This window comes from Pinus tabuliformis, chromosome 3_2 (assembly GCF_031772625.1).
Source record: "Pinus tabuliformis cultivar Carrire ecotype Pingquan chromosome 3_2, CPIR1, whole genome shotgun sequence".
In the NCBI taxonomy this organism is placed as follows: Eukaryota; Viridiplantae; Streptophyta; class Pinopsida; order Pinales; family Pinaceae; genus Pinus; species Pinus tabuliformis.
The window spans coordinates 49,135,093-49,207,181 of record NC_142302.1 but is presented as its reverse complement, the minus strand read 5'-3'; the positions used below and the strand labels follow the sequence as shown (position 1 = coordinate 49,207,181).

General features: G+C 38.7%; 1 protein-coding gene across 1 annotated transcript; it reads left to right on the top strand.

Moving 5' to 3' along the window:
- Positions 1–11,855: 11,855 nt before the first annotated feature.
- Positions 11,856–48,358, top strand: LOC149179744 (uridine 5'-monophosphate synthase / UMP synthase (PYRE-F) (UMPS)). Its single transcript, XM_089415787.1, has 6 exons — positions 11,856–13,106; positions 14,670–14,753; positions 32,724–32,806; positions 32,959–33,046; positions 33,148–33,402; positions 47,786–48,358. Exons 1-6 carry the CDS (start codon positions 12,321–12,323, stop codon positions 47,927–47,929), a joined length of 1,440 nt encoding a protein of 479 aa, XP_089271913.1. The 5' UTR covers positions 11,856–12,320; the 3' UTR covers positions 47,930–48,358.
- The last annotated feature ends 23,731 nt before the right edge of the window (positions 48,359–72,089 follow it).

Sequence of the window (72,089 nt, the reverse complement as noted above, 5' to 3'; positions counted from 1 at the left end):
GCAATTTTAGGATGAGGAGGTCTATTGAGGTGCTCAATCTTGTGAAGAAATCCTGGCAAACATTAAAACCACACCCACTCGACAAAAAACATTGAAGAAACATGCCACTTGTGATAAATAAAGGAAGAAAGTAAAAGAAGATAGGAGGGTGGTAGGAGAGTGCAAGATATAAGAGAAAGGGTGGGTCAAAAGGGAGCAAGAAAAATAGAACATGAGAGCGAGGAACTTTGTAAAGTTCATGAGGTAGAAGCCAAAGAAAAAAACAAGAAGGAAGGAATGACTCAAGTGAAAGTGACCATGGAGGAGAAACAAAGGAAAGAGGAATACAAAAATAAATAGAATGGGCCACTAAATAGTAGAATCACATGAAGGAATAATTGAAGAAGGTGGCATAAGAGAGAATAAATAAATGAGAGTGGGAAGAAGCTCACTGCCAAGAGGAGGAGTAGATAGAATTGTAATAGGCCAAAGTAGTGAGGAAGATGAAGATTCTTGTCTGTAGGAGTGGGACCACAATAATCCAACCCCTAACACTCCTAGCACACCATTACCTACTAGCATGAGAGGACATTTCCCCATAATTATAGAGCCGGTGAGGATGAATGATATCAGGGAGGCCATGATGTCTTTGCATAAATATTGTTACAATAAGCAACAATGATACATCATATGGAGGTATAATAAAACAAAGAACATGAATGCCCCTCCTAATGTTGAATTGGGGAGTGAAGTAAAGGTGTTGGAATTTCCTAACTAAGACCGCAAGAAAAGGGTAATTTAAACTACATCGTCCTTATGTGCTTTTGTGGAGGCAAACACATCTTTGGTTGATGATCTTGTAGGAGATTTGGATCAATAGAAAACTCTAGTTTTTTCCCTATAAAATTGACTCAAAGAAGAGGGAAGGTGCATATATGGAGAAGGTCAACAAAAAATTATCCACCTTAAGGATTTAGCATGGGGCAAAAGTACAGTAGCTTCAAGACCTACACACATGGGAAGTTGACATTGTGAAGCAAGAGATTGCTCAACAAGTAAAGGCTATCAGGGAGGTGAACAAAAATAAATTATTGGATGTAATTAACCTCCATTGGTCAGAACTATTTGCGCTAAAGGAGAAATTACATCTGCAATTAGCAGAACAAGGATGCATGGAACAATTCAAATAAGCAATCTCTAAAGAAGTGGAAAACCCGAGAAGGGCTTAGAAAGCTTTTTCTGACCAAATGAAGGTCTTGCAACTCCACCATGAAGAAGTAGCATAATTGAGGTATTGGTCAGAGAGCTAGAAGTCTAGGAAAGACAATATTAGAGAGGACGTATATAAAATCAAGGAGTTTTATTCAACATTTGTAGTAACCCAACCAATATTCCTAGGATGGGATAATAGGAATTATTAAAGCATCGAGCCCTAGTTACCTCTTGTAAAGAAGCCACCCTCGGACTTGATGAAAGTTTCAACAAAGGCAGAAAGAAATGCACTAAGTTGTGGGAGTTGATAAAGAAATTATTTGTTATATCTGACATGGTCCCCACAAATGGGTTACATCAAGTACAAGTTTGGAGGCATTTGAAGAATCTGTTGAAGAATCTAGGGAAATTAAGCATAGAGTGATTCTTCGGGACTAGATAAAAAAATTGGTGAATTATTTTACAATTTGTCTTTATTAGCTTAATCTTCTTCTTCTCTTATTAATGCATGTGTGTGTGCTTCATCAAACTACTATCAAAACATAAAACAAGAACAAAAGATGTTAGCTCTCTGTTAGGGCCAAAACCTCTCTTCTCTTGAGAGGAAAACCCTTCGGTAAGTTTTCTCTTATTGAAGCTTCTTTCTTGATCAATGTCAAACCCTAGACCCTTGACTAGAAGATCCTCTGAGCACAAGTCAAGTCCTTCCTTTTCTCTGCACTATGTTTCCCCGACACTTTGTCCACCTCCTTCCGACACTTCGTCCTTCTTCCGACACTTCGTTCTTCCTTCCACTGTTAGTAGACCTTCTAGTAGAGATATTGTTTGTACTTAGTGATATCATTCACCTAAGGATACTCCTTCCTTCTCTTGATCAACCGAGTCCCTTCTTGATGTATAGTGGTAGGCTTAGTGTGATAGCACTGTAGCCCTAATTCTCGCACGTGTGAGAGGTTCCCTAGAGAATTAGGGTCCTTTTACCTTCGATAGAGAGAGAGACTTCTTCACTTGACTTGAGAGGCCTTATAGGCCTAATTTATAACCCAAACAATGATAATTCTTGGACCGTTCTCTAGTTGTTGTTGTACCTACAGATTTACCCTCTTTTTATTTGCACATATGACTATTTCTAACACTAGAAACAATCTTATGCTTTCGCTTTTCTTCCTCCTTTCTTTGTTGCACTTTGGAGACGCTTTAGACTTGTTTCCCTTCACTTCTTCTCGGCTTCTATCTTCGCTGATGCTTCATTGATGTTGAGAGGGAGTGGACAACCTCTATATATAGAGGATTGTCCCTCCTTTAGGCCGACTTGTAGACCGACTTGTTGTCTTGAGGCCAACTTGACTTCCTTTGCTTCGATGGGTGATTTTAATGGTGCCATTGCTTCTTTTGATGGTGTCTTTGCTAGGAGGAGACTTGAATTTGCTTGGAGGTGTCTTCTTTGACTCTTATACATAAATATACATAATGTAGCATACCATTAAGGTCTTCAACATAATTCTTTTGACTCTTTGACTCACCTATAACACTTTGACATGTGCTAGACCTACTTCAATGAGCAAGAAACTCATTGACATATATTATAAAAATAATATTTCTTTTCTTGAATAAATATAAATATTAAAAGTATAATTATGAAGACCGAACCTAGTTACATTTTCTTCAACACTCCCTCTTAATTAGGGAGGTATTCATACAATATTACAAGGTGTTTGCCTATTATCAATCTTGAAGAATTCACATAAGAGAAACCGGATTGGCAATCCATCTGTTATAGCATCACAGTAACCAACATTGTATCCATAGCAAGGCCATGCTGACAACTCTATCTGTTAATAGATCAGGGCACAATGTTGATGATACCAATGACATATAGATACCATAGTCATTGTCTCTCAAGGTACATACCCACCCGAGTGTTCACTGAGTATGACCTTCTAGGAATATTCTTACCTTGGGTTCCCAACCCTCAAAAAATATCGGTCCTCTTGCCTACTCTTGCCTTGGATGCCCTACACATCCTCAAAGAGTATCGGATGCCAGATGATTACCCAATCCTCCCATTCTTTCTTCCTAGGTGAATACAAGAATTTTGTGTCTATCACTTCCTCTCAATTGAGGAAGACATGCCCAATTATCCTTTGACAAGGTACTTATTCAAGTTCCCTTGTAATTGGGAACTTGTTATAACTCCCTCTTAGCTAGGGACATGTCCATTCATCAACAACTTCTTCTTTGTGGGTCCTTCAACTGCTTGATATTCTTCTTTCCTTTGATGTCATGAAATCTTTGTTCAAACTTCCTTTTTGGTAGGGCACCATCCATCGATGACTTTCCTTCTTGGTTAATCATGTCATTACTTCCTTCATGGAAAGTGGCCTTATTGTCATATATCAGGTTCTCTTGTCATTTGGCCATTCTTTGTCATCTTGTCTATGCTTCGGACTACTCTTCACATAGATGTTTCTTTGTACTTTCTTATTCCCATGCTTTGATCTAGTAGCCCTTCATGACCTCATCTTGATATTGCTTCAACATTAAATGGTGCTTTTGTTGGACATATTTTTCATCATGACATCTTCGTAGAGTAGAACCAGTTATCTGCATCTTTCATATCTCCAAGGCCTTCATACGTGTCAAGAGTCCTTTGATCTTTTTCTTCCTTTGTCAGAGTTGTCATGCCTTCTTTCGGGAGACGCCTTCAATGTATCTTTTCAGATATTCTTTGTGATCATGGTGTTCTTCACATGCTTGATCTCTTTCTTCATTTGCTTCTTCATGGAGCAATTGGTCAACCACCTTTTACTCCTTGTGGGAGCACTTCTTCATTGCTTGCTTCTCGGACTAGTCAACATTTCTTCTTCACATGCTTCTTAGTCAGCAATTTTATACTCCTTATGTGAGTATTTTCTTTTGTTGACCTTCATTGCATTGTATTACATGCCTTCGAGCATGTCATTGGTGAAAGAGATTCTTTCGTACTTGATCATGTCATAGAACTATTCCCATGACTCAATAATATACATATAATAACATGACTAAACTTTGATGCATATATACCTCATCTTGATTCTCCTTTGATAATCTTAGCTTCATTTGGTTGTCCTTGGTGTGGCCCATCTTGCTTCATCTTAGCTTGCTTTCACATCACCCTTTTCTTGAATCCCATGAATGGGACTTCACAATGAGACATCTGCTTCTTATTTATGAATCTTCTTTTGAAGATCCCATCATAGGATCTTGAAGATCCTTACCCTGCAATTGTTTCTTTCCTTTTGATGATGGAGGTCTTCTAAGATTCTTAATCATGATAAATTTTCTTTCATCGTGGATGAGGTCCTATGCTAGGTATGCTCCTTCTACATGAATATCTTAAGCTATATCTAACATGCTCCTATATTCTAGAAGATATTTTTAACCATGCATTTTGTTCTCATTATAAATGCTACTTCTCCATGAGTATCTAGAATTCTATGTACTTCATGCTTCTAGATTCTAGAAGATGTTTCTAGCCATGTAATTTTATTTTTATTCCTACATGCTCCTATCCTACTCAAAACTTTGAAATAAGATTTGAAGTAAAGAGTTTGACTTAGTCATAGTAGACATCTAGAGGATCTTCCTCATGTTGCTTCTTTTCTTCTTGTTTCACCTCTTGAGTCATGTGAGCTTATTCCCTCTTCTTTTGTTATTGTTGTCCTTCTTAAGCTTAGGACGATTCCCTTTTTAGTGTCCATATTCTTGGCATCCATAGCATTGGATTTTGGACATATCTTTGTTGTTTGTTCTTTGTGGACCAAATTTTCCAAATTTACCCTTTCTCTTGGCCATGGTAGAAAATTCTTGTTCCTTTGATCCCACATCTTCCTTTGCTTTAAATCTAGTTTCCTCTGTCTTGCAGAGAGACCACATTTCATTGAGTGTGTTCGCTTCCTTCTTAGCATATATGCTTGATGTGAAGTTGCCCCAATCCTCAGGTGGAGCATTGAGTACTACAGTTGTCATTTCTCTGTCAGACATGACTTCCCCAAGCTCTTGAATTTGATCCCTCATCTCAGAGATCTTCATGAAGTAGGGATATATTCCTTCCTTTGATATCTTCATCTTGTACAATTCATTTCTTAGAGATATCACTTCTCCAACTGTGGATATCGAGAATAGCTCTGCTAGCTTATCATAAATTTCTTTTGATGTTTCAAATTTGGAGAAGTCTTTGATTGATTCTATTAGAATCCTTTGAGCTCCTGTCTAATACTTATTGTACTTGGCTAAGGCTTGGGCTTGTTCCTTAGCAAGGACAAGGATATTCCCTTTGACATGTTCTAGGAGTTCATTCTCCTTGAGAAATAAATTTGTCCTCTTCTTCCATGCAAGAAAGTTATTGGTACCTACCAATTTGTTGCATTCCTTGCAAGATGTATATTAAGAAGGGGGCATATACTTGATATATTTTGAGATGTAGTGGATTTGCTTTCTCCTTTAAGACTTGATGGCTTGCCTTCCTATGATATTGATGTTCTTCAAGTTGCCTTCTCCAAGTGGATTTGCTTGATGATGAGGTTTGCTTAGTAACTTGTAGATGATGTAGGTCCCTATTTGATCTACTCTTCTTTGTAGGTGCCTTTGTGTAAGGCTCTTCTTCTTGCTATGGTAGGCCTTATTTTCCTTGAGTAGATTTGGCTTGATGCTTCAACCTTGTAGATGCCTTTCCTTGATGAGTGTTCTTGAATTGCCTTTTCCTTGATGTGTCACCTTAGCTCTGATACCATGTTGAAGAATCTAGGGCAATTACGTGTAGAGTGATTCTTCGGGACTAGATAACAATTTGAGAAGTATTTTTATAATTTTTATTTATTAGCTTAATCTTCTTCTTCTCTTATTAATGATTGTGTGTGTGCTTCATCAAATTGCTATTAAAACATAAAACAAGAACACAATATGTTGGCTCTTTGCCAAGGCCAAAACCTCTCTTCTCTTGAGAGGAAAACCCTTCGGTAAGTTTTCTCGTATTGAAGCTTCTTTCTTGATCAATGCCAACCCTAGACACTTGATAGAAGATCTTCCAGGCACAAGTCAAGTCCTTCCTTTTCTCTGCACTATGTTTCCCCGACACTTTGTCCACCTCCTTCTGACACTTCATTCTTGAGCACTTCATCCTTCTTCCGGCACTTCGTTCTTCCTTCCACTGTTAGTAGACCTTCTAGAAGAGATATATTTTGTACTTAGTGATATCCTTCACCTAAGAATACTTCTTCCTTGTCTCGATCAACCGTGTCCCTTCTTGATGTATAGTGGTAGGCTTAGTGTGACAACACTGCAACCCTAATTCTCACATGTGTGAGAGGTACCCTAGAGAATTAGGGTCCTTTTACCTTCGATAGAGAGAGAGACTTCTTCGCTTGACTTGAGAGGCCTTGTAGGCCTAATTTCTAACCCAAAAAATGATGATTCTTGGATTGTTCTCTAGCTGTTGTTGTACCCACAGATTTACCCTCTTTTTCTTCGCACGTGTGACTATTTCTAGCCCTAGAAACAATCCTATACCTTTGATTTTCTTCCTCCTTTCTTCATTGCACTTTGGAGACCCTTTAGACTTGTTTCCCTTCACTTCTTCTCGGCTTCTATCTTCGTTGATTTTAGAGATGCTTCATTGACTTTGAGAGGGAGTGGACAACCTCTATGTATAGAGGATTGTCCCTCCTTTAGGTCGACTTGCTATCTTGAGGCTGAATTGACTTCTTTTGCTTCGATGGGTGCTTTTAATGGTGCCATTGCTTCTTTTGATGGTATCTTTGCTAGGAGGAGACTTGACTTTGCTTGGAGGTGTTTTCTTTGACTCTTATACATAAATATACATAATGTAACATACCCTTAAGATATTCAACATAATTCTTTTGATTCTTTGACTCACCTATAGCACTTAACATGTGCTAGACCTACTTCAATGAGCAAGAAACTCATTGACATATATTATAAAAATAATATTTCTTTTCTTGAATAAATATAAATATCAAAATTACATTTATGAAGATTGAACCTAGTTACATTTTCTTCAACAAAATCTAGCCAAAGGCTAAGGGAGAAAACATACGCAATACGACAGTTGAAGTGTATGGAATAAATGTCCCTTTAGAATCTCCTCATTTTGCCTTTAGAAGAAGTCATTCAACTAATATTTTTTGATAAGGCCATTAAACGTGAGCTAGAGTTGATTTCTTGGGATGTGGCAAAGTGTGAATTAACATTTGAAATGATGCTCTCACTCTAAGCTTAACAAATTGAGTAGATCCACGGCTAATGGGAAGCCCATGTAGTCTATGAAGAAGGCACACATTCTTCTCCACCTCTAGCTACTTAAACTGCTAGTCAATTACTTGTTACAATAAAAATCCAACTCAGTTTCATGAGTGGAATTCTCTACCACCTCATGGAATCAATTTTATGTATAATCATATAAGAAGGGGCAACACTCTGAGGAAAGGGGGTTAGAAATTTTGTACTTGGGAGGCTAGTGCTAGGAGATTATAGATGAACTATTTCTAAAAGATCCCTAATGATAAGAAGCCATTCCTGGCTAGAATTTTGTAGAACCAATACCCATGTTCTTAGATTATTTTTTGTATACATCATTGCCTTTTTTGTAGTTTTTGAATGAATTAGTTTTACTCTTAATTGTTTAAATTGGGCATAGTAATTCAAAAGATAAACACACTCCATGCATTGCATAAGGACTATTCTAAATTTCAATCCTATGGATGTTCGTAGAGGCGACTTGCATGCTCTCGAAATATTTTGTACATGTTTATGTCCCTTTGCATAACATAATAATGCAAGTCTCTTTTAGTTAGATTATAACATATCAATCAACTATGTTTAATCATTTCAATCAAATATTTATTGTTTAGCATCTAGAATAATATGTGATAGCATGGTGTGCTAAATTTGGATTGATCTTTGTTTCCCAGGCCATAATCAATTTTAATTCTTGTTTTGATGGGTTATTTAACTATTTTAGGATTTATTTCAACTATTAAAGGCACTCGAAATCGATTTTTGAACCATCAATTTAAAAGATTCAACTATACCAAACAAGCGAGAGTCTAATTGGGCCTCTATCTTGGGTTGTATCGTGTTACTGTTTGGTGGGACACTTTTCCCCTTCAACATAATTGTAGCTTCCTTGACTCTCTTGTTACTCCAAGTGGGATATAGTTTAGAAGGTTCAATATTCAAAAGACTAGTTTCTTCCAACTTTCTAATGAAATAACTAGAGAGAGGATCTAGTTTAGTAGCTAGGACCTAAACTTTTGATGCTCCTAAGGTGAAATCCAAATCTCCCTTTATAGCAACTAACCCATTTTTCATATTGTCCATGTAAGGGCCATAAATATACAACGCTATGATATATTTCCTTAGATCCAAAGTGAAAAGGAGGTCCTTATTCCTGTTGGGAAGGCCTTGTAATTAATGAGGGCGAAGGAGCATTTATTCCATCTGGTCACATTCCCACTCAACCTCCTAATAGCATCTATAAAATAGAAGTCCCAATTACTTAATAATTTCGAGGGTTACTCAATGATTATTTCTTCTAATGACATTATCTCTTGCAATAGAGTACTAGAAAGTTTAATAATATCTATTATTCTCTTTACAACCAACTTCTTTGAGGATTTAGCCATCCCTTCGTAATTGAGTGATAGAAAACTCACTTAGAACCCTCAACTAGGGAATTTTCTCTACACTGCCCAATTAAGGATAGTTGTTTCCCACACCTAACTTTTAAGAATGGTTGTTTTTAGACCATAGACATTAAATATACCACGCCCCCCCCCCCCCCCCCCCCCCCCCACACCCTTTGATTGGATGTTGAAACTTTTTCTTCAACAAACTTATCCCACCCCCACCTTTCTTAGAAAATTAAGGGTACCTTAGCTTCAAGATCTTAAATTGTATTTGACCAATTATAGGGGATTTGAGTCTTGGCTACCTTTTCCATCTATATTACGATATGTAATAGGGTTTATAGGATGACCTTCTAAATTGTATTTGACCAATTATAGGGGATTTGAGTCTTGGCTACCTTTTCCATCTATATTACGATATGTAATAGGGTTCATAGGGTGACCTTTTAGTGTTTGCCTAACACCCAAAACCTCTACAATTCTATATATAGGTACAAGGCCGGTGCATTGTGATTTTTTATAATAGATGGGTAGGAAGTCACTTAGAGAGTCTAGTTCTTTGGACCCAACCTCATCTCCCCATGCCCCTAAAACAAAAAATTCCAAAGAAAAACCTATATTCATAGAGTGAGAATGTACAAGGATTGAGATCCCCACTTCTACTACTAGTGGAAGATAGTTTTTTCTTCTTTAGTTATCCTAAACACCCAAACCGACCATCCTTTTACTAAAATCACAATACACGGAGAGGCCCCAACCATTGGTTTGAAATTTTGCTTGGTAAAATTCTTCAATTCCTCCAAACTCATTCTCTTCCCTATAAAATGTCTTACTAACACGGTCTCACGCCTCCATAACGTTATTAAGTTTTGTTTTGTCACTTAGGTTAAGGCTCATAACCTCTTGTGTCTTCTTGGTGCATTTAAGTCTATTTTGTTTTATAGGGCCCTCTTGAGACCAATGCCCCATGACCTATAAATACTAGGATGGGCCACTGCTCAAAAGCTTCAAATCCAACATATTGTCAACAAAACTAGAACTTGAAAAAACTATCCCACCGACCAATGTTATAGTTTCAAAGGAAATCAAACTCATTACATACCTCATTTAACATGGTTTCCAATTCATATATTGAGAGTGATAAACCACCATCCTTGTTTGACTAAGCATTTGGGGCTGATACATTTAAATGATTGAGATCATTACTCCTTGCATGGGATGAATGACATTTGTATTTATGGTCCTTGGTTTGATCCCTAACATGACTCACCACACCCTCCTACAACTATCCTGAGATCCTAGCACCCTATACACCTAGCTCATGTACAAGCTCACTCAAAATGTCCAAGGTGGCATCCTCCAATGTTTTAGAACTGGGATGACAAAGCTTGTCAATATCCCATGCAACGTCCCATCAACCTAATCCAAGGATGGAATAGATCCTTTGACCCTTGACGGGATCATTAGATAATTGTATAATTTCCTCGTCATATACCATTATGTCTTCCGTGCAACCTTTTCCAACCACTGACTAAGAAAAGTCCACACTAACTATTTGTGTGGAACCCCCACCAACCGAAATGTAGACCTAACTCCTTACTCCACAAGTCTCATATCTTATAGACCTTACCTATAAGAAATATTGGGTTGATAACCTCAAGGTTTGAGTCGAGGCCATGAGAAATCAAAGCAAAGAGGAGAGGTCGATGTGCCAAACTCGTGCCAACAATGCCTAAATAAATCAGGATGTCATTGCCCTTGGTCAAAGAAAAAATTTGCACAAGAAAATACTATCAATAACACCGTTTAAGGCCATGAATTTGGATTACCCATCAATTCAATCTCGAGTTTTTATTGTCTATAAATGAGCATAACACCACATATTGCCTTCTCCTAAAAGTTGTCATATGAGTGGAGGTGATTGTTCTTTAAATCTAGCCTTAGCCACTAGTTTAGAATAAACCCTAATCATCGAGACTTCAAAATGACATTGTTCTTAATCATGGCGATTTGATCTTGCAATGCGATGTTCGCATTTTGAACCTTGCTCAAAGCCATGGTTGTCATTTGATTGCATTCATCCCATATACTATCTTGATAAAAATTCCTTCAATCAACCATTACTCACAAGCATAATTTGATATGATGTTATACCGAGGGTTTGACAAATTGATGTCACTTAAGGGAAGGGTGGAGATTAGCACCACTAATAGCACGATTGCTTTCCACAAGTTTTTACTTTTGCTTATTTTCTCTAGGTTCTTTAATCTGCATCACATTTTTTGCCTATCTATATCCATAATATAACATAAATATTCTCCTCCTCTACCTATATGCTTATACAAACATAGATGCCATATTCATATATTACCCTGCCTCTTAACCCCAAAACTCCAAATCCTAAAGCCTCCCCATTTTTTCTAAACATTATATATATATGTTAGATCATTGAATTTAGATGATTTATTTATTTAAAAATAAAGATAAAGTCAATCATAATTTTTTTTGGTTATATAAAGTTCTAATAAATTTTATAATATGTTTAAAACATTTGATTAAAATTTCATGAAATTAATTACAATAACACTCTTTATTGAAATTAATATTAACTTAAATAAACAATAATATTTTATTTTATTATTAAAAAATAGTTTTTAATAATGAAATTATTATAATGAATATGCTACTCCTTAAAAAATATATATATAGCTACATCAAAAAAAATGTCCTATACCAATTTTGATGTCTAATTTACTTAATTTTAAAATTAAATACTTATTATAATATTATTTTAAATTTAAACCTCACATAAATTTAATCTAAAATATTTTAAATCTATATAAAATTAACAGCAATTCAAACTCTAACTTCACCCTAATTTTAAAAGTAAATTACTATTATAATATTATTTTTTAATTTAAATAAATTAAAAATAAAGATACCACCTTTAGTTTGCAATGAGATCTTTGGTGTGTGGTCTGCAAGATACATGGGCCAGTCAGCCGTCCCCAAAGGTTGCCTTCCCGTATTAATTCATATTTAGACTATTTTATCATAAGAAACGAGTCTTGCTCGGTGGCATAAGTGGCTTTTGGGAGTTTGATCAGCAGTATCATACACGTAATGGATGGTTCTCTATCACAACTCATAAAGTTACTTTACCATGCCATACACTAAAACCCAAAACCCTTGACCAGTGATCATGCATTCCTATACTGTGTTGTTTGGGCTATAAAATGGCCTTACCGAACGATTCCGATGTACGAAGCATATCATAATACACATTAGCAACTTTTTTCTGCTAGGATAATCAATAGCCAGAGCCATCCTTGAGTTTATGATCCAAGTTATCAGGCAGTGGTAGGAAAGGAAAGCAAAAGCTTATTTGTTATTTGTAACTGTGATATTTGCTTTTGTTTGGCTTGGTTTGGAGGGTAGATTGCAATGGAAGAACTGATACTGGAGCTTCACAAGGTTGAAGCTGTGAAATTTGGGAACTTCAAGCTCAAGAGTGGGATATCGTCCCCCATATACATTGATTTGAGGCTTATAGTCTCATACCCAAATCTGCTCAAGCTTGTTTCTGAGACCATCTGGAACAAGGTCTCATCCCTCAAATTTGAGGTAATCTGTGGAGTCCCCTACACCGCTCTACCCATTGCAACATGCATCTCACTGGGCCACTCGGTTCCCATGGTCATGAGAAGAAAGGAGGTCAAGGATTATGGCACCAGAAAATCCATTGAAGGAGTCTTCAGCCCAGGGCAAACATGCCTGGTTATTGAAGATCTGGTGACAAGCGGGGCCTCTGTAATGGAGACAGTTGAGCCTCTTAAATCCGTCGGCCTCAATGTGAGTGATGCTGTTGTTCTGATTGACAGAGAGCAGGGTGGGTCAGATAACTTGGTCAGCAATGGCATTCAATTGCACTCGGCCCTTAAGCTCACACAAATGGTGGATGTGCTCGTGAGGCATGGCAAGCTATCTGGAGAGATCGCGGATTCTGTCAGGACGTTCATCGCAGAGAACCAGACGAAGGTGCCTGCCCCTTCCCCTTCTCCTGCCCCTGTTAATGGTGTTAGGAAGAGGAGCTCTTATGGTGAGAGGGCCGCTCTTGCTCAGAACCCAACAGGCAGGAAGCTGTTTGAGCTCATGGAGAGGAAGAAGACTAATCTATCTCTAGCAGCCGATGTTTCCACAGCCCAAGAGCTTCTCAGCATTGCGGATGCGGTATGTTTTTTAATTTAAAGCTTACACATTTTTGTGATTTTGTTCAGTGCGTATTGTGAATGATCCCGCACGCATAACAATTGTGAGACCTAGGTAGTTCATAATGCATCACCCCTGCTAAAAAACCTTTGCCAATCCGAAAGCTGGCTTTTGAGTTTCAGGGTGATGCCCTGTAGGTCTTCTCTGCCTTGTTCCTGGTTATCTATGTGACGTCTACAATACTATCTAATGCAGTGGCACATCATTCATATGTGGGTTGTTATCTATGCATACATCTTAATGCAGTGGCATATCCATATGTGGGTTGTTATCTATTCGTCCATTATGGATCTTAATGCAGTGGCACATCCATATTTGGGTTGGGTTGTTATCATGTGATATCTCAATTCACTGGCACATTTATATATCGAGAATTTGTTCCACATTAATACTCCCTCTTCCTAATGCAGTGACACATCTATATGTGAGTTGTTATCCATCTATACATCAGACATCTTAATGCAGTGGCACATCCATTTTTGGGTTGTTATCATGTGATATTTAGAATACCATCTCAATGCAGTAGCACAGCCATATGTTTGGGATTTTGTTGCACATTAATACCCCCTCTTCATATATTATGGCCATTTGTTGTAACATACAATAGTTAATTCCTCTTTGACTGGTGGGTTGTTATCCATGTGATGTCTACAATACTATCTTAATGCAGTGGCAGGTCCATATCGTGGGATTTAGTTCCTCATTAATACACTTCCTCCTCTTCCTTCTGTGATGAAATATATGGCTTGTGTTTTGTACTCTTATATTCTGGTAATTTGTTGTGACATTCCATTGTTAATTTTGTTGGTTCCTCTTCTGAGATAGGTGTTGCCTAATTTTTATAAGCAGGGACATTTCTCATCTCTTTCCACAATTTACATTTTCTTTTCATGTTGTTGAACATCTTAGTAGATATTTAATATTTTATTTTCATGTTGTTGAACATCGTAGTAGATATTTAATATTAGCTATTGCCGGTGATTTTGGACTGATATATCTGGTTGGCTTTTGATATCTAGGTTATCATTCAAATATCTCTGCATAAATTGGCTCATGGGTGCCTTTTAAAGATGTTTCTATTTGATTTTTGCTTGCATCATCCTTTCATTTTGTTTTTGAGTGTCGGTGTGTGGATTATATTTGATTCTATGAAAATGTTGTGGATCTTTCTTCAAATATTGTTTCATGTTCGTTGATGATTTGTTACTCGTGGGTCATGCTGATGGTAAAAACTGTTTTATTCCTTATTCTCCTCCTTTAAAGTTTGTCCCGTAGTCCTTTCCTTCTAACATGTTTGTAAGCTAACATTAATTCCTGGGACATCAAATTTTTTTCCATTGCTCAACATTCTGTCGTGGGCCATTTTTCGCTCCTTGAATTTTGCTTCTAGGATTACATTTCCTAAATTTCTTCTCCCCTTAAAGCTTGAATGTTTTTTACATGTTTTCTTTCGTATACTTATTTGCTAAATCGTGATTTGTGATTTCTTTCTTATATACCATTTGATAATATTTTATTTTGCAGGTTGGGCCTGAGATATGCCTTCTGAAAACACATGTTGACATACTACCTGACTTCACACCTGGCTTTGGTGCTCAGCTTCGTGCGGTATTTCTTACTGCCCCATTTCCTGCATAGAAGTTTGATCAGTTCATATTTAATGTTTAATTGCCTTGGAAATCACGGCCTAATTATCGTTAAAGGAATGTTTTTTTAACTCTTGTTCCATGGAATACAATGGAATTTGGTCAAAAAAGCACAAGATGTGGGGATCTAATATTTATACAAACATCTATAGAGAGTGCATATAGGCCACCGTATTGCCCCTCCGAAGGACCTCAACCATAAGATGGTTATCTATCTTGTGCACTTCATGCAGTGGAAGGATGGCCTTATTATCGGACTCGAGGATACTAGGAACTTGGAAGCATTGGTTACATAGCCTCATGATTCCTTTAGGGCATGTCAAAGTTTTTTCCGATTGGCTTTTGGTTGAGACAAACCACTACTTTATGAGCTATAAAAGGATTTATTAGGTTTGTAACCTATAGGACATGAAGACAGAGGACTGCCTTATCTTCATGTGCCTAGTACACTATGAGATGAGGGGAAGGTTCCATTGTCTGAGTCTCTATAGAGAGTCAAGAGGATCCCTTGCTACTTTTTTAGGTACCTGAACCAGAGGTGCTAAGCTCTATTTTTGAAGGAAGTACTAGATCCTAGGAGGCAAACTCCACAAGATCCACCAAGAACAAACCTTGTTAGATTACTTTCTTCTTTCTTGCTCTCATTATTGATCATTGGTGATCTTAAGTAACATGTAAAGGCCTATGTGAAATCAACCTTTAGATTGGTTTGAAACACATCTCCAATTGACCTACAACCAACATTTTGGTTCCCACTAGCACTTCATAGAGGCTTTGCTCACGGTACAATTCATGACTAAGGTCACATTGCATTGACATACATCCTATCTCTACGAGACATATGAGATGGACTCACCTCACATAGATTTTTGACCATCTACTTTCCATTACCAGATTTTGTAGATGACCTTGAGCATTAGGGGATTATCAATGGTTGGCTAGCATTCGCCCAAGATCTCAAAGCCCAACTCCCTTGTGTCCTCTTTTGAATTCTTTAGATGACATAGTTAGGTTTCATGTTGACGCCTTCTCGAAGATTGATGGAGATAAGGATGGCCCTTCACCTCCCTTTGCTTGTACTCGTATTCCCATCCATGATGTTGATATTGAACTAGAGCCTTGTTATTATATCTAGCCCCCGCTCTTCTTTATCTCTCTCTCTTTCTTTTTGACATTATATGGTCATGCTTTTTCATGCATGATCATGTATTTGTTAGCTTAGCTTTCTTTGTGCTTTTGGAGTAGCCATGCACACTCTTGCAGTTTCTTATTGGTGATTGTAATTCTTTTCTCTAGTCCCATTGATCTAGATTTTTGGTCATTCCTTGAATTTTAATATAGTTTTCTTATCTTACCTTATACCATCAATGCTTAATGCTACTCATAACATGGTTTGTTTGAAGCATTGTTCTACTTGGGTATTGCTTTACTCACCAGTGTTGCTGAGTACTATAACTGGCATTTGGCTAAATCTGCATTACTTGCCCTTGTTTGCTTTGTTGTAATAATGATAGAAATATGAGCTTTCTTGTGTTAATCTTACCCATTATTGGATATTTTGATGTTGCTATTCTCGCCCCCCTTTAATGATTTTTATCAATGAAATTCATTTTCTGGTAGCTATGCTCTTCCCTTTAACAATCATATATTAGTCAAATTCATATAGTTGTTGTATCGAAGAGTGTTCATTGGTTTGTTAGAGTTTTTTGAATTAATCTCTAGGTGTTTTACATATAAGGAAATTTGTATTTGTAGTCTTTTTGTATTAGATAGGGATAGAAGGAGACACTATTTGGTCTCAATTTTTTTCCTTACTATATGGAAGCAACAATAAAGCCCAAACATAGGAGGTTAGTAGTGGTAGGGGGTCCTTTTTCTTAAGTGTTAATGTCTTCTTGGTAGGGGTGTTGTTAATGATGATGCCATGAGACTTGGATTTGCCTTCTTTCAGAGTGCAGGCAATGACTTTCACCATTTAGATCAAATTCTCTTAATTTGCTAAGAGCGTAAAGTTTACCTACACCTTATTTGTGTTCACAATAAAGAGGAATATACACTGTGACATAGGTCGAAGCACTTTGTATCTCCTTTAAACACTTGTTTTAGGAATCATCTAGAATGGAACTAAAAGCATGTAACTGGTAAAGAATTTGGGCTAGAAAAATAGAAAGGTAAGGAATTCCATTATTGTTGGACAAGGTTCACATCCCCAACATACACCAAGTCCATTCTTTAGTCCAATTGCCGTACATTAGTGTTTTGAACCTTAACTAATGCTTCATTTTTTGTAGAGCATACAATTGCATTTATATTTTTTCTCTAGCAATTGTTCTAGGAATTCATTTTTGTAGTATATCGTTAGGGGGAAAGTTGGGAAAGTAAAACTTGAAGAAATAATATGCTTTATGATCCTCAAAAGTTGTTGCTTTCATTACCTTGTGCCAAGTTTGCAGTCGTATTTGTGAAGAAGATGACATCATTAAATTTTTTAGCAACTTAGTTAACCCCTAAAATCCATGGTTCAAAGAAGCAAGTCAAGTAATAAAGCTCAAGTAGAAACTAAGCTTAGCAATCCTCCTTAAAACCTTGCACCACCATCTCCTTATGCAACATTTGCAATTCCGTTTTTAAAGAATATCACTTCACTTGAAGTCTCTAAAAACTTTGTTTTAAATCCTCAAATTAATGGTCATAGTTTAATGCTTTTTGAAATGGCGATGGTAATGGGAGGAGAAAACTAAGAAATTATTGATGCTTAGCAATCTCAGTTATAAATATGTATGGAATCTACAACAAGTCTAGATGGAGCAAGGGAGTACTTAAAGTCATCTTTGACCTAGTCTAGACCTAAAGCTAAAATAAAAGTAGGAATCAAAAGAGTAGATAAATGAAATTAAGTAGCAAACATGATCGACGAGTTGAATGGGAAGAATTACTTGGCATGGAAGAAAAAGATGGAGCTTATTCTTTCTTATCACAGTATTTCGAAAATAGTCATTTGGGGGCAACTCCAAAACTAGATGCCATGGCTAATGACAACAACAAGAAAAATACAAATGCATTGATTCTTCTAACTTTTAACTTTTGCTCTTGAGGATGACATTCTTCTTTATATTCGAGGTCGTAGTAATGCTATTGAAGTATAGTAGAAGTTAAAATTTTGTATGAAACTCGTATGAACTTGGAGTTTTATTGCTACAAAATAAATTAACAAATTTGAAGATGGCTAATTTAGATTTTGTAATAGAACATGCTTAGAAATTGTATGAATTTGAGTTTTCATCAAGTGATATTGAAATTAAGGACCATTGTCGCAAAATTTAGCAGGTCTTGGAGAGGTGCACCCTACAAGGCTAACACTAGACCAAGTGACAACAATGGGTTGATGGCCCATTGTTACCACAGCCAAAACTTGTTGCTCTTTACGGATTTTCACCTATGGGAGGAGTCTCGGTATGTGAGAAGGTCACTAAATAAATAGTCTAGGGTTAGGGTACAAGGTGACTTAAGGAAGATTTCGTCAAAAAAGGCACAATTTAAGCTCAAGGCTTCAATAGGAGGCAATTCAGTTTCTTGATAGAGGCCCTATTAGATGAGGCAGAAAACCTACGAGCTTGATTGATATGTTGGGTATGGGGATGGCCAGAGATCAAGGCAAGGAGAAAGGGTTTCCAACAAGGTACATGAACAAGATCAAGGCACATGAAACCCTCAAACAAGGCTCTAAGTTGAAGCAAGACTAGACTAGTGTTTCTCCTAGGGCAAAGAAATTTATGGACAATATTGAAGTGGATGCCCATCAAAAAAAGAGATTTTGTGGCAAATATACACCCCTCTTGATGTTTAGGCTCTTCAATGCCAAAAATATGCCTTGCCTAGGGATTCACACCAAGCCCTAGTTAGTAAGCTTAGCCTTAAAGGGGCCGAATTAAAGAGAGAAGAATTTAGAGGTAAGAGATGTGTTTGATCATAGACAAAATGGACCAGTCCCTTTTTCCTTGGGAGTATGGAGTCAAAGATTTGATAGGAAAACCAAAAAGTTTCTAAAGAGGCTGAAATCTTGATGCCCTAGCACCAAAACTCAAGCAATTATCTATGTAATGGATAATGGAATTTTCATGGGAGAGCTAGTAAAAGATCACCACTAGGATATTTATTCACATGTTATTCATGAGTAATGCATGCAATAGTGATATCTAGATAGCATTCAATAATTTTTCAACAAGTTAGGGCACAATATCAAACCCTAGGTTCAACATATTTCATACAGTAGACATAGAAAATAGATATTCAACAATAGGTACACTTACAAGATAACATGCAAAGAGAATGCATCCATTTGATCCAAAGAGTAGCTCCAAGAAAAGCAAATCAACGTGAAATGTCAAAATGCATTCATAGATCTAAATTCTCCATAAGAAAAGAAAGGCCGAATTATCTCAAGAGGCCGAATTACATAAGTTGTGATGATGATTTGCTGCAATGAATCTCTCCTCTACTTATATGAGGAGTTTGAATGCCTAATTTAGCTTAATGCCCCTCAAAATAATAAAATAATGCTACAACCACTAGCTAGGTGACAAGCCGACCTAGTATCCAGTGATAAAAATCAACTCTTGCCCACACCTGTGAGTCGTAGGAGAGAAATTGATAACATCATCCATGCGTGAGCCCTTCTAGGCCTAACGTTGAGGCTTCTTGGTGCCAAGATGTGAGTAGAAGCCTTCTAAAATCACCTCCTATGGGTTGGCCCTTAGGTCTCTTTCAATGCTCCTATGTGTTGGAAAATGCAAAGTGGCAACTATTAATTCATATTTTCCTTATTCCTTAATACTTGCTTGTGAACTTTAATTATCTTCTTGTGTTTTGTTATTAGATCTTTTCATCAAACAAATATCAAGATCAAAACAGTAAAGACAATGGACACAAATATTAGGCTCCAAGCTAGGGAAAAACCCCTCCAAGGGGAAAACCCAGAAAATCTCTTCTCTTCTTATAGAATCTGCTTCAAATGAGACCAACAAGACCCAAAACCCTAGATCACAACCTCCTCCTAGCACCAAGTCAACCCTTCAAGATGACTTTCCAATTAGGTCAAAGTCACACCAAGTCAACCAAAGACAAACCCTTCCAGAACTGCTTCAAATTTAGAATTTTGGTCCCCATCTACAAAATTTCGAATATGTAGCTTTACTGCTTTAGAAATCTTGGCCCCTGCAACTTCGACCCTTGCAACAACTCTGCAACTTCGCACGTGTGAGAGAAAACTAGGGCAAAACTTCAATTTTCTTCTCTTCCAGTTACTGCTCTCTTCTTCCTTGCCTTTCTTGTCCTTCTTCCTCAACTTCACACTTGAGATCGAACTTCCTTGATTGCAGATCGAATTGGTGAGTGAATGAGGTTGAACTGCTTCTATTTATACCTTTATGTGTGGGTTGAATACCCCTCTTTGGGCTGACTTGTCTCTGCCAGGGCCGACTTGGACTAGGAGGCTTCTAGGGCTTTCTAGACTCAAAATAAATTCTTTTTACAAGATACATCTTGCCCGAAAGGGTCTTATAAACATGATGTTGACTCTCTTGACTCATGACAATAAATCCTATGACCTAACAAACCCTAGAAGCATGAAGAAAATGCTTTTACCTAGAAGACCATCAATAAAGAGTGTGAAACCCATGCTCTAAAATAATAACTTTTTTCTTTTCTTCTTTTGTTTGTTACATAAGATACATATTGAAATGAGTACAATAACAATTATGAAGACTGAAACTAGTTACATTTCCAACACTCCCTTTTAACTAGGGAGGTATTCATAATTGTATCACTAAGACAACATCCTTCTTAAACTGAAGAGTTCTCATAAGAAGTGTTGGATTGGTAAGCCATCTTTTAAGCATCATCATCACTTCATTTTAACCAACATTGTCAACATTATCAAGTTCTTGACTAACAAGCTCTATCTTTCCATAAGATTAGAGCACAATGCTGGGAGGCTTTACATGGATACCACACTACCTCTCAAGGCACATACCCCATCCAGATGTTCACAAGGTATGTCCTTTTAGGACTATTCTTGTCTTGGATTCCCAATCCTTAAAGAATATCGGTCCTCTTCGACCACTCTTGTCTTGGATATCCTGTCCAATCCTCAAAGAGTGTCAGTCCACGAGACCACTTCCCTATCTTGGATTCCCAATCCTCAAGGAGTACCAGTCTTAAATGCTTACCCAATCCTCCACCATCCTCTCTTCAAGGCCTTCACTTAGACTTACGACTATTAGTCCTGGTCAATTGCTTGACACATGAAGAAGAGAATGCACATGTGATGTCCAACATCACTCCCTCTCACCTAGAGAGGATATCCCTATTCCCTCTTGACCAGGGAATAGATCCTTGCTCCTATTCAAGGAGACTCCTTTACTCCCTCTCAAATCTAGAGGAGATTCTAAACTTCCTTTCTATTTGGGAAGTCAACACCACAAGCCTTATAACTTGTCTTCATAAGAGAATCAACTACATGTTCTTCATAGTTGTATGGCTCTCTCTTTCCTTCACATCTCATTATATCGAGCTTGCTTCCTTCCGAGGTATCGTGGAGCCATCTTCTTTTTTCAGTCTATGGTTCCCTCTTTCCTTCACATCTCATTATATCGAGCTTGCTTCCTTCTGAGGTATCATGGAGCCATCTTCTTTCTTCAATCTTGTGACAGGATCTAGGTCATCAATCTTGCACATCACTTTCATCTCGTCATCAACAATAAAGGCATTATATTGAGCCTTTCCAATCTTCAAGTTGATCATAGCTTCCTCATGAAAGTGATCTCCTTGTTATTGTACGAATTTGACCTTCAGGTTATCTTCTCGCACTGCTACCTTTTAATCCCAAGATGGAAACATCTTGTCTTCATAATTGCCAGGACCATATCTTCAATCCATATAGTTGAACTTGCCACAACTATCATCATGGATTTCTGCAACATCCTTCCAGGTAGGAAAAAAAACATGTTAACCGGCTAACCAATAACAAAAATATTAGACTTACCTCATCATGATGACTTTGTCATCACAACATCAACACCTTCATGGTCCATCTCCATACAAATCTTCCTTAATGCAACAAAGTGCCAAAGGATCGAACTTGATTACCAAGTTTTAGTTTTCTTCTAGAGACTATATTGTATATACATAATCTAGAGAAAGGATTAATTCTTTATATATCCTTGAGTAAGTCAAATTCTTCCTTTAGACATCACATAATCATATTAAGCATATTTCAAGATTCTATACATATGAATCTTATCCAAGAGTTACTTTCAATATGCATTCCTATGCTCTTATTCCATCATCTAGCTATATGTCCTATAATGAGCCTGCAACTTGACCAATTGCATTCCTTCATCCCTTAAGAGTATTGTTTCCATACTATATGGAATGTATACTAATCCTTGTCAAAATGCTTTTTCCAAGAACCTTCTAAAAATGATGGTTCTTCCAGGATCATAATGATCCATTTTAGCAAAATGACTACCTCTAACATTATGTTAGAATGCCTGGATGAACACTAATATGCAAAATGGTCCAACCATCTCAATCTTGAAAGACTAGATGACTCCTACAAAGCAACTCAATCAAGTAGACTCTAAATATGCTACTATCACATGCTTCTATCTATGATGCTATGTATTTACAAAACCAAGATTCTCTTAGAGCAAACAACAATGCATGCTATTCTAAAGGAAAGACCATCTTCCTAAAGAACCTAACAGGGAGGATGCCTTCTTCAATAGTAAAGATCTTTGACATCTTCTTTCTTTGGCTTCTTCTCAGGTTCTCCCATCTCCTCAGCTGTGTGAGCTTTGCTTCTTTCCTTTCTTTTGTTGTTCTACTTGTTATCCCTCTTAAAGTGTCCCAATTCATAGCATCCAAAGCATTGCACCTTGGACATGTCTTGCTTCTTCTTGGACATTTAGATTCAGACATAGAGCAACAATATGATACTTACTTGTCAATCAGGAATCTTCCCTTCTCTGATGATGTCTCCAACTATCTTGAGGCTTTCAAGATCTTCAAAGAGACTTCAATGATGTCTTAGAAAGATGCCCTTCCAAGTAGGTTAGATATCAGCTACACCTTCGATCCTTAGTTTCGACCTTGCAACTTTGATTTGCACCTTCGATCTTGTAACTGCTGCAGAAACCCTAATTTCTTAAACAAACCCTCCTTTGTGTCCACTAGATGATCTTTTCAGTTGCCTTCTCTTGTTCACCTTAGCTCTGATACCATGTTGGAAAATGCAAAGTGGCAACGATTAATTCATATTTTCCTTATTCCTTAATACTTGCCCGTGAACTTTAATTATCTTTTTGTGTGTTGTTATTACATCTTTTCATCAAACGAATATCAAGATCAAAATAGTAAAGACAATGAACACAAATATGAGGCTCCAAGCCAAGGCAAAACCCCTCCAAGGGGAAGACCCAAAAAATCTCTTCTCTTCTTATAGAATCTGCTTCAAATGAAACCAACAAGACCCAAAACCCTAGATCACAACCTCCTCCCAGCAGCGAGTCAGCCCTTCAAGATGACTTTCCAGTTAGGTCAAAGTCACACCGAGCCAACCAGGGACAAACCCTTCCAGAACTGCTTCAAATTCAAAATTTCAGACGCCAGCTACAAAATTTCGGATTTGCAGCTTCATGTTGAGAAATATAGGGTATTGATGATTAGGAGATTTCTCTTCTTGATAATTGCTTGTGATATACTTTTACTTCTTGAGTTATGATCTTCTCTTCGTTATATTATTAATGTGTTCTTTTCATCAAGACAATTACCAAATGAACAATAGAAGACAAGAGACACAGTATGTAGGCTTGTCAGCCAGGGCCAAAACCTCTCACTCTCTGAGAGGAAAACCCAATCCGAAATTCTTCTTATAGATCTTCAATTGATGAATACCAAGACCATGACAAAGACCCTTGACTTTAGTGCCCTCTCAAGACCCTTGTCACTAGCCTTCTTGATGCTTTACCTCTTCCCTTTCTCGACTCCCTTCTACTTTTCTCCCTCTAGCTCTCGGCTTCCTTGATCTTCTGGTCCTCATCTTCTTCTTCTTCCTTTTGATCTCGACTACCTTGGTCCTCAGCCTTCTCTTGTAGGCTAGTAGCACTACCACCAAAACCCTAATATATATTTTTCTTCAGCTCCTTCTAGATAGGCTTTATACCCATACAGTTACTTCGACTTCTTTTGGATACCTTCGGCTCTACTTTCTTCACACGTGGGAGGACAAACTAACTCAAAACTGAAACTGGAATATCTTTGTTCTTCTTCCTTCTTGCTTCGTTGATACGGAGACTTCATCTGGAGGTTATCTCACACTTCTTGCTCGAGCGAATTCATGCCTTTCAAATGAGGCCGAGTATGGGTATATATACAAGGTTGTTCATGATCCTTACACCGACATGATCTCCAATTTCATCTTCTAGATTCTTCATTTGTTGTAGGTCGACTTGGAGAGGGCTAGTGACAAGGTCTTAGAGGATTACTTTACATAAACAAGTGTGATTTTTTACAATGTGTAACATGACTTCATTACATGACAATGACTCTTTTATTCTAAATGACAAAATTCCTAAAGGCTCTCAATGGGAGCCTTGACTCAAAAATAAAATCTCTTGCTCATGAAACCCATGATGCAAGCATTACAATATTTTATTTTTCTTCTTTACATCTCTTTACATAAAATCGCAATTACATGTCATTATGAAGCCCGAACCTAGTTACATTTTTCAACACTCTCTCTTAACTAGGGAGGTATTCATAATGGTACTTGGTCATTCTCAATCTGAAGAATTTCTCATAAGAAGAATAAGATTGGTAACCCATTTGTTTAGCATCATATTAACCATCATTGGTACATAGCAAGGCTTTGACTAACAACTCTATCTCTCCACAAGATCTGAGCTCAATGTTGGCAAGACCAAATGATTTATAAACACTCTCATCATTGTCTCTCTCGGAACATACCCTACTCGGCTACTCAGGATATGTCCCATGAGGACTATTCTTATCTTGGACTCCCCAACCCTTAAAGAATATCGATCCTCCACGATTACTCTTCTATTGGATGTCCTATCTCATCCTCAAAGAGTATCAGATGCCACATGATTACCCAATCCTCTCATTCTGTCTTTTCAGGTGAAGACCATGTAATGATGTGTCTACCTCTCCCTCCCAATTAGGGAGGACATATCTATTCCATAAAGGACTTTACTCATCCCTACACAAGGAATGTACCTAAGCTCCCTCTTGGCTCAGGGATTTCCAAGTTTCTTCCAAGTAAGAAACTTTCCAGGCTCCCTCTCAAAATAGGGACCTTCAGCAGCTTCTCAGGTGGAGATGATGGGGCAACCAGCTGCTTGAAGAACTCCTTTCTTCAATGTCATGAATTTCTTCTTTGTTTTGGAGTCTTCATCTTCTGGGGACTTCTTCATAGGGCACAAACCATCCATCACCTTCATCCATCAGTCATGTCATCATTCATTTCATCTGAAAGTGATCCATTAGTCTTCATCTGGCATTGGCTTCATGTTCTGCTACCTTCACCAGGGTTTTTATTTGTTTGTTGTTTTTTTATTCTCTGGAAGGTTCTTGCATCCTTCTACAAGGTTCTTCATGGAAGATATTCATAGTTCTTTTTTTCGGTAGTCCTACATAAGCCGATCCAGATACTAGTTTATAAAAATGAATACTTAAATCATAATTACCTTGTTACGTTCTTTCATCATGACATCTTCTTGTAGGCATCAACATCCTTCATACATGTTGACACATCTCCTTAAAAATATGTATTGTCAAGGGTCTCCATCTTTTTCTAGACTTTCATTAGAGTCTTCATATCTTTTTGGGAGATCTCATAGTCAAATCTTCTTGGTCATTCAGATGTTGATTTCCTTTACCATAGTCGTATAACTTCATGATCTCTTCCTTCCTTTCTTTACACATTTCATTCCCAGGAGCTTCAGAGTTCCTCAATTGTAATCAGGAAACCTCATACTTCCATACGAGGACATATTATGTTGATTTCATCTAATAAATATGTGACTCTTGCATTCTAGCATCCGGTCGAGGGAGGAGATTCCTTCTTTGATCATGCCTCTTAAGAGCAATGATTCAAGTTATTTGTAACCATATGACATGACTTCCATAATATTAAGTTTGAGCATACATACCTCATCCTTGCTTTGGGCCATCCATACTTCCTACAACAACTTCCTTTGAATGAAGGAATTTGATTCCCTTGATCTGCTTCATTGTCATGTTATCATCCCATCATTCTATGAATTCCACAAGATTGGAATTCTTGAAAAGATACTTACTTTTCCTCTTGATCAGTGAATCTTACAATGAAGATTCCATAAGAGAATATTGAGGATCTTGCTTATCCTATCCTGCAGATGTTACCTTTTGACAGATGTATGATAACTCCTTTTCTCCAGATGACTTCTATAACTATCACTTGAGCTTTCAATGAGGTTTCCAAGAGCTATACCTGACATAGTTGACTTCCATAGGTTTTGTTCTAGACATCCATCTATGTCGCGAGCTCTTACTTCTAATGCTTCTACCATGATGCCATTCTCTAATATGTTGCATCCTATCTTATTTACAATGCTTCCTATCTACAACAAAAGAGTACCTTTTTAATGAAGGAGATTCTTTCAGTCATATTGGAGATTTTTCACTTCCTCCTTCTTAGGCTTCTTTGTCTCAGGCTCTTCTACTTCTTCAGTAATATGGGCTTCTTCCTTATTTCTCTTGTTATTGTTCCTTTTAGGACAATCTCTTCTATAGTGCCCATATTCTTGACATCTATAGCACTGATCCTTAGCCATGTTCTTTCTTTTCTTTTGAGGGCCAAATTTACCAAACTTCCCCTTTCTTTTCGTCACTAATTGATCCCTTTCATCTGATCTTTTGTCACTTACTTTCTTCAACCTGTCTTCCTCTGCCTTGCATAGAGACCATAATTTGATGTATGGATAGCTTCCTCTTCCTTAGTAGATATGAGGTTACCTTGTTCATTAGTCAATGCATTTAGAATAACAGAGATTATTTCTTTATTAGATACCATCTCTCCTAGATCTTGCAATTGAGTTTTTATTTGAGATGCTTTTGAAAGGCATGAAGATATCCCTTCATCCTTTGATACCTTCAATTTATATAGATCAGATCTAAGTGATATGATCTTTTATATTGTACTCTCAGAGAAAAGTTCTACCAGCTCATCATATATCTCTTTTGATGTCTCCAGCTCGGCTACATAGGGAATGAGAGGATCTTTGATAGATTCCTTAAGAATCTTTTGAGCCTTTAGATCCCTTTCCATGTATTCAAATAATGCTTGTTCTTTGGATGGCTTGGATACCTTTCCATGGACATGATCAATGACTTCATTTACTTCGAAGACTATGTCTATCCTTCTTTTCCATTCAAGGAAGTTTGATATCCCAACCAACTTATGGTTCTCCTTGAAACATGAAGTCATTTTTACTACATTAGATTATAAGAAAAAGGTACTTACTTGTGAAGATAAAATCTTCAACTTGATAATGTTGACAAACTTGATGCTTCATATGATCCTTTTAAGAAGGTTCTTATTTCGACGAAGGAAGACTGCCTTCTTTAGGATGATCTTCTTCCAAATGAGATCCTTGCTTCAATAAAGAGAAGATTGCCTTTCGATCTAGCCTTCCTGAGTTTTGAAGAGCTTCCACTTCTTTGGTTGTGTGAGTGATGATCTCAAAAGTGCTTCTAGGGTTTTGGTCTGATGAAGATCTTGATTTCTTCCTTGGTGTTCTTTGACTTGTATTGATCCTTCTTTGAAGCTTGATTCTCGTGTGTCTTCTTGCTTGAATGCCCTTTCTTGAATTCAACACCTTAGCTCTGATTTCATGTTGAGAAATCTAGGGCATTGATGATTAGGAGATTTCTCTTCTTGATAATTACTTGTGATATACTTTTACTTCTTGAGTTATGATCTTCTCTTCATTATAAACTTATATTATTAATGTGTTCTTATGATCTTCTCTTCGCTATAAACTTATATTATTAATGTGTTCTTTTCATCAAGACAATTACCAAATAAACAATAGAAGACAAGAGACACAGTATGTAGGCATGTCAACTAGGGTCAAAACCTATCACTCTTTAAGAGGAAGACCCAATCTGAAATTCTTCTTATAGATCTTCAATTGATGAATACCAAGACCATGAAAAAGACCCTTTACTTTAGTGTCCTCTCAAGACCCTTGTCACTAGCCTTCTTGATGCTTTACCTCTTACCTTTCTCGGCTTCCATATGCTTTTCTCCTTCTAGCTCTTGACTTCCTTGATCTTTTGGTCCTCGACTTCTTCTTCTTCCTTTTGATCTCGGCTACCTTGGTCCTCGGCCTTATCTTGTAGGCTAGTAGCCCTACCACCAAAACCCTAATACATATTTTTCTTCGGCTCCTAGAGAGGCTTTACCCATACAATAAACAACAATTTCTTCGACTTCTTTTGGATACCTTCGGCTCTACTTTATTAAGACTTCTGTTGGAGTAAGAAGCCTTAATCTGGGGTGGGAAGTCTACATTTGTGCATAGTGCACACATGTCTTTTGGGCATTCCTTCTGTTGAGATCCATAAGAGAGAGAAATAGTTGAATGGAACTAACTACAAAACTTAAATTCATGGAAAAAGATGATAAGTGAGTGCTAGGGCAAAAGATAAATCTGCACTAGTGCATAGTAGAAGAAACCAATGATTGTGCCTTTAGAGAGAAATCACCCAACAACACTAGAGCAGAACACTTGAGAGAAAACCCTTGAACATTAGATTACACCATGAAAGAGAGTGCACACTGCAATGCTAGATATGATGCCCATAGGCTAAAAGAATGAGTTGCTTGTATAAGAGAGCAATAAATCAAGATGATGTTACAAATGAGTCTTGAGTATGTATTCTATATACAACTCAAGAGATAGGGTGTCCACCCCGTGAGGGATTATGGACCCAAATAACGACTAGGTCAGTCTTAGCCACTTAGGAATATAATAATTGAGTGTTGACTAGGTCGGAGCTGAGCCAAAGACTAGGTTGGCTCTAAGCCAAACCCTAGAGAGTAGGGACACACTAATACACAACAATAATGATTACAAAGTGGGGCTAGCCATGGCCGTATGTGAATATTAGATGATCATTTCAACATTCCCTTTTGTGTTGACTTGGAGGCCTTGGAGAATGATGAAATACAGATGGGGGAGTGGGTATATAGAGACCCAACTCAATATTGGGTCAGCCTTGGGAGAAATACAAAAGAGAGTGGGTTTATATATGCCCTACTTAAATACATCTAAGAGAGCTTGAATATAGCTGACAAAGCTTGAATACAGTCAAGAGTGGGTTTTTGGATGCCCAACTCTATTACACTTAAGAGAGCTTGAATACCACTTAAAGAGTTCAAATATAATTTGATAGTGGGTTTGTGGATACCCAATTCAAATACAGTTTGAGAGTGGGTTTATGTATACACAACTTGAATATACATGACAGAGCTTGAATAGAATAGAGAGAGCTCGAATACAATCGAAGAGTAGGTTTATGGATACCCAAGTCAAATACAACCAGGAGAGACAGCAGCTTAAATATAATCGAGAGTGGGTGTGTGGATACCTAACTTGAATATAGGGTTGACTATGGTCGAGATACAAATTTGAGTGTATGCATACTGAACTTAAAATAGGGTTGGCCCTATTCACAACATACTTCCCTTTAATCTAAACAAGAGGCCTTGGAGATTAGGTATTACTTCATAACTCTCACCTGTAATACTGAACATGGGCCGTATAGTGAAGATATAACCCCCCTTAATTCCATATCTTCCACACTAACATAGTTGCACAGCCTGGTGAGGGTGGCCTTTGATAGAGGTATAGAAGAAGGATCCATTAAGGCATGACGGTCAGCTGAAGGTACGAAGGGTGGCATATGCTGTCCCAGAAAATGAAGCTGCTGAAATAGTACATTCAAATAGGACCAACGTCATAATCTAGAAAGAAGAGATCCATTCATTGAGATATGCTGAAGCCTTAGAACTGATAATCATTCATAAAAAATGACGGGACATCCTGTAGACATAAGAGTAAAAGTTGCTTCAAAGAAGGTCAGAAAGCACTTAGCTTTCCCTTGGAAACAAGTGCTCATAGTCATATAAATGGCATTATGAAACCAACTCCAAAAAGTGAAAAGCATTCCCAGTATCACAATAAATGGAAGTGTCCACTATAAATCACCAACTCCTGGGACAAAAGAACATCTCCAAATTTGGTCGTGTCAAAGATATCATCACATGCTGAAATCAGTAAGGCCCAATATGTAAGGTATGCCATCAAATGTGCACCATAAAGAGATTCCATGAGGGCTAAGAAGTGAGAACAATATAGAGGAAATATTTGTACACCCTTCAAAGGATTCACTGAAAGGACCCAAGGAATCTGAAGAAGAGTTTTAAACCGTAGAAAACAGATGGTGTGAAAATTTGGTTTTTCAATCACAAAAACTTGAAGATGCTACTAGTTAATCTCTTAGATATGCTGATAAACCCAGAAAAAATGCCGGGAAAGAAATGGATGAACCTAAGAATTCCATGCCAATAAATTCTCTGGATCAAGTTCTTGGTGAGCCCTTCTGGGAAACTTTAAATACAGAGAAAGAATCCAAAATCTTAGATCTGTAATCCTTAGGGCAATGTTTTTAGCCACAATCTTTGGTTCAGCCGTAGAGAAGATGATCAGAAACCCTGGTTCTGCAGTCATGGAAACTCGGTGATGCCACCAGTCAGTAGTCTTGGATCAGCCACTGTAAAATAAGTAAAGAAGATGGTCTGAAACCTTGGTTCCACCATTACAAAATATCAGTGTTGCCACCAGCCAAACGTCTCAAATTTGTTACTGAAAAATTCCTGAAATAAATTGGCAGAAAACCCTATTGCAAGGCACTTCAATCCTTGACAAGCTCTCCAAATAAGTTTATAAAACAGGGTCATAACAAATCGTAAATAAGGTGGTCTTGTTGAAGTTCTTTGTAGCTTTGGAAGGTCTTGTACATGAGCTTGGTGCCTTAGCGTGTAGAAGATGATTGATTGCGACTTTAGGTGCTTGCTTGGTGGAGTAGGTGATTGATGACTTCTTTTATATGTCTAACTTAGGAAAAGTACAATAATTAAAGTCAATTAATTATTGTAGACTATTAAGCCAAACTACTAAGAATAAATGATAAAATTATTTAAGTGACTTAGATATGATCTCAACTGTTAATCTCAAATGAGGCGAGATCTAATATCGGTAGTCAATCACTTAGGAGATTAGGGTTAGGGATTTGGCTTAATGGAGTTATAAAAGAAGCATAATGGAGAGGTGAAGACACAACACAGCTACACAACATTGAGTGCGATTAAGGGGAGGAAGGAATTTTATCCAGAGTGAGAGGCTCAGCTAGATGAAGAGAAGGGAGGAAGAGTGCAGGGAAATTTCGGGTGTAATTCTAGGAGGCCGATTTCCTTGAGTGCACAAGGGTTGTACGGGGAGGAAAAGAGAGGGCTGATTTGCTGGTGCCGGGGGGCCGAGTTTTTACAGGGCCATTTTCTTCAGGAAGTTGATTTTCTGGTAGGCGGAATTCCTTGGGCTGATTTTCCCAGTGGTGGGGTCAAGTTACAGGTTCCAGTACTGCATTTTCTGTGGGTCTAGGCCCAGATTTTCCCAAAAATTTAAATGAAGGAAAATTGTTATGGGTGTATACTTACTGTTGTGATGTGATTGATCTCTCTAATTTTATTTTTCTACTGCAAATTATTTTTCAGAAGTTAAATACTAGTGATTTTATTTTCCAGCAATTCAGAATTTTATTTAATAATTTTCTGGGAATAAAAATTGTTGAGGTATAAATAAATCTGGGCTGCTATTGGAAATTTAACAGGTCTACACCAGCCAATGAAAACTGCTTGGTTTTCCTTGAAAAATTAAAAGTACACTCTAAAATCAGCTTCTTCCAGAAAAATCACCATAAAACAACCTGTTCCCTAAAACTCATCATTAAAACAGCCTTTTCTGGACTAAAACACCATAAATCAGCCTTTTCTGGACTAAAACACCATAAATCAGCCTTTTCTGAAAAATCTACAATATACTTCAGCTGTAAAAATAAACGATGAGGAGCACACTGACCTTAGAAGAGCGTTAAACCCTAGAAAAACCTTTTAAAGAGTCCCGTCTTTTAAATGGGTTTATGCCCTAGAAAAACCCTAAAAATCCCAGGAGGACAGAGCTGAGATTCACACCTGCTCTGAGATCATGTTGAGATCCCTAAGAGAGAGAGAATTGAATGAACCAACTGACAAACTGTAATTTTGCACAGAGGGATGATAAACCAGCACTAGGGCAAAAAATACATCTTCTCTGGTGCGCAATAGAAGAAACCAGCAAGTGTGCTTTTAGAGAGTTATCATTCAAGAACACTTGGCAACAATACTTGAAAGAGAGTGCAATGCTAGATATGCTGCCCATAGGCTAAATAGTAAATACATAAGTCACTTGTATAAGAGAGCAATAGCTCATGTTGATGTTACAAACGAGTCTTGAGTGTGTATTTATATTCAACCTAGAGGTAGGGCACCCTTTCTAAGATGTGTTATGGGCCCACATAATGATTAGGTGGGTCTTAACCACCTGGGAGTATACTAAATGAGTGTTGAGCCAAACCCTAGAAACACTAATAAATGATTTTCTTTTTCTTAGCAATTCACAGAAAATAAATGATTTTGTAAAACAAACTGCTATCCAAATGGATATTTGTGTTTTGGCACACTATCTGACTGAAGTTTTTATAAATGAAGATTGCAGACAAGCACGATTTCTTAATTTTTGAAGATAGGAAGTTTGCTGACATTGGAAATACAGTGACCATGCAATACGAAGGGTAAGTAATAGTTATGTTTGATACACATTATAATTAACATGTTTTTTTCGTGGGTCATACCTAAGGTTGGCTAGGATTTCTTGGAGACTTGGCTGGAGTGGACAATTCTCTGTTACACTGGGAAAATATTAAAATGGTTTCAATCTGTGCAGAGGAATTTTCAAAATTGTAGAGTGGGCAGATGTTGTAAATGCACATGTCATTCCGGGTCCTGGCATAGTGGAAGGGTTGAAACTGAAGGTAAAGTTTTTGATTTCTATTTCACACATCTTTAGCATCGTGCTTTTAAAAGGCTAAGGCATTGGTATTTTAGAATTGACTTGAGTGTTGACATTGTCAAGGGCTTGCCACATGGAAGGGGTCTACTGCTACTTGCAGAAATGAGCTCTGCTGGAAATCTTGCCAAGGGTGAATATACATCTGCTGCAGTAAAGATTGCCTCTGACCATCCTGACTTTGTAATTGGGTTCATATCTGTTAATCCAGCAGCTTGGCCAGAGGGACCAGGAAACCCTGCATTGATACACATGACTCCAGGAGTACAGTTGAGCAGTGGAGGAGATGCTCTGGGTCAGCAGTACAACACTCCTAATTCAGTAAGTCTTCTTTCCTTGCTTCATTTTGACTTTCCAGATGTGTCAGGTTGGGTTCTGTTTTACAGGTATAGGATTATATCATTGTATAATGGCATATTTTTGGTTGTTTGTTCTACATTTCATATTTTTGTTTTTATTGTAAAATTAGCATCGAGTTCTTCCTCTATTGATCTTCTTTTTTAAAATTTGAACATTGTTACTTGTTGATTTTGTTTGGATTAAATTGTACAGCTTGACTTGAAAGATATACGACGCAATATGTCAGATGAACTATTTCTCATGTTGTTGTCGTTATTGATTTTTATAACACAAACAAAATTTATATTATATTATAAGCTGCAAATTTACAAGCTGCCTCAACTATGTTTGTGGGAAGAAAATACTCCATGGGACAGTTTTTATATCCCACAGTTGGCTCCCACCCTGATTTGAACCTGAGACGTGATGGGGACTAAACCCCATACAAACCAACTAGTCTACACCTCATTGGTATCTCTGCTCCTTGGTTGCATTTTTTGGTATGCTTTTTTATATATTGAGGATTTGACAGATGGAGTCTCTTGTCTCATTATATCAACTAATGTCATACCATTTTCTCTTGATTTCTTTCTCCGATTTTGAAATGCTCTTGTTGAGGATTATGCTTTTTTTCTATTTTGTCTTTCTTCTATTCTTTGTCTATGTCATCTGAAGAATTTCTGATGCAATATTTTAATTCCCCTCATCAGATTGACTTCTGCCCCAACTAGACCTATTTCTTCTTCTCTTGACTATTTGGAAACTGTCTCCATCTCCTTCCATGGCATTTCATTTTTCCACCTAAGAGGGATTGCACTGAAGCTTAATTTTGTTTTATTCTTTCTGAATCAATTTTTGGCAAGATGCGATTAAATGGTCCATTCTTTGGCAAAACCTTGCACCAAAATGCTGTGTTTTTGTAATCCAATGGTGCAGATCATCAATTTCATCACAATCAAGGATGAACTTGCAGAGGGAAAAAGTTTGTCTTCTTTGTTGTGTCTTTCAAATTGTTGGATACCTAATCCTCTATAGGTTGGTGTGGAATCTGAACAGCAACCGGAGTCCAAGAGTGTTAAATTGGCAACTAGGGCCAAACTCCATGTGGGTTAGCTTATTTCTGGCAGCTGATATTTTTATTGGATCCTTCTCGTCGAGAGGTGTAGGATTGATCCAAAGATCATCCGATTCCGATAAGTATTTATGGAGATATGAATTTATTTTGTTTATGTAATTATTATCAAGCCGACCAGCTCTTATTTAGGCTCTAGAAGCCCAGCTGACGTGTCTATTCAACCTCTACGTTTTGGTATAAATAGATGAGGATTTGATATCATTTGCACACACGTATTCTTGAGGTGATCTCCTCTCCACGTCTGGGTTTTTGGAGAAGGAGAGAACCAAGAGTATACGCTGGCCTAGTATGATGCCCTAGCCGCAGTATGATGATCTAAGCAGCAAAGGGAGGCACTTATACGCAGTCTAAAGAAGCCCGAATCCGTTGACTAAAGGAGGCCCCAACCGCAGTAGAGAGAGGCCTAATCCACAGCAAGGAGGAGGGCCTAGTACGCAGTTAAGGGAGACATCTAAACGCAGCCTTAGAGAGGAGACCTAGCTGCTGTCATAATGAAGCCGTAGCTGCAGCCATAGCCGCAGTAAAGACATGCCCTAGCTGCAAGTCATAAAGACAGGACATACGCTGGTCTTTGAGACTCTAATACACACAGCAAGGAGCCATAATCTGTTGTCAAGTGATGCCCTAATACGCTGTCCAAGAGGCCCTTATACGCTGTCAAAGAGGAGCCTTAATATGATGCCTGTAGAAGCCTAAACACAGTCCTTTCACGCAGTCAAGGAGACATGTTTACACAGAGAAAGAATCTCACATTTTCTTCTGAAATCTCGCATGGTGATGTAGAGCCGCAGTAAGGATTTGACTGCACCTCGTTTGTTTTAGGTGCAGTCATGATCCCGGATAAATGAAGCAGAAATGACCTCATGTGAGGACGCAGCAGTGAGTTGAAGTTTGGGCTAGATACAATCTCGGCATAGATCTAATCCTCATGATGACAATCTCGACAGTATAGATAAATGCATCGCATGACAAAGAGCAGTCTCGGCATCTAATCTCGCATGACAGAATCAGTCTCGGCATATAGATCTCGGTGGTTTTTTCTGTGGCAGTTTAGATTCGATGAACTCAGATTACCTAAAGCAGATCTACTCTTTTGCACATTGTCTCGGCTCAATGAGGATTACGTTGACATATGTATATGTTATTGTCTTGGCATAACCACAATGATGAAGCAGGTTTCAGTATTGATCAAGAGCTTCTCGGCATACCTGTAAAAGGAGAGATACAGTGTCAATAATCATCACTATATTCAGATCTAGTATTCTTGATAGGAATAAGTATCTCAAAGGCAGTCAAGATGATAAGGATCATAAGTAGTATGATCATTACAGTCTCTGAATGATGAAAGAAGCAATAATCATCATGTCAAGGAGAGTCAGCTTTGGCTAGGAGCAGTGTATAGGATCATGATCTCACAATGATCTCATCCTACAATAATGTACAGTCGTGATCTTCATAGGTGCAGAGATCATCTCAGTAATAATCTCAAGGAGAAGTCATGGTGCAGCAATGATGCTCTCAAGAACCTTGCGTAATGAAGTTCTTGATGCAGTAGTGATGATCTCTGAGGTGCTGCAAGGATGATGATCCCAACAGCATGATGATGGGCATGTTGATAAGGAAGCAACAGTGAGGGTCTCAATGATGATGAAATAATGGTGCAGCAATAAGGACAACCTCAGTCTCAGCGCTGGAAGTCTGGGCATAATTACATTCATAGCAAGGTCAAGATCTCAATGAAGCAGTGATGAATGATGATGAAAAATGCGACACTGTGGGCGAAGTAATCATGGGCAGCATGATGAAGATCATGGGCAGCACAGTGATGTATGAGAGCATGAGCAGCATGATGATCATGCATGATATGAAATGATCTATGCTAGATCTAGATAAGTCAAAGTATTGACTTCTGTTGTAAATGTACTCTCTCTCTCTCTCTCCTTCTCTGCTGAACTTTGAAGATAAAAGAAGATTTGATCAAAGGGTTTCCCCACACATTGTGGGGTTTGTCCCTGGCTCGCGCCATATCTTGTGTCCTCTTGCATTGGCTTGTCTTCTGCGTTTTATATTTATGTTCTATCTGCAGTTTATCGTAATGCTGATGTGATTGCTAACTATGAAAATTTTATAAATTGCTCTAGCATAGAACATACCCAAAACTTAACATGGTATCGGAGCTGAGGTGAAGACAATGCCCAAGCAGGAGTGAAAGAGCAATCACCGAAGACAGTTGGGACAAGACAGAAGGATCAATGGGTTCCTCATAATTCACCCAGGGTGAATTCAAAGCAAAGAATGTTATCAGAATGGCGCAGCGGAAGATTTTGATGATCCATCTTAAGATCACTTCATTGGGAAGTTCGGATCTAAGGGTGGAAGGAAAGGCGGATGCCTTGTTAAAATAAGTTCGGCCGTTATGCGAAGGAGTGTTCGAATGGCAGAGACACATCTCTTGATGAAGATAACAATCATTCTTGGGACATCTTCTATGATCAAAAGAATGACTGGTAATGCAGGTCATCAAGGAAATGGTCGACTCTTCCACGAAAGCAAGGAACCCCAAAATCTCTTTTATGTACCTGATCGAACCTGATGTCCATCTCGGAAATGGAAGTCAAAGGTTTCAGGGTGGCACTTATCGATGGAAAGGTACGTGTTTGAAAATAGATCTTTTAAAGATGTTTTTGAGTTCAGGGTTGTATCAAGTTGCAGGAAGTCCACTAGGGACCATGTCCATTGACTCAGCACCGGAGGTCTGTGAGTCAGATGGTGACTAGGATGCCTGAATTCAAAAAGAAGCATGAAGGTACATGTCTGAAATGTACCGAAGGAAAATATTATAAGGGGACCATTCCCCTCATGCAGCAGGTTCACAAGTTTGAACAACCCGAGGAGTTTGAGAATCATGATCAAGGAATCTCATGTATACAGGTGGAAGAAAGCCCTCTATGGCTTGAAGAAAATCACCTTGGGCATAGTATGAGAGGATTGATAGCTATCTAATGCAGCTAAGATTCACTAGGAGTGAAACCGATCCAAAGCATTACTCGAAGGTTGTGGATGATAAACCTCTCATACCGGCACCTATTTCTGACAGGTGCAGACCCTCTCATTTATAGGAGACAGAGGGAGTTGGATTCTGAATGTGAGAGGATAAGCTACAAGCTTGTGACTGCCTTGAGGATCTTAACTTTCAGAAGTTATATGGTAATGATGTCGGACCAGATTTGGGAAACGCCTCTGAGTTTCATAAACTCATTGTGTTGATGTTCTTGGAGAACCTCCGTCCGGACATCTGTGTTGCAGTTAGCATGGTGAGCTCATATTTGGTTGAGCCGCACTTGATTGGTGCCAAGAATCTTCTAAGATATCTTCAAGGCACAATCTCTCATGAATTGAGATACACTGCCGGAAATATGAAACCTCATGATTATTCGAATGATGAGTGGGCAGGAAGTATGGAGGATCACTATAGCACTTCTCAGTGCTGTTTGGAATCTGCCTTGATATCCTGGATGAGCAGGAAGCAGAAGTCGGTGACTCTGAGCACCACCAAGGCAGAATACAGTGATGATAGTATGGCCTTCTGTGAGGCAGTCTGGTTGCTGAATTTCTTCAGTGAGCTGTTTGTACACATGATGAATACCACTGTGAATCTTTGTGACAACCAGAGATGGGATTCGATTATTGAGGAATCCCGTATTTGACAATTGCTCCAGCAGATAGACATCAATTACTGCCTTATCTGGGATATGGTAAGGCGATGATCAAGGAGGCTCCATCACACTGAGATGATGTACAGGACAGAGCCCTGAGGAAATATCAAATTTGTGATTTTCCCGAACGACTTGGAGTCGTCGAGAGACCTTTGTAAAAGGGTCCTGCATGCTGCATACATTGAGCTCTAGGAGCTTTGGGGGGCTTGCAGTTCTATTGGAGCAACATAGGACCACAGGGTGACTCACCCTCCCCTGGTGGTGCGCACTGAAACAAGATGATTCGCTCTCTTGTGTAGCAGGATGATTAGTTCTCCTGTGAGGCCTGGATTGATGTGTTCTCCATGGTGATTGTAGCAGGATTGATGTGTTCTCCTGTGAGGCCTGGATTGATGTGTTCTCCATGGCGATTGTAGCAGGATTGATGTGTTCTCCTGTGAGGCCTGGATTGATGTGTTCTCCATGGCGATTGTAGCAGGATTGATGTGTTCTCTTGTGAGGACAGGATTGATTAAGTTCTCCTGTTGAGGCTTCCTACCCATGCAGTCTGGGACTCATGGGAAGTACCTCTCATCTGATCAATGAGCAGGGAAATGAAGTTAGGGACCATAGTAATACTGATGGACGCATCGTTGTATCTACCGTACTCCCTACGCTAGGATGTCCTCCATTGATCTGGGATCAATGATACTGGTCTGGGACCAGTGGTAGGAGTTGTACATGCTATGACGCTGACTTCGGGTCGGCTGAGACTGGTTGGGACCAGTGGTACATACTCCGAGACTGACTTTGTGTCAGTGCAGTACTGGTCTGGGACCAGTGAGAGGTACATACTATGACGCTGACTTTGGGTCGGTTGAGACTGGTCTGGGACCAGTGGTACACTCTCTGAGACTGCGATACTGGTCTGGGACCAGTGGTAGGAGTGGTACTTACTATGAAGCTGACTTCGGGTCAGTTGAGACTGGTCTGGGACTAGTGGTATGCACTCTGAGACTGACTTCAGGTCAGTGGAGAATGATATGACTCATTCTCGATCAATTCTTCTTCTTCATAGTTCAGCGGAGATGAGCAGAGCAGAGCAGAGCCAACAGAGCAAAGCTAGCAGAGCTGAGCAGAGCAGAGCCAGTAGAGCTGAGCAGAGCAGAGCCAACAACGCTGAGCAGAGCAGAGCCAGCAGCGCTGAGCAGAGCAGAGCTAGCAGAGCCAGCAGCGCTGAGCAGAGCAGAGTCGAGCCAGCAGAACTGAGCAGAGCAGAGCAAAGCCAGCAGAGCTGAGTAGAGCCAACAGAGCTAGGCAGAGTAGTGCAAGGCACTAATGGCAGAGATAGTACAGTGATACATATGGATCAGCGGATGGAGTTCTCCCTAGTTGAGAGGGAGTGTTAAATTGGCAACTAGGGCCAAACTCCATGTGGGTTAGCTTATTTCTGGCAGCTGATATTTTTATTGGATCCCTCTCGTCGAGAGGTGTAGGATTGATCCAAAGATAATCCGATTCCGATAAGTATTTATGGAGATATGAATTTATTTTGTTTATGTAATTATTATCAAGCCGACCAGCTCTTATGTAGGCTCTAGAAGCCCAACCGACGTGTCTATTCAACCTCTACGTTTTGGTATAAATAGATGAGGATTTGATATCATTTGCACACACGTATTCTTGAGGTGATCTCCTCTCCACGTCTGGGTTTTTGGAGAAGGAGAGAACCAAGAGTATACGCTGGCCTAGTATGATGCCCTAGCCGCAGTATGATGATCTAAGCAGCAAAGGGAGGCACTTATACGCAGTCTAAAGAAGCCCTAATCCGTTGACTAAAGGAGGCCCCAACCGCAGTAGAGAGAGGCCTAATCCACAGCAAGGAGGAGGGCCTAGTACGCAGTTAAGGGAGACATCTAAACGCAGCCTTAGAGAGGAGACCTAGCCGCTGTCATAATGAAGCCGTAGCTGCAGCCATAGCCGCAGTAAAGACATGCCCTAGCCACAGGTCATAAAGACAGGACATACACTGGTCTTTGAGACTCTAATACACACAGCAAGGAGCCATAATCTGTTGTCAAGTGATGCCCTAATACGCTGTCCAAGAGGCCCTTATACGTTGTCAAAGAGGAGCCTTAATACGATGCCTGTAGAAGCCTAAACACAGTCCTTTCACGCAGTCAAGGAGACATGTTTACACAGAGAAAGAATCTCACATTTTCTTCTGAAATCTCGCATAGTGATGTAGAGCCGCAGTAAGGATTTGACTGCACCTCGTTTGTTTTAGGTGCAGTCATGATCCCGGATAAATGAAGCAGAAATGACCTCATGTGAGGACGCAGCAGTGAGTTGAAGTTTGGGCTTGATACAATCTCGGCATAGATCTAATCCTCATGATGACAATCTCGACAGTATAGATAAATGCATCGCATGACAAAGAGCAGTCTTGGCATCTAATCTCGCATGACAGAATCAGTCTCGGCATATAGATCTCGGTGGTTTTTCTGTGGCAGTTTAGATGCGATGAACTCAGATTACCTAAAGCAGATCTACTCTTTTGCACATTGTCTCGGCTCAATGAGGATTAATGAGGATTACATTGACATATGTATATGTTATTGTCTTGGCATAACCACAATGATGAAGCAGGTTTCAGTATTGATCAAGAGCTTCTTGGCATACCTGTAAAAGGAGAGATACAGTGTCAATAATCATCACTGTATTCAGATCTAGTATTCTTGATAGGAATAAGTATCTCAAAGGTAGTCAAGATGATAAGGATCATAAGTAGTATGATCATTACAGTCTCTGCATGATGAAAGAAGCAATAATCATCATGTCAAGGAGAGTCAGCTTTGGCTAGGAGCAGTGTGTAGGATCATGATCTCACAATGATCTCATCCTACAATAATGTACAGTCGTGATCTTCATAGGTGCAGAGATCATCTCAGTAATAATCTCAAGGAGAAGTCATGGTGCAGCAATGATGCTCTCAAGAACCTTGCGTAATGAAGTTCTTGATGCAGTAGTGATGATCTCTGAGGTGCTGCAAGGATGATGATCCCAACAGCATGATGATGGGCATGTTGATAAGGAAGCAACAGTGAGGGTCTCAATGATGATGAAATAATGGTGCAGCAATAAGGACAACCTCAGTCTCAGCGCTGGAAGTCTGGGCATAATTACATTCATAGCAAGGTCAAGATCTCAATGAAGCAGTGATGAATGATGATGAAAAATGCGACACTGTGGGCGAAGTAATCATGGGCAGCATGATGAAGATCATGGGCAACACAGTGATGTATGAGAGCATGAGCAACATGATGATCATGCATGATATGAAATGATCTATGCTAGATCTAGATAAGTCAAAGTATTGACTTCTGTTGTAAATGTACTCTCTCTCTCTCTCCTTCTCTGCTGAACTTTGAAGATAAAAGAAGATTTGATCAAAGGGTTTCCCCACACATTGTGGGGTTTGTCCCTGGCTTGCGCCATATCTTGTGTCCTCTTGCATTGGCTTGTCTTCTGCGTTTTATATTTATGTTCTATCTGCAGTTTATCGTAATGCTGATGTGATTGCTAACTATGAAAATTTTATAAATTGCTCTAGCATAGAACATACCCAAAACTTAACAAAGAGACCACTTGGAATATGAATGCAAGGGTCACTCCATGTACTATAAAAGATATCATGTCAATAACTAAGTCACCTGACATGGGGATTGGGGACACGTAGGATTCGAGATTCGTGGTGTCGGATTCGAACATGCTGGCTCCCCGGAACAAGGCACGTTATATATTATTTTATTAAAATATATATATATATATATATATATATATATATATATATTAAAAATTAGATATTATCATATTTCTTACACAAATTTTAATTAATGATACAAATTTATTGATTTCAAACATAGATCTTGAAAAACTGATAAGTCTCCTTGAATTCCTTTAGCTACAAATCCTCCACGGGCAAGAAATGCTACTGAGCAGACTTGGTTGTTGCTAGTGGTGTATGCGTTGTTCTGTGCGATGTATGGAGAGGTCAGACAACAATTGATTGTGTATGCGTTTCTTATAAATGTTGGTCCCGGAAAATAAACATTGGTTTCTGTGTGTTTTGAAGTTTGCGTGTTCATTTGACAACTAGAAGACTGTGCGTTGACTGCTCTTTGTGAGCACAACATTAACCTTGAAGCTATTGTTGTCGATGTCAAGGAATGTCACTTAGAATGGCCATCGTTGGTTTGGCCCAGGTGCAATAGCGCATGGTTTTGGCAACAAAAATGGAAGAAACCTGACACTTCCTATCCAACGTGTTGATTTCGTTGCGGCTCTTTGAGCGTCGATGTTATGGGTTTGTTGGATAAGCAAAAGGTTTGTCCACACGGGGAGCAATACGTATTGAAGTATTGAAAAACATTACAAATGGACATGTCAAGGAATTTCAGAAAGTAGTTGTCGCCCTTCACCAAAACATGGGCTCTATTTGTGAGTCTCTTATGTGATAGTGGGAGCTAGACTGGTTTCATTGGCCGCTGACTCATTTTGTGGAAATGTCGATATTGGGAAGGAAAGAAGGGAGGATTTCAAGTAGAAAAAACAGTGATATAAAAATCCCTCACTAGGGCTTAAGCGCGATATCCTCCATTTGTAATGAATGACCAGGATTGAGATAGGTGTGGCAAGGGCTTGCACTGCACAGTTGTGTTCCCATAAGTCAACAGTTGCGGTAATGACTGAACCGTTGATATATCTCCTTGAATTCCTTTAGCTACAAATCCTCCACGAACAAGAATTGCTACTGAGCAGACTTGGTTGCTGCTAGTGGTGTATGCGTTGTTTTGTGCGATGTATGGAGAGGTCGGACAACATTTGATTGTGTATGCGTTTCTTATAAACGCTGGTCTTGGAAAACAAACATTGGTTTCTGTGTGTTTTGAAGTTTTCGTGTTCTTTTGACAACTAGAAGACTGTGCATTGACTGCTCTTTGTGAGCACAACATCAACCTTGAAGCTATCGTTGTTGATGTCAAGGAATGTCACTTAGAATGGCCATCGCTGGTTTGGCCCAGGTGCAATAGTGCATGGTTTTGGCAACAAAAATGGAAGAAACCTGACACTTCCTATCCAACGTGTTGATTTCATTGCGGCTCTTTGAGCGTCGATGTTATGGGTGTGTTGGATAAGCAAAAGGTTCGTCCAGACGGGGAGCAATACATGTTGAAGTATTGAAAAACATTACAAATGGACATGTCAAGGAATTTCAGAAAGTAGTCGTCACCCTTCACCAAAACGCGGGCTCTATTTGTGAGTCTCTTATGTGATAGTGGGAACTAGACTGGTTTCATTGGCCGCTGACTCATTTTGTGGAAATGTCAATATTGGGAAGGAAAGAAGGGAGGATTTCATGTAGAAAAAACAATAATATAAAAATCCCTCACTAGGGCTCAAGCGTGGCATCCTCCATTTGGAATGAACAAACAGGAGCAAGATAGGTGTGGCAAGGGCTTGCACTGCACAGTTGTGTTCCCATAAGTCAATAGTTGGGCACGCCATTTCCATTGTGACCTGTTGTGTGGAATTATTCTAGAAATGGATTGTCTGTAAAGCATTGAATATTTGGAGAAAAATAAAATTGGCCATCCCTCTAATTTATCTTTTAATGTTCTATTTTTTTCATATGGTATTTGGATACATATTGCAATCAAAGTCTCGCAAAGAGCAGAGGTAAGCGGTTTATGTGAGCGCCGAGGGCCTGGTGCACTCTGGGATCAACAAATATAAAAATTTGGTATTGTGGAATTTAATGCCATTAGATTATTCTTCCAACTAAGTCTCTTGCATTCAGTAAAGCCGACTTGGGAACACAGTTGAAGCAGTCCTGGCATTGTATGGTAACACAGTTTTGAAGACCGTATAAGGTGATTTGTTGGCTCTTTAACATCGGTGGTGTCGTTGGTTCATCACTGTGCATTGGCAAGAAGGTATCCCATTTTTTGTGGTCACATAAAACTCCAGTATCCATACTCCAAGCTCGCGGAGTAGCCACATTGCCTTTGTTGTCAGCATTATTTGTGGTGTTCGTTAACATTCCTGGTTTATAAGTGCATTGAAATTGCTTATGCATTGAATGGTGTGATCAAAACTGGTGTATATGTGTTGAAGCTCCGTGAGAGGAGGGTGCAAGTTCGATTAATTGGTATATATTGTTTTGAGAATGCTTGAATTTGTTTTTGTTCATATATAGCACTGGACGTGGTCAAGAGTCCAACAAAAGCTTGCTACTCATCCTATAGTTACATCTATTTAGCAGTGGGAACTATTTTTATGTGTGCAAGCCAACACCATTTTTTTGCTTCAATTATTGTGAAATGGATCGACTTGATGATGCATTAGAGCTGTTAAAAACCTTAATTCATTCCACTATTGATGGGATGGTAAACATCAACAAGGACACTCTTGCTAACATTAGAACCTGTCTACAATACACCCTTGAATTTTTGCAGCTTGAATCACACTTACAACGAAATGAGCTACAACAGCGTAATCATCATTCTGAACTTGTTTCTGTTCAAAACAATTCCCTTTTTGAGTCAGAAATTGACTCCCATCAACATGCAAAAACTAATCAAGACAGTAAAGTTGAGGTTGATTCAAGAGCAAATGTGCATGCAGATTTAGAAGTCCAAACTACACTTCCCAAGCCCATCATTAGACCTTGGGAAGAACTTGTCAACAACAAGCACATAACAGGTCTTGGATATGATAAAGAGGCGTCCTTTTATATTCCAGACTATTCCAAGCCCATTCAATTTCAAAGTGTTGGGTTTCTTCATGGTGGTTCACCTTCACCTATTCCAGATTATGCTCTTCCACATTCGCAGTCAAAAGTTGTTAAATGCCAACATTGTGACTGAGTTGGCCATATGAAAAATCACTATTTTGATCTCCATCCATGCAAGCATTGTGGTCAGCATGCTCATTCTTCACACAAATGCTTCAAAAAAAAGCTTCCTGCAAGAACAAAGATTCATCTTGGATGGATCGCTTCTTGACAATGGGCATCAACAACCAAGAAGATATTTCAGTCATATGTCAGAACTTGTTCTAGAGTATTGAACAATCTTGTAGTTGAGTTTTCTCCATCATCTCACCTTGTATCTGACAGGGAGGGAAGTGATGGTCATCTACAAGCTTCAAAGCCACATCAAGTGAGCCTGAGCCACAACCTGCCATACTAGATTCAGAGTTATAGCCATAGACAAAGATGCCCCTGAGCATGCCTTCGGTTGATGATCAGCCTTAAACCATCTATGCGGGGTTGAGACATCTCTTCAAAGAATTGGGGACACTTCCTCTAGCAGAAGACTTCAACTTCTTGCCAGTTTTGGAAGAGTTCCAAGAATTGCATTAAGCATTCCAGAGTTGGTGGTCATCCTTAAACCATCACAGGTCGAGACCTTCCTTTTCAGGTTGAGGTTCTCCATTTTTATACAGGGTGAGACCTCCCTTTCAACGTTGAAGGTTTCCCTCTTCAAAACATGAGGATCACTTCCTCTCGCAGAAGACCTCAACATCATGCTAGATTTGGAAGAGTTCTGGGAACTGTACTAAGCGTTCCAGTGTTGGTGGTCATCCTTAAACCACCTCCCTTATACCAACATTTCAGAGAGCACATTCAGCCTAGTGCTGCCATGCATTTTTGCACATTTTGTATTACATCTCTCTTCTTGGACTCGTACATACCCCATCGAACTAAGGGGGGGAATGTTGGACACCTAATCCTCTATGGGTTGGTGTGGAATGTGAACAGCCACCGGAGTCCAAGAGACCACTTGGAATATGAATCCAAGGGTCACTCCATGTACTATAAATATATATCATGTCAATAATATATGCAATCAATGCTTATCATTTACATTAGCTGTTTGCATTCCATGTGAGTTTAACACAATTTTTTTAAACTTGCTCAAGGAGTTGCCAATTGTTTCCATAACATCCTTTTTCTAGAAGTGAATGTCAATATTTGGAAATTGGAAGTCTTACCTAGACAAGTGTTGACAACTGTCATGGAAGCTGAGTTGAATTCTTGAATCCAATGAGTCAGGAAGAGGGTGGCCCTGCCCCAGAGCAAAGACCCTTCTTCCATTATACTCTCTTTCTCTCTCTTTCCTTTGTAGTGCATTTCCTGGGAAAACCCACCGGCCTCTTGCCCTCATTTGGAGGATGGTACCCAAGGTAAACCGGATACTTCAGGGTCCAAGGCCAGGTCAACATTTCAGCTACAATCGGCTCACGAAGAGCAAACATGTGAAGTGGGATTTGAACCCAAGCAGGGAAGGAAACAACTTTTCCTCTTGGCGACTGGAGCTACACTCAAGTGGCAACCATTACTTTTGTTCTATCCCCAGTCTCTTCAAAATGAACTACTAAAAACCCTTGGCACAAAATCTCACTGAGCAATTTGCTGACCAGTCATTAATCCACAAGGGTATCATAGTTTGGACAGGGCCTGAACTGGAAAAGAATCTGACTTCTCTACTATGAATCTTCCTGTTTGGGAGGAATGGTGGAGTTGAGGGCCACTGACTTTGACCACAGCCTTAAATGATATATTTGGAGATGGAGAGGCATTCTTGCTTGGATAGCCCAGGTTAACACCTCCATGAGTAGGACCTTCTGACAAAACCCTTGCATCTTCCTCTTCTTGATGAGAGGAGGGAGCACAATGGCCAGTAGCAGTGCCCCCTTTAGTCATTGTTGAGCCTGAGATGAGAAGAGGAGCTTGAGGTAACAGCGACATTTGGCTTCACTGCCACACGGGCATATTTCTTGCAGGGCATCCACCACAAAGACTGAGAGGCTTAAAGTTGCTGATGAAGGAACCAGATGGAGAGCCCACATGTTTTTCCAAGTGATGAGTATTTCCGCGGTTATGCTGAAACCCTAGTAGATTGCAGATAGCATTTTCTAGATTGCAGGTAGCATTTTCTTATTGGGGTTCTTTCGTCATTTGCAGAAAAGAGTAAAGAATAGATTCCAGCACCTCTCCTTAATGTTTAATTTGATGTTGCTTTTATTTTAACCTTATTGTGTGTTCTAGAACATAGTACAATGGTCATATATGGAAAGCTTAGTGTTTTCTTGAACAACATCTATGTATTTATCTTAGGTTTCTTAGGCATTATGAAAAAATAAGATGGTTATTTTTAACTGAAGTGCTTTCGTTTGGGGTGGTTCGCTTCCAAAGCTGTTGGCTTTCTATTGTCACATTAACCAACATCTGGTTCCACATTCAAAATTGATGTGTCTTTATCCTTTGTTACTGTATTATTATGATTGCATCGTTGTTGTTTGTTTTCATGTAGGTGTTTTCCAAATGAAAATCAAGAAAATATGAAAGAACTTAATCCTTCATCAAAGTTGAAGAATCCTTCATCAAAGTTGAAGGGGAGTTTGATTGCTAAAGTCAAGAACTGGATTTAGTAAGCTAATCAGATTTCATCTTTATGCTTTGGGGCAGGTTATTGGAGAAAGGGGTAGCGATGTAATAATTGTTGGTCGTGGTATTATCAAAGCAAAGGACCAAGCTATGGCAGCCCACCAATACCGCGTTGCTGGATGGGATGCATATGAGAAAAACATCAAAATGGGAGTTGGGCTTTAAACAGATGATTCAGGCGCAGAGCCTCTGCAATTTATTGGTTCAGTGGAAGTGTGTGAGATTTTTGTTAAGATTGAATCAGTGAATACTTCAATGGAAATTTGGTTTTACTGCAGTTTTCTTTCATCACGATCAGAGTGATTGTGTATTTGAGAACATAAATAATATTGTCCCTTATTCCATATGCTGCTGCCAATAAATTACTTATTGAACTTCTCTCTGCACCTACAAATAAATGTTTTATGCAATACTGCAGGTGATGATTCCAGGGAATCTCATTATTTGCCCCCTTTCTTTCTATTTGTCTCTAGTGGACAGTAAAGGCAATAATTGTGTTTTTCAATCATTGCAAATGCAGATTGACAAAGTTCATATGTTGTAATGAAGTTGAATCTATTGACTGTCAGCAATGAAATGGATAATTAAACCTCATTTCCATGGTCTTATGTGCTTTGTGTTCTGAGGAAGATAGAATTTGAGAAAATTTCTAGCAAACATTTGCAAAAATAAAAGATTGGAGTCTGGTTGCATTTGTAGCAACGCAAACAATAAAATGGCCTATGAACTCTTATTCCACAAGGCATCTTTTTAAACATGTAACCCTTCAAATCAAAATGATGCATTGCCAAATACAGCAGGGCTCAAATGTCAAAATTGATTTGAACATAAGTGACTATCTGCCCTACACGAGGCTCCAATCAGATGGTGAATGGCATCTCTGACAAACTGGCTTGCTCTCGACATGATAATGTCCAGGGACTATTGGAAACAGCATTGAGTACCCAGTTCAGAATCAGCTTGTTGGAGACAAACCCCAGCTGCATTATATATATTATAGGATAGCGTTATCTATATGATAGTGATTTTCTAGAAGGTGCACTTTCATGTATCATACACACTGATCAAATTTGCAGATGGCCTAGTATTTACTATGAAGCACTTATTATACTATAATTACCAATATCCTTCGTACGAACAGAAATGAAAACCATCATATTTCATGGCAGTTCAACACAATATCAAGATTAATTAACGCTATATTTTGCTTGATCTTCCAATATGATATGAAGATTAACTAAGTCGAATGAAAACAGATCCCCACACATACACACACACATCGAAAGTCAGAAAAAATATGAACCAGAAACATATCTGAATGTATCTCTCCAAATTGCTCTGAAAAACTCAAACATGCATCTTGCTATGAAAAACTCATATTTGTGTGTCTTATGGTGGGGAAAGTGGCTATTTTATAAGCAAAATCAGGGTATAAGGACCCCACATTTGTTCATTTTATTTTACGTTTCCTTATACATTTGAATCCTAGATAAAATTCATGGCAGAGGGAGATTGCCCCCTACTTGGCCCACTCATCTGAATTGGAGCAACCAACATTTGACATGTTTCTTCAAGGTTACTGCAGGAGCAGGAATTGACAAGAACTAGGTATGTCACCAAAACTTTTCTTATCTCAGAATTTGTTCTCTTGTTATGGCACTCTCTCTGTCACCGCTCACTTTCCCAACAGCTATATCACTTTGTCTGTCGCCGTGGCTAATGGAGACTATGCTTCCTCCCGAGAAATATTCACAATTTTAGAGGTGGTAGAATACCTTATTGGAATTTTATTCTCAACCGTTACAACATATGAACTGAGTCAAAATCCATTACTACTACAAGGTCTCTAGAAAAGTTTCCTTGTCCAAGTTCAGAGACTACCAATGATTAAGGAGGTAAGCATCCTAGAACTGGATGAGTTGACAATGAGCTCGCTGTCTTGGACAATAACCTTTTTGCAAAGATTTGAATCCTAATGGAGGCCATGGAGAATGAAACTAGCAGAAAATATTGGACAGTTGTTGGTTGAGGAGAAAAATTTCTTTGCGAAGGGTAAGAACAAAGAGAGGCAATTTGAAGACACCGAGTGTTGGATTTTGTTTCTATTAGGGCTCTAATTAATCAACAGTGCACATAAGCACATTGGATTAGCTATCTTTCTTGGATCCCTATGACATTCATTCGCTTTATGCTAATCTTTTATGGATACTTAGAATCCCCATACAAACATTTGTTTGATAGGTTTATGATGGCAGATTGTAAAATGTCATCTACACCTATGGAGAAATGTTTGAAGCTTTTGGCCAAGACTGATTCACAAGTAGTCAATGAATTAGTGTACAAGCAACCAGTAAGTAGCTCTATCGTATTGCCACTAGACCAAACTTGAGATATGTATATATATACATATTTTGATTTATGCAAGCCCCCAAAAATAAAACGTAACAATATAAAAAATGGTGCTATGATATGTAAAGGAGACATTGGACTTTGGCATTCATATGGGAAGAGAAAGGAGCTTTAGTTGTATGGCTATCTAGACTTGGATTGGGTAGGATTCGTGGATGACAAGAAGTCTGCAACGTGTTCAAAATTGACATAGGGGTGGTTTGCAATTTCCCTTTACATTATAGAAGCATAGCACATAGCAATGTTGCACTAATCGTTATTGGAATAATTTCGGCGTGGGCAAAAAATCGGAAAAAATTATAATAATCGGGAAAAAATCGGTAATAATCGGGAAAAAATCGTTTGGTACAAAAATATTCATTTTTTTTCAACTTTTTTAATATCTAAACCATCTACAACATAAAATAAATACATTGACACATAAATATGATAAAAGAACTAATATATAAGATGTTTAATATCATTTCTAGTGCTAAAATCACACATAACAGTGAATCATGTCCTGACTCCTGAATCCCAACTCAGCCTCAAAATATCAACAAAAAGTATAATAATGTATTTCATATCATGAGTCATAATGTCATATACAATGAAATGAACAAAATAACTAAAGTCTAATACTATTGATTTCCTCTGCTCCTCTTGCGAGAAAATGCCACACCTTTCCCTTTCCCTCTAGATGTAGATGCTGGTACTGGTGGAATTGGCAGTGGAGTCTGCTGTGCTCTAGAACCTGAAGAACTATAGGAGGTAGACCACGTCCTCTACCGGTGGCAGGGGTAGCCCGAGCAGGTGGTGTCACTTCCTCCTCCTGTTGCTCCAACTCTTCCTGCTCCTGCTCCTCCTCCTCCTTTCCCTCCACTATATCCTGCACTAACCAATCATCAGCAGACTCTATGAGAGGCCTCTCGGACTCAACTCTCCATGCAGCAGTGGTGTCAATCTGATCCAATGAGATGGCCTCCATATCAGGTGTCCTCTGAAGTTGCCTCACCCACAATCGAAGATTGTAGTAGACGTAGACCATGTCATTAAGTCGCTGGGACTCCACTTGTACAAAGATCATGAAATAATAAATTAATAATTATAAAAAAATATATTGTTTAATGAATTCAAAAATTTATTTGGAAATTTGCAATATTTTAATTTTTTTAGTGTTAACATGTTGCGCTTCTTGTGTATTTTTTCAAATACATTCCAGTTGCGCTCACATCTTGAGGAACTACATGTTTGGCTGAGGATCTGAATGGCAAGCTTTTGAAGAAGGGGTACCCTAACACCATACATTCTCCACCATGCATCTACAACAAAATTACAAATAAAATTTTAAATAAACATAAGAAAAAAATGGAATTTGAAGAGACAATGAAATTTGAAACAATCTAAAAAATACCTGGCATTTTAATCGTCCTATCAATCATAGCGATCTCAAAGCTAAATGTGCCACCTGCCATCCTATATGTCTCAATTTCTTTAGAGATTTCTGTACAGATCGCACCATCCTCTGGACACAGGTTAAGAATCCATCCATGATCTCAGCATCAAATACGAACCCACATGCCTAAAAAAATGTGGGGTTCAGGAAAATCCCAGCAGCATGAATGAGACGATGGAGTGTGTTGTTCCATCGTTCATCAATCACTCCCCATAGGAGTTCTCTGAAACTTCTCATCTCCCTTATCATCATAGTAGGCCCGAATGGCTTCTTTGACCCTGTCCAATGGCCTCATACAAATAGCTCATTGCCGGCTTCTCACCATCAACTCACTGAAGAACCTTTACCAAAGGTTCAGTAACGATGCACACCTCCTGCACTTTGGCTCAGAAGTCTTCCTGGTATGAAACTAGTTTGCATACGGCCTCTCCCTCTGGTTTGCGGCTCATTGGCAAAGCACACCACTCCTCTGAAAGAAACATTATCTTCACATCCCACATAGAATTCAAGAGGGATTGAAGAGATATGAAACTGGTGGCAAACTGTGTAATGGCGGAGCGCACCAACTTTTTGTTGTTGGTGAATCTGCTTATCAAGCTAAGCATAGATGTATGGTTATATATAAATTTTGTAATGCTTTTGGATGACTCAACAATATCTTTGACAAAAGGAATTTTCCCTATGTCCTCCAACATCAAATCAATACAGTGTGCAGCACAAGGTGTCCAAAATAAAGTAAGATGTCTGTCCATAAGCATCCTGTGAGCAGCAACATAATTTGCAGCATTTTCCGTTATGACTTGGACAACATTTTCTGCACCCATCTCCAAAATAAACACATCCAACAAATCACATAAAGTTCTTGCATCTTTGATTTGTGCAGATGCATCAACATATTTGATAAACATAGTCCCCTTGGGACAACTAACCAATAAATTTATAAGGGTTCTCCCCTTTTGGTCAGTTCAACCATCTGATATCACAGTGCAACCTGTTTGTGCCCATGATTCCCTAAAATCCTCCAATCTTTTGGTGCAGTCAAGCTTTTCATTTTGAAGAATCCGGCGTCTCATGTTATGATAAGAAGGGATTTTGTACCCTGGGCCAACAATTGCAATAGCATCAAGAGCAGGCTGGAAAAATGGATTATTTCTTACAATGCTGAAAGGAATATCACTCCAAAGGAGAAATTTTGCCAGCACTTTGTCAGCTTGTTCTTTTTCAGTTCTTTTTAGCATTGAACTGATAGATCGCTGTGAACTAGGTGTGGTTCTAGGAACAAAAAAAGATGAGGCAGCGACCAGGTTGGTTGATGCTGCAGTAGAACCACTGCTACCTCCTTGTTCAACTGACTTTCTTAGTTGCCTCTTCATTTCTTGTTTGGCCTCTCTAGTGTGTCTAAAGTTTCCAATGCTTTCATGGCTCTTCGGATGAGTTCAGGATTTGTATTTGAGCAAGGTCCTACATCAAATCCAGGGATTTATGCAATGCGATATTTCAATCTGTACACCCCTCCAGACATATGGTACCCACACAACTTGCAAGACAAGTTTATTCTATCATTCGGAGCAGAAGGTTCACCAAATTCCCGGAAAGGGTCCAATTTCCTTGGCATGTTTGATTTTGAACTTTGAAGTTGAAAACTTGAATGGTGTTTCGATAAACCTATAGGAAAATAAGGATTACAATTTAGTATTTACAAGTTACAAACTTACAATTTAGCATTTTACTATTTACATTTTACAAAAACTAAAAAAAATTACATACAATTTAAGAAACCCCATTCCAAACCCAAAAAAAAAAAAAAAAAAAATACATTGGACAAATGTCAAAAACCCCATAGGCCCATTCCAAACCCAACAAAAAAAACTAAAAAAAATTACATTGGACAAAACCCCCTTCCAAACCCAACCAAAAACATGAAAAAAAAACAAAAACAAAGTTACAAAACAATGAAAACATAAAACTATGGTGACCATACCAGTTTTAGACTTTTCTCCTTAGCTCACTCTTCGATTTAAGCCTCCAGGTACTTGATCTAGCTCCAAAATCTCCAACCCTCTACTTCTCCAACACTCCAAGCTCCACCGCACCCTCTGCTGTTGAAATGAACAAAAAAAAAATCGTTTTTTTCTTATTAAACATGTGTTGCTCGACGCCTCAGCGATTTTTTGCGTAAAAATAACGATTTTTTCGGAAAAATCGGCCAATTTTTTTTTTCCCGATTTTTACCCGCGATTTAATTGTTAATTTGAAAAAATCGCGATAATATGATAATATCGCGATTATTTGCCGATTTGTGCAACACTGGTACATATTAGAAGGGCATGTGAAGCAGTTTGAATTAGAAGCATGCTTGTTGATTTGCAAGTCAATTCAGATGGGCCTACACAACTTATTTTGGTAACCAAAGAGCTCTCACGCTAGCAAAGAGCCCTCTCTCAATAAGAAAGCAAAACATATTGATGTGAATTTTCATTTCATTCAAGACACTGTAAAAGATGGAGATGTTGAGATGAAATATTTTCCAACTTAGTACTAGTCGCAAACTTTCTTAGCAAGTTTGATGGCCTAGATCAAGTTACAAGTCTACATGCTCTCTAGAATGATCATTAAAGGAGGACACTAGAGTTGTTAGTTATAATGGTCACATTTAAACTAAGCATAATATTCAAATAATTTTTTGACTTAGTTTAATTGATTATTTTATGCTTTGGTGTTGTAATAATGTCTTAAAGTATATTTATGTAATTTTAGGGTTTATGATTAGGTTCTTGTTACCCACCAAAAAGTGGGTAACCCATAGAATACCTTTTTCTCCTCCTTTGACAACAAACCAACAGACAACGATGCATGATCAACACATAACATGATGCTAGGATCCTCCACTTCTTGCTCAAGTCACATTTCTCTCTCCCATCTGGGGTTCCTTCTTGAAGGAAAGTGGGTCATCCATTGGTAGGTACTTTAACCATTTTGCAATCACGTGTTTTCACTTAATGTTATGGGCATACGAATATGGATCAAGGGTTGAATTGGATGATTGACCGATTTCGTCTGTATTCTTGTTCGTTCACTTCATCTAGGAGGTTAGTCTGACTTTAGTCTAGCGGGATCTCCTGTAAGGCCTTAGGGTTTTGGGAAGCATATTGCTAGGGAGGCTTTGATTGAAGTAATATGTCCAAGGCATTCCATATTTACCACTTTCCATCTTTTCCTTTATTCATCTCCATTCTTTAGGATGGTGGTCATTGATCGTTGGGATTGGCGCCCTTTCATCCTCATCCTTGAGGCTTAGGCCCATAAAACCTTGTCTTGGACATTGATGCAACGAAAATAAAGATAAAACCATAAGAAAGCCACAATGAAAGAAAAATGAAAAATGCAAAGATGGCTAAGACATTTAATTAGTGCATGGGAAAAAGCCTAACATGAGCTCTACCTCCCTCATTAGCCAGCACCTGGTTCCTCAAGCACATGATGCTTTAGCCTTAAAAATAAACTCTTGTATTGTATCAACCCCGATGAACGATAAATTGAATCATAAAATCATAAAAAATAAAAGGTGCACCAGAGGGGTGGAAAAACGGGCTGAGGAAATGGTTACCTCATGCCTCCATGATTAGTCCTTCCCTACATCTATATACTGAGGATGTTGGATCTCCATTAGATGGTCACATGGCTATGACACCCTGACCCAAAGTCTTGCCTACTCTGCAACTACTATTTTCACAAACACCTATAGATTGATGGGCTAACTTGAGACATGTCACTTCCCTTGGGGGTTGGAAACACCTAATAGGGTTATTCATCTAACCATCCCTAACATAAGGAGGTAACCTTTTTATGGGACGATCTAGTTAGACATTTGAAGGTGAGCCTTGTGTGAAGTATTACTATGTTCTCAACATTAGGTATGGTCCACTATGATGCATTTATGGTTATTGTCCCTAATGATTGATGATTTCACTTGATCTATAAATGAGTAGGGTTTTGTTGAGTGGTGTCATCGTAGTAGCATAGGCCTCTTGAGAGATGGTTATCATTCCATTCAACAACATTCTAGAGGTCATTTTACTTGTTCCAAAGAGTGGATATGACCTTGTTTATGCAATGTTGCCCACCTAGAGTAGAGCGTTGGGCTATATGATGGTTATATATGGTACTTGACGCTTTGAAGTACCCCCAAATGTTGAAGTGTTGAGCTAGTGAGGCTTGGTGTTGGATTTATAGATGATGTGCCTAGATGGACCCAAGGCACCCCTTAAGGCTAGCCTTGACATTGTTTAATGGGTGTTGTTTGTTTCAGAGCCTTGATAATGATGGTTATCTTTGAGATGATAGTGGAGGGCTTCCACAACACTATTTGACCCCAAGGCTTGAGCATATTGATGCCACGTCGCTCCTTTTTCCATTGAGAGGGTGACATAGGGCATCTTGGTGATGACATCATGGTTTGGAGGCATACCCATAGATTTGAGCTACTTTTTGGAGAATGAAGCACTCATTGGCCTATTTGTCACTTGTGACATTTTAAAGTCCTTTGGGTTGTGTCATAGTGGAGGAGGTTTGTCTCCCACACTTATGGGCTCTTTAGGCATTATTTGTTAGGTTTTTGAGCTTTTATGAGGTTGGCTTGTAACCTCAGACTTTTGAACACTCGAGTAACTTTTGTAATAGGATTTCACTTATAATTTATAAAAATAAGGGTTGTAAGCCTTGCATAAATAGAGGCTCCCTTTATTTCATTTCACCATCGCACATTTATCACTCTTCTTTTGTAAAAGAGTGTGAATTAGTCTTCTTTTGGTACTTGAGTAATATGTGATCTTGTTATGTTGCGAGTTTCTGTTGGAGATGGTTTTTTGCATTGAGATGTTTTCCTGGGATTGAAAGAAGTGTTTCTTTGGAAGACTTTGTAAGTTTCATGACTTATCTTCTATATTTTTCATATTATATTTGTGTTGTAGGGTTTTTATTTTCTGCCATGATTCAATGCTAAATCTATGTTGAAATCTTGCTCCATTATAGCATGCAAAATTGTTGTAATTGAAACCTTATAAGGAAACTCTGCTTGTGCATTCCTTATATTTAATTTCTCCCCCCACAAGGAAAATCACTAGCGTATTAATTGGATGTCTAATCACCCTCTCCTTCATAAAGGTAGTTATCAAAGATTTAACCCTAAAGAATTCATTGACCCATTTAGGATACGAAACTAATCATAGGTTGTGTTGATCACTTCATAAATTAATTAAATTTTCTCCTTTACCTTCTCCTAGACAACTAGGGTTAGTGGCTAGGGTTTTAAGGGTATAAAATTACATAGAGTGAATTGTAAATCAACAAAAAGCCTAACTTATAACAACCATCTTATTGGTGTAGGAATAGAGTACTTGAGGTTTGGCATTGAATATCTAAGCCTTCCCATGCTTATGCGATATCTATCACCTTGAGCCATAGTAATTGATTGTTCTTTAGGTGATTTAGAGAAGCCTCCTTTGTGGTCAAATATTGCTAAAGAGTAGGAGAAAGGTCGCTGAGGTGACATTGACAACCCTTTCTCTTGTTTCCATAAGGTCTAGTTATGCTCAATGGGGCTTTGCACTAGGTATGTTAGATTTTCCAGCAACATTTTTGGCGTCGTTTTTGGGGAGGAGTTGAGTCCACCTCATGATCCAAAGTATAATCTTCATTCTCTTGATTGAGCTTACCCTATAGACTAGGATAAACCTGCTCATCTGGCGACTCCTCATTTGGTTGTTATGAAATTTGCTTGGGATAAAGTCATGTATCCATAACAATTGCAATTCTTTCCCATCATTTGATTTGGAGGACATCCCATGGTTTCCAAATCATTGCCCCCCCCGACCCCCCTGCTCCCCAATTTTTGCTTTGTTTTGAAAAGCTACCCAAACATCCTAACCACGTTTCTTTTCTTAAGGCTATCCCTAGACACATACAATGTTTCATGTTTTACACCAAAGGGATAGGAGAAAACTGAGAGGATGTCTTGGTAAGTCTTTTCTTCTCAGCTTTAGAAACATAATTTCAAGATTGTGTTAAGAGGAGTCCCCATAAGATAAGCATCCTCAACGGATTATTTGAATGTCTCCTAGGTTTTCGTTATGCGAACATGAATAAGGATAAGAAAATTGCTTTGATATAGAGCTCTACCCCTCACATTAGCCATCACTCAGTTCCTCAAGCACTTTATTCTTCACCCATAAAAGGAATTCTTATATTATTCCAACCTCGATGAGCGATAAACTGGCTCATTCTTAAGGGGTAATTGAAAATCTCAAAGCAAGCTTGGGTTGCTGAGCTATGCACCCAAATAAAGATAATTCATAAAAATTAAAAGACACACCAGAGGGGTGGAAAAAGCAGGTCGAGGAAAGGGGTAACTCATGCCTCCATGATTTCTCCCTCCTTACATTTATACACTTAGGATGTTGGACCTCCATTCACTGGTCACATGGCTATGACACCTTGCCTTGAACTCTGTCCCACTCCACAACCATCATTTTCACACACACTTATAGATTGATGGGCTAACTTGAGACATGTTACTCCCCCTTGGGGTCTAGAAACACATAATGTGGTTATTCATTTAACCATTTGTAACATAAGGACATAACCTGTTTACAAGACTCAATCTATTTAGACATTTGAAGATGAGTTTTGTGTGATGTATTACTATGCCACTAGCATTAGGTATGGTCCACTATGATGCATTTATGGTTATTGTCCCTAATGATTGATGATTTCAATTAATCTTGTGTAAGGTTTTGTCAGGTGGTGTCATCATAGCAACAGAGGCCTTGAGAGAGATCATTATCACTCCATTCAACAACACTCCCAAGGTTGTTTTACCCATTCTAGAGAGTAGATATGGCCTTGTTGATGCAGCATTTCACCCCCCCCCCCAAAGAGTAGAGTGTTGGGCTATATGATGATTCCACATGGTACTTGACACTCTGAAGTACCCCCAAATTTTGAAACGGTGAGCTAATGAGGCTTGGTTTGGGATTTATAAATGATGTGCCTAGATGGACCCAAGACTCTTTGAGGTTGACCTTGACATTGTTTAATGGGCGTTGCTTGTTCTGGAACCCGAATGATGATGGTTATCCTTGAGATGACAGGGAAGGGCTTGCACATCACTATTTGATCCCAATGCTTGAGCATATTAGTGCCATGTCACCCATATTGTCCTTTAGAGGGTGACATAGGGCACCTTGGTGATGACGTCATGGTTTGGAGCCATACCCATGGATTTGAGCTACTTTTTGGAGTACAGAGCACTCATCAGCGTATTTGTCATTTACTTGTGGCATTTTGAGCTTCATTGGAGGATGACGTCATAGTGGAGGAGACTTTTCTCCTATACGTGTGGGAATTTTAGGCATTATTTGGTATGTTCTTGAGTTATTATGATATTTGGCTTGTAACCTTGAACACTTAAGTAAATTTGTAATAGATATTTTACTTATAATTTGTTAAAACAAGGGTTATAAGTCTCATATAAATAGAGGCTCCCCTTATATCATTTTCACCATCACACATATATCACTCTTCTCTTGCAAAAACATACGAATTAGTCCTTCGGTACTTGGCTAAATTGTGAGTTTTTCCTGGTGTGAGTTTCTCGTGGATATGGTTTCTTGCATGGAGATGTTTCCTTATGATTGAAAGAAGTGTTTCTTTCAAAAATTTTGTAAGTTTCATGCTTTATCTTCTATATTTTGCATATTATATTTGTGAATATGGTCTCTATTTTATGCCATGATTAAATGCTAAATCTATACTAAAATCTTGCTCCATTATAACATGCAAAATTGTTGTCATTGAAACCTATAAGGAAACTCTGATTGTGCATTCCTTATATTTAATTTGTCCTCCCACAAGGAAAATTGCTAGGGTATTAATTATATGTCCTAATCATCATCTCGTTACTTCATTAAGGTCATTCTTAGATATTAGCCCTAAAAGACTCCATTGACCCATTTAGCATAATGCACTAATCATAAGTTGTGTTGAGCACTCTAAATTAGTTATTTCTCTCCTTTACCTTCTCCTAGATGTTTAGGATTAGAGGCTAGGTTTTAAGGGTAAAAATTGCATCAAAGTGAACTTGTGTTAGATGTTTATGGCTTCGATAAATTAGGAATTACCTCATTAAATTATATAAAAGAAAAATCTAGCATTGTTGCATCGTTTAAACTTCTTCATTAGAGATGATGTCATCCTTATTTGCTATTTATCCATATTTTTCAGCCATAAAATTCCATTTCACTAATCTTAGTGTTTATTGGAAGGCCTTGTTCCCTTTGGTACATTATCCTTTAAAGGCCTTTTCCTTGGTGTGTGCCCTATCATTGCGAATAAACAAAACCCTAACTTATAACAACCATCTCATTGGTCTAAGAATATAGTACTTGAGCTTTGGAATTGAATATCTAAGTCTTCCTAGACTTTGTCGATACTTTGTCATGCCTTATAGATCTCTCAACTATTAGCTTGATCCATAGTAATTTATTATCCTTTAGGTGATTTACGGAAGCATCTCTTGTGGTTGTTGGAGAAACAAGGAGGCTACAAGATTAATATAATTTATTCTTTCTTGATATTTTTTAACACCAAATAGTACTGACTATATTAATTCTACGCCCGGATGCCATAGATAGTCGGGAAATTTACAATTTCATTACAATGCTGGGCTTCATGAATTGCAAATGCAGGTTATCAAACTAGGTCCAATTATCCAACAAAACTGCAAAAGTGAACAACACTCCTATTATTCTACTAGTATATACTTGATAAAACCGTGATAAGAGAAAGATATATAGGAAACTAGACATAAAATCAAAAACTAGTCTTTCGAAACAACAGGGCAATTAAGGTCCAGGCCCAAGTTTTCCTCTACAGGTGGATAATTCTGCGTAGCGAACTGCATTTGAAGATATTCAAGCATGCTTTTGAGTGCCTTGACCTCGTCTTCCAACCGTCCAAATTTGCCATTATCGTTTGCTAATTCTCATTGGCCGACTCCCTCTTCTGATGTAGGAGCACCTGCAAATTCAACAATGTCTGCAGGTTCGCTATTGCACATTTCACAGGTAGGTGGAGAGAAGGTGGCCAAGGGAGGGCACATATTGACCTTGACCCAGTCATGCAAGGAGTCCCTTGCCACCCTACTCGAGCGAGGACGGCGATAGCCCTAGGAACCGATGCCATTGAGGGAAGCCAATTGAGAACCCCTTCGAACCAACTTCTGGCCGCATGTAGAGACACCAAATGCTTCATCGAATGCTTCCCTGGATGCTTCACCAACCGAACAAGCTTCATATAATGTAGAGATACCCAAGATTGGGAATAAGAACAACCCCCAACCAATTCGACCAACCCGGGGCTGCCTATGCTCTTCAAGAGGAGCCAAACACTATCAAATTGTAGAAAGGAGCTGAACACCAATGGTATGAATAAAATCGAACTGCACCCCCACGATATATACCCTGAGCCAAACAAGAGCCACGAGCGACACATAGGAGTGGTCTGTGTGCCTCCCATATCCCATGGTGGCTCCATAACTGCTTTGCAAATCGAAATGACCTTCACTTTAGACATCCTTGCCTTCATATGGGTGAGCCGTCTGATCTGAACCAGGAGTAAATGCGACTCACTCACAAAGGGAATTCACATGGAGAACGCTTGAAAATACTAGTGAGAAACCATAATCCGAGGGATGGACAAGAGAGATCCCACACTTATTGGGTCCTTCACACCTGGTGACCTCACATGTGTCGATTTCATAACACCTTGCGTTAGAAGAGAAGGAGGATGAGTCCTCAAATAGATCCAGGTGGAGCTTTCGGAGGGGAGAGTCCAAGGGAGATGGGAAGGGGGGATGGAGGAAAGAGGGGCCAACGAGGGGGCGGGTGACAAGGGTGGGGGATTAGTATCAATGTGCACTTTAATAATAGAATTCTTAAGAGGGAGGGAAAAGAATAGGGAGACTTGCATTATCAAATTAGGGGATGGGTAAAAACCCACATTTTCCGTTGACAACCGTATGCCCCTCATTTAATTGAAAAGCCTTATTAGCTTGTGAATCCGCCTTAGAGTTTAAGCCTCTCAAAATATGATAGAATTGTGATTTAGCAAAGAGAGTGAGAATTCCATGGGCACGCTGGATAAAATGATTGAGCTTATTGTTCTGAGCAGAAGAGTTTGAGCTCATGTGCTTTATGACCAGGAAGGAGTCTCCCAGAGTTTTCATGTCTGTGATTCCCCTTTGGTGGGCTAAGAGGAGCCCAATATAGAGTCCATAAGCTTCAGCTTGGTTGTTGGACTTCTTTCCCAAGCCTTAGGCATATTGGTTGACACAAATTCCTTCAGGATTAGTGAGAATCCCTCCCCGTCTTACCACCCTAGGATTTCTTTTTGAGGCACCATCAAACTAGAGAATCTAGGAATGAGATCTCTGCTTCCATTCTACAAATTTGTCTGGGGTTAGGTGGAGGGTCTAGAGAGGGCAGGGGGAATGATGATTCAAAAGGGGAGGGGAAGGGGAGGGAAAGGCCCAAGGAATGAGCCAAGACCTTTCTTTCTGGTCAAGAGAAGGATCGATCGTTGGGCGAAGAAATTCAAAACATGACGAGAGAGCTTTGAGGGCAGTGATCCTTACTGGAGGACGAGAAGAATGAAAGATCACCTTATTTCAAGATAACCAAATATGCCAGAAAACATGTTTAGGGAGAGTGATCCAGAGTTATTTAAAGGAGCTTTTGGCCTGAAAGGAGCCTGCATAAAATTTGGTCCAAGAGGAAAAGGAGCTAAGATTAGAGGGCCAACTAGTTCTTGGGAAAAGAGGGCCAAGAGCTAGGGACCATATGATCATTAGGGGAATTTTGAGGTCTAAAATGGGCCTCCTAATAAAAATTCACAAACAAAATCAACTTTATAAGAACCAATAGGATTCAAGATGATGATGTTAACCATGGGGGATGATTCAACATTTTTGGAGTAAAAAAGTAAAAATATTAAAAAATAATAAAATAATAAAACTATTTTTTCAACTCTTATTTTCGACTTATCTCCTTAAGGTTTTACTCAAATTTTGAGCACGAATACTCATTGGATGCAAAATTTAATTCCTCATCCAAAGATTACCCATGTTGCATACTTTCGGTGGACCTTGCTACACAGAAAATGAGAAACACATAAAAAAACATGATTGCAATAACGTTTTTCATGTATTTCTCATTTTTCATGTAGCAGGGTCCATCAAAAGTATGAAACATGGGTACTCCTTGGATGAGGAATCAAATTATGCATCCAATGAGTGTTTTTGCTCGAAATTTGAGTAAACCCATAGGGAGATAAGTTGAAAATACGAGTTAAAAAACTAGTTTTTTATTTTTTTCCTTTAAAATTTGATGATGTAATATAATATTATTTTATTCTTTCCACTATTATTTTATAATTTCCTTAGGAGGCCCATTTTAGACCTCAAAACTCCCCTAATGTTTGGAGAACGGACACAAGAGAAAAATATTGGGAATGCTTTCCTCCGAGTTCTCATAAAGGGGGCACCTGGAGGGACCAACAATTCTCCTTTTCTGAAGGTTCTCTACAGTGAGGATTCTTTTGTGAGAGAGAAACCAACAAAATAAGTTTACTTTGGGAATTGCATTTGTCCTCCAAATTTTGTTCCACATCAAATATTTTGGGGGAATTTGCACATTGAAGAGAAGATGAGAGTAGCCTTCCTTGACCGAGTAGGAGGAGCTCTTCCAACCCCACTGATCAACGGAGTGTTGAGCAAGGGGGGCACAACCACTTAATTTAATTTTTAGAATATCCAAAATCGAGGCCAAATGGGCTGGGGTGTCTTCAAACTTCCATCCTATCCAGAGGCCCTGTTTATTCCAACTAGAGATCTAACCCAAGAAGACAACACCTGCTTGCAATATGTGTTCCTTCAGGGGGGAAATTGAAGGATCCAATCCCAAAGGAGGGTGATCCAAGATCAGATCCGTCCAAATGTTGATCGTGCTTCCATTCCCCAAGATTTTGAAGAGATTGTTCAAAATGAGAGACGAGGAGGACTGGAGAAGTTTCCATATAGGAGAGCCTTGGATTGAATCATTGTGAGTCTTTCCGTTATTGTACTAATGCATGTATTTAGCTCTCATAATATTTTCCCACCATTGGACTGGCCGAGACATAAGCTTCCAGTGGAGTTTGGCACCAATGGCAGTATTAACCATAGTGGGGTCACGAATTCCTAGCCCCCCACGCTGCTTTGGCACTATGATAACCCTCCAATTCACAAAGTGGAATTTTTTATTGTCCTGCTTCCCTCCCTCGCATAAGAATTTCCTGATGTATATACCAAGTTGATGCATAACATACTTAGGGCCCTGGAGAGCTGAGATATGGTATAGGGGAATGGTCGATAAGACCGATTTCACCAAAATGGTCCTGCTCGCATTATTCAACCATATCCCTCCCTAGTTCACAATTTTGGTTTTGATTCTATCCAAGACACTCTGCCAAGCCTTGGGAGCTAATTTCCTTAAGTATATTGGAATACTAAGGTAATTGAGGTCGTTCCAATCAGGGACAATGGTGTAACCCAAAATTTCTTCAATCTTCCTGGCTTTCTGTGGTGTGATATTCCAAGTGAAGATGTGACTTTTGCTGTCATTTGTGGCCCCTCCAGAGGCCCTAAGAAACTTGTCCAGATTAGATTTAAAGTGCTTATAAATAAACACAGAGGCCCAACCTAACAAGATGGTGTTGTCCACAAACTGCTTTTGATTGATGCTTTTGATCCCTGTCTTGAATCTGATACCTGTAAATCTGTGGGTTTCTCTTTCATGTTCCAGTCTTCTACTCAACGAATCTTCCATTAAGATGTAAAGGAAGGGAGAGAGGGGACAAACCTGCCTCAATCCTATGGATGATTTGAAAAATCTTGCCACTCTTCCGTTGACCATAGGGGCGATCCATGGGGACGAGATGCATATATCAATCCATTTTATAAAGGTTGCATAAAACCCCATTTTCTTCAAAACCATCAAGAGAAAATTGTGCTTTACCCTGTCAAAGACATTTTCCATATCTAGCTTGATTACCATGCCTTGTTCCCCTCTTCTCCAATTGGAGTCAATAGCTTCCTGAATCATGATTATATTGTCAAAAATATTCCTTCCTAGAAAAAAGACACCCTGGTTGTTAGAGATCAATTTGAGTAGGATGTTTTTAACCCTGGAGGCAAGGAGCTTCGAGATGACCTTGTAAGAGACATTGCAGAGAGATATGGGGCGAAATCTGGAAAAGGAGGAGGGATTAGATTCTTTGGGGATTAGGGCTAAGAAGGAGGAGTTGATGCCTCCCCCCATGATGAAGCGTTTGAAGGAATATCCTATCATTTAACACACATATTTTTTTATCAGGTCCTGGAAACGATGGTAAAAATAGGCTGAGAATCCATCCATACCTGGGGCTTTATCTGGAAGAAAGGAAAATACTACATTTCTGATCTCGTCAGTAGTTGGAGGGGTAATAAGGGGAGCATTCATTGCCTCAAAGACAAGGGTGGGAACATGATCTAACATATACTCACTTTCTTGATCAGTCAGAAAGTCCCCTTGATATAGAGCCTGGAAGTGTTGGATTGTAGCCTCCTTGATGTCCTCGTAATCTGTGATGGTTTTCCCCCTATGCTGGATCTGGGAGATGTTGCTTTTACTTTCTCTAAACTTAACCAACTTATGGAAGAATTTCGTGCTTCGACCCTTGGCTAAAAGCCAATTATTTCTTGATTTTAGCCGCCAATATTATTCTTCTCTTCTGAGGAGAGAGTGGAGATCCTTAAAAGTCTCCACTTCTTTTTGGAACTCAATTTGAGTGACCGAGGCAGTCTCTATTTGTTCTTGAACATATGCTAACTGCTATTCCATGTCCCTTATTGATGGTTGCCTTTTTGATTTATTCTCCTTGAGCCATTTCCGAATGTCTCCTTTAAGACGTTTGATTTTGGTTTCCCAAATAGAAATCGGGCTTCCCTCCACCCATTGAGACCACAAATTAGAAACCAAATTAGAGAACCCTTGGGAGTCCAACCAAAGGGGGGAGAACCTAAAGGGAATAGGGCCCAGATTATGGGAGGACGAGAGGAGGCGAATAGGATGGTGATCTGAGCCACACCAAGGGAGGATAAGGCACATGTTCAAGGAGAGGAGGCTATCAGAGGCCATGAAGCAATCAAGATGAGCAACAATGTGGCTAGGGCCTGAGCACTTATTGTTCTAGGTGTAGAGGAATTTGGGAGGCTTGACATAAAAAAGGTTAAGGGTAAGCATTAAGTCCTCCATATTTTCTTGGGAAGCATCAGAGACAACAGAGCCACCACGTTTCTCCTTTTGGCCAAGAGAAGTTTTGAAGTCCCCACCAAGGGTACAATTGCATCAATAGTCAAGTTTCATAACTCTGCTAGCGACATCCAACACTCGTGCTTTTCTCGAAAATGGGATGGCATATATACATTGACTATAGTACAGATATGATGAAACTCTAAAATTTTAAAGGTAGTTTCTATCCAATGGGTTGTCTTTGTAGAACTTACCAGTTGCATCTGTGTTGGATTCCACAACGTGCAAAGGCCTTTCGAAGCGCTCGTGAGCTTATTGCTACCATGTAACTTTTCCATCAAATTTTGAAATAAGTTGAGGATATTTCTACCTCTCCTAGCTTAGTCTCTTAGAGAAGGGAGACTGATGGCCTTTCCTTTTGGATTAACGATTTTGTTTCCATGATTCTTTTTCCCGAACCAAGTCCCCTACAATTCCAGGAGATGATATTCATTATTTACTTTTTGAAGATGATGTCCCTTTCCCAGGACCTGCTATATTTCCTTTCTTTCCTCCTTTGAACCCAAGGTCTACTAATTGTCGAGGAATGGTGTGTTGAAACCCCAACTCTTTGTCTTTTTTAGGTTTCTCCATTCTGATCTCTTTATTGGTTTTGTAACCCGATCTTCATACCTTTCTGGCTATATTTTTGACCCTCACACATTCTGATCTCTCGTCAGCTGAGCTTGTGTGTATTGCTGGTCCAGTCATTTCTTTGGAGGATAAGAAGCCTTCTCCATCCTCGTCTTCCTCTGAGGAGTCTTCTGTACTGCTGTGTAGTGCGCTTCTTGGAGGAATCTCCTTCTATTGTTGCTGAGGTGATGCTTTCTTTTCTGCTTCATGACCGTAAAGGTCATGAGATTTTGGAGATAGATGGGAAGAATCTCCATCAATAGGGACACCAGCAAGGGCCGCAAAGTGATTGTCATTCGTTCCAACGCCACCACTATGGCTAGGGGCATCTTGAGGGGGATCAAGCTTGTTTAGGATTAGACCCTCATTTGGGGGGGGAACCAAAGCATTGGTTGTAGGCCCATTATATTTTTTGTTGTTTCCCTTTTTTAGTTTGAATTTTTGCCATTGCTCATTCGAATCTCCATGCTGTTTTTCCATGGTGGCTGGGGATTTTGGGAAACCTTTGGAAAAATGCCCATATTTGTAGTAGATTTTTGCATTTGAAGGGGAGGTGATCATTGTCCACTTCTTGTACATGAGTCCAACTATCCATACAAATATTGACTGCAGTAGGAAGGACTTTTTCTTGATCAACTTCCACACAAATCCTTGCACAAGCAAAGAGTCCATCCTTTGGCTCTGCACAATCAATGTACTTCCCCAATGAGTTCCCATTCAGATGAAAGGTTTTGTCATTCCAGCAATGGAGGGGAAGGTAAGGGAGTTTCACCCAAACAGGGACAAAAGAGGGGATGTGGCATTCTGGGTTGAAATTGGGGTTCCACTTATCCAAGTAAATCCATTGGGCTCCCATGAAGTAAGGGCTACTTCTAAAAAAAAAATCTCGGTTCAATCTGTTCTCAAAATAGAAAGTGAAAAAACCCTTACCACAAAAAGGCAAAATTACTTCTCCCTTGATGAGGGGCTTCCAGTTCTTCTCTATCCAGGTTTGAACCAAGCCTGACATGGGCTAGAGATCCATGCACCGATCAATGAGGCCACGATTAGCGAGCTGCAAAGCACAAGAATAGGCCTAGGGGGCCTGGATCTCAATCTTTGGAATTTCGCCAACCTTTTTCACAAAGAAAGAAGGACCTTGCTTCTGAAACTTAGGTGCTGAGGCAACCATAGAGTTGAAAGCCACTATTTCCTTGGCTAAAGAGGGATCATGGGCCAGCGGTCGAGGGGATGATTCTACTTAGGATGAAAGTCGAGGAGGTGGGAGAGAGGATTGCAAGGGGAGAAGGGGAAGGCAGAAGGCGCTCAACAGGCGGCCACAAAGACAAACATGGAGGGAACTCAGAGCGCACGACTAAAAATCGCTTGAGAGCAATTTCTGCAGCATAACATTCGATTTCTTCTTTCTTGATAATTACTGTTGAATTTGTTGGCATTATTTTATTATGTTTTTCTTCTTTCATCAAGCAATTACAAAATGTAAAACATGAAGATCACAAGAACACATAAAACACAAGATATAGGCTCCAAGCTAGGGAAAAACCCGTCCAAGGGGAAAACCCATAAAGTTCTCTTCTTATAGAATCAGATCAAATGAGATATCCAAGATCCATATCCAACCCTATAGATGCCAAGTCAAACCTTCCTTCTGCACAACAAATCCATCGTCAAGAGACCAACAACAAATCTTCAAACAACGCAAAACTTTCACAAATCATATATCAAGAGAAAACCTTCTTTAATCTCATACTTCGTCACTCCTCTTCTTTTCTATGTTTCTCTGCGATATTTCAGAACCAAACATGTGCAGTGTGTGTCTCCAAATGAGCTCCAACTTCATTTTATTTTTACTTGTTCAGAGGGGGGTGCAAATAAACATGTCCATTGGGGAAGGGATGACTTGAAAGGTAGGTTGAATTGGCATCTAAAGGTTGTTTTAACCCAATTTACAAATTGAAAAATTCTTTTTCCTTTTTCTTTACAATAGATCCAAGTAGGACTTTGAATTTTTGAATGCATTAAATCCTAGAAGCATGAAGAACATGCTTAACTAATAAAATAATAATTTCTTTGAGCATGAAACCCATGCTTGATTTTTTTTCTTATTTTTTTCTTTTTACATAAAATTCAAGTTTTGATACAATTATGAAGATCAAACTTAGTTACATTCTCCAACACTCCGTCTTAACTGAGGTATTCATAATTGTACACTGGGTACAAGGATACTCTCAAACTGAAATATTCTCATAAGAGGAGTCAGATTGATAAGCCGTCGTTAAGCATCAACATCTTAACCAACATTATCAACATATCAAGGCCTCGACTAACAAGCTCTATCTCTCCATTAGATCAGAGCACAATGTTGGGAGGATTTACGTGAGACACCACACTACCTCTCAAGGCACATACCCCATCCGAATATTCACCGGGTATATACTTCTACTACTATTCTTACTTTGGATTCCCAATCCTCAAAGAATATTGGTCCTCTTCGACTACTCTTATCTTGGATACCTTGTCCAATCCACAAAGTGTGTCGGTCCACGAGACTACTTCCTATCTTGGATTCCCAATCCTCAAGGAGTACCAATATCATATGCTTATCCAATCTTGCGAACCCTATTCTCCCTCCATGGCCATAACTAGACGTAGATTATTAGTTCTAGCCTAGTGCATGAAACATGAAGAAGATAATATAATGTTCATCATCACTCCCTCTCAACCAAGGAGGAGATCCTCAATCCTTATCAACCACGGAATAGATCCTAGCTCCCTATCAAATAGGGAGACATCATCAAAATCCTTAGCTGGTCTCATACATCTTCAACACAACAACTACTTGTTCTTCTGTGGAGACAATGTGGTAGTTGCAAGGATTTATTCTCATGCTATATCATATCTGGGCTTTGACCTTTCTAGATATCAATCATTTTGTGAAGCCAAATTCCTACTCAATCTATCTTCATGACAGAGCCTTTTCGGCTTCTCACAACACCATAACGTATCAAACTTTGATTTTTCTAGATCTTAGTTAATCATCAATCAACTTTATTATCAACTGGTTCATCAATATTCTTAAGGGAGCTAAAATTTCCTCACAGTTGCTAGCAAATGTCTTCTACAAAGTTTTGCCTCAAACTCTTCAAAGAGTCATATAAACTTTCCAATATCAATTAAGTTCTCATTCTTTTCCAAGCCATCAAAAGTGCTATCCACACAATCCATGTTGTCCATGATCAAACCACGTAGTTGTAGGTACAACATCATCAAGCAAACTCTCCTTCTAGCTTCTTCACATGCTTTTGAAATATGTTCTCCCAGGGAGCCAAGTCATATCCCAAACAGATCATCAATATCAAAGTTACTAGATCATAATAGCCTCTTAGTCAAGGAATCATGTCCAATTCTATTACTTTCTCCCTCTAAAGTCGACATTCTTCATATTGCAACAAGGTTCTACATCAACTTTCAATCATCAATGTGTTTCAGAATTAACTAATCAGCTGGAAGATTCAATATCATCAAGATCCTTACAAATCCCTCTTTCCATCATGCTCATCATTATCAAGGAATCCTAATCAAACATAAGTCTTGCTTTACTTTGTTTTTTCATCCTTCTTATTTTTCTACCATATTCTAAAGCCTTCATTATGTGCCCACAATTCTCATTAGCAAGTACAACCAAGAAAGATATACATAGACAAGATCATAATGTTAATTTTTTCAGTCTAGGGTTTCCATGATTTCTTAAAAGTGTACTTCTAGGGTTCTAGTACAAACCCTAGATTTTCCTTGACCAAACTCTTATTAGGTTTTTTACTTTTACCGAAAACACCCATTTCTAGGGTTTTCTAATTCAAGTCTCTGAAGTGAACAAAGTTCGTTCTCAGGTTAAATACTCTAGAAGACTTGGAATATAAAGATCTCCATTGAGATATAAGAATATAGATTAGAAAATATGAATAAAATGATACAAAAGAGAGTGAGAGGTCTGCTTATATACTATGCAAGTGCCTTTTCATGGAGATTCATGTCTCATTTAGACATGACTCTTCAACCTAATTACTAATTAACTAATCATTATTAATTATTACCATTTACATTATTTCATATATATTTATTCATAACATTACCTTCCTCCTAAAAAAACTTTGTCCTCAAAGCTTGTCGATGAAAAAGGCTTGATCTCGTTTCCATTTTCGAATGTCTTCTCGTATCGGAACAATCATATTCGTCGATAGAAGTTGATATGATCTTATAAGTGATAAACAAAATTGTCGCAAATGAGAAGGGATCAGACCATCCTAGATTAATATTTTGTGGAATATTCTGATCACTGGAATTTTGTAACGACTTGTCATCATAGGACTGGATTGAGGTTACATCACTATTCTCTGGAACATCAGTTTGTTGTTTCTGTTCTGAATGGTCCTGATACGTAGCTTGGTTGAGTTGTCTACTCTCATGATTCAGATGTTGATAGGGAACCTTTTTGGTTTGACTTTTCCTTATTAGGTGTGTGGAAATTTTTTGATTTCCTTCTGGTACTACGGTTTTTGAGTTAGGTACATAATCTTCATTTGGAATTTTCATCATTTGGATTGTAACATGTGAATGTGTTTTTCCTTCCACTAATTGATCCTCTTCTTGAATTCTGCTATTGACTGGTTCGATATTAATTCTCTTATCTTCAACCTAGATTATTACGTTTGGAGACTTTGATACTTCTTGAGTAAGTTTCTCTAACTTGTCTTTAAGTGACGTCTTATCACATTTAAGCTTCTTTATTTGTGTAAGGAGGTTTTGGTTATGATTCCTTAGACATAAAACCTCTTTGGTTTCTGATTCATCAACCTTATTTTCAATGTTTTGACTTTTAAGTTTTTCATCTTTTAGATCTTTGATTTGTTCTAATAATTTTTTATTAAGATTCTTTAAACATAAATTTCCCTCTTCTTGTTCTGATAAGTGCTTCTTGATTTATTTCTTTGTGACCTTAGTCTTCTTCACTTGTGCAAGCAATTTTTTGACGTGGTCCTTGAGGCGAGAGATTTCTTCATCCTTTTCCATTACTTCCTTGTAATGCATATCCACAATATTTTTATGTTCCTATTGTAACACTTTCTTGTTTTGTTGAAGTTTGGCTATTTTGCCTTTCTCTTGATCTTCTAGTTGCAATTTCTTGGTACACTGGATTACGTCATTTGGTAGGAGTGATGATGGGCTTTCAACTTGCAATGTGGATTTTGTTTTCTCCATTTCCTTATTAAAATCAACATGTTGTCGCTTATATATTGCCATTAATTGTCCTATATCTCTTGCAATTGATTGTTTTTGTGCATCACTTAGAGATTCGACTAAGGTAAAAGTTTTGTAACATTTTGTGCAAACTACATTTTGATTTCGGAATGGCTCTTAACAATTA

Bases quoted from the DNA above. Each gene is read 5' to 3' on its own strand.
- LOC149179744 (XM_089415787.1), top strand. From the start codon at position 12,321: ATGGAAGAACTGATACTGGAGCTTCACAAGGTTGAAGCTGTGAAATTT. The intron at 13,107-14,669 runs GTATGTTTTTTA...TTTATTTTGCAG, and splicing joins TTCTCAGCATTGCGGATGCG to GTTGGGCCTGAGATATGCCT. The intron at 33,403-47,785 runs GTAAGTCTTCTT...GCTTTGGGGCAG, and splicing joins AGTACAACACTCCTAATTCA to GTTATTGGAGAAAGGGGTAG.